The 63,827-nt window shown below is 35.9% G+C and overlaps 2 protein-coding genes across 2 annotated transcripts; one reads left to right on the top strand and one right to left on the bottom strand.

Annotated features, from left to right (window-relative positions):
- Positions 1-18,096: 18,096 nt before the first annotated feature.
- On the top strand, positions 18,097-28,645 carry LOC110441445 (centrin-3). The gene is made up of 6 exons (XM_021484576.1): positions 18,097-18,196; positions 19,046-19,181; positions 22,196-22,310; positions 23,046-23,160; positions 25,496-25,572; positions 26,194-28,645. Exons 1-6 carry the CDS (start codon positions 18,180-18,182, stop codon positions 26,235-26,237), a joined length of 504 nt encoding a protein of 167 aa, XP_021340251.1. The 5' UTR covers positions 18,097-18,179; the 3' UTR covers positions 26,238-28,645.
- A 1,418-nt stretch (positions 28,646-30,063) lies between these two features.
- Positions 30,064-44,051, bottom strand: LOC110441444. The gene is made up of 10 exons (XM_021484575.1): positions 43,956-44,051; positions 42,305-42,345; positions 41,472-41,554; positions 40,394-40,465; positions 39,373-39,523; positions 36,283-36,377; positions 34,751-34,828; positions 32,966-33,275; positions 31,498-31,616; positions 30,064-30,299 (listed from the first exon to the last, which is right to left on the bottom strand). Exons 1-10 carry the CDS (start codon positions 43,976-43,978, stop codon positions 30,126-30,128), a joined length of 1,146 nt encoding a protein of 381 aa, XP_021340250.1. The 5' UTR covers positions 43,979-44,051; the 3' UTR covers positions 30,064-30,125.
- Positions 44,052-63,827: the final 19,776 nt, after the last annotated feature.

Genomic DNA, 63,827 nt, shown 5'->3' with positions numbered 1-63,827 from the left:
CTGGCGATCAAAGCTTGACATCATAGATCTGAGACTGTTTGGTTCATATTCAGAACCGTCCACTTTTCGGACACTCATGAAAAATTGGGAAAGCAACGGAGATAATTCGGGAGGGGGTATGTTTTGAATACTTCGGGATTCGTTGATTTCTGGAGTTTCGAAAAAGGCTTTCAATACTTTCATGTCATTCCACGTTTTCAGTAGAGTGTTCTTATTTGATTGTTGTTCAATGAATGACCCAATTTCCGTTTGTTGGACCGGAACAAACCTTTGAGTTTGGTTGGGTGTCGTCTGCTTTTGTGGTAGCGAGGACGACTGAGTCATAGTCTGGGGTATTGGCTCTAACCGATCACCTGGCAAGTCAACCTCAATATCACTTCCCTCGATTAAAACTCTATAAAATGTTGCAAATCCCATTGGAACAAGTTCTTGTACTGTGCCCCTACCTTTGCCGTCAATTCGAACAGAATCCCCAATGTTTACGTCAGCCATGTTGTAGTAGGCCTATACTATAGTAGTAGTAGTAGTGCGTAGGAATACGACCTAGTTCCCACGGTGTCGCGCGCTCATTTGCATCTTTATTGCACACGTTCAATATCAATTTTATTGCACCCCTTTATTGCACTGCAGAAGCCTTATATTATATAATAAACCCTTTTAACATAGGTTGTTACAAAGTTCGGGGATAAACCAATATTGGGGTGTGAATGTTTGCTCGGCCAGGGAAAAAAATAACACACCCTCAGGGTGCGAGAGCGTAACTTAGCTAAACACTCCAATCGAGGTGATCATACATGTATACAAGTAGGCACGGAAACTGTACGATGTAACAGAAATACTTTTTTAGTTAAACGGTAATAACTGAAATTCGAACGCCGATGAATAAGTTTGTAAATTGAAACAAAATAAAATATAGCTCTCAACATGTACGAAATTCTCCAGACGGTATAATATCACAACATTAAACACGCCCGAAGGTGGAAAATGGCCCCCTTCTCAAAAATGAGGTGCAGAATGTACATATCGTGTTTGAAAAAAAAAGAAAAAAAAATCTTTTTGTACAATTTTGGAGAGAATTTTTTGGTTATTAAAACATTTTGATGTTGTTTTCCACATATAATAATTCGTCATATATTTCATAATTTGATTTTTTTTCTCAAAATGTCCGTCATCTCAAAACATAGGTGCAGAATGTGTGCGTCAATGCAACCAGGCATGTAAAATGGTCGCCTCCCCTGTGTAATATCGGACCAGTACGGCTAGTGGCCGGCATGAGGTACAAAATTGGCGCCATCTCAACTATTCATAAAGTTAACGTTACGGCTAGTATACATACAGCAATTTGATTAACTACCTGTACATGTGTTTACAATCGGACAATTAACCCGTATTGAGTGCATTTTGATAACGTATGTTTACACTAACATGTATAGACAAGTCGCTCAGCACAGTAAACTAGTATAGACCTGTGGTGTCAACGCATATGTGACGGGTATGGTCAGGTACGGGTAATTAACTAGCGGTTTTTATACATTGAAGCAGGGACGTATAATATACTGTCCCTGATTGAAGTCGTCACAAGCACATTTCAATCTAATAATCAAACCAATCAATGTGAGGCTTTGTTAGAACTATGCTACGCTCATGTAATACCATCGAAAGGTAACAGGGGGAATATATGTTCAATTTGAAGACTGTAAACGTAAAGTTCTTGAAGTTTTTAACCATGGAATTAAATCATCATCTATTCAAATCAATGTCAAATACTTAGAAAATATCGAGGAATGGCGAGTAGAATATTTAAAAACGGATCAATGGATACAACGTGTCGATTTGATGATACAAAAACTAATAAAATTAGAACATCTATTCAGCAACTTTTGAAACAAAATTTCGACTTACATTTGCAAAAACTAGAACAGTTACAAACGGACATCAAGATGTTATTGGTAACGAGGGAAAACTCTCGCTATATGAATGAACAATTAATTAATTTAAAAATCGACAAATAACCAAACACGACTTATTCCGGACACTTTAGGTATACGTGTCCTGGGACGCTTTAGGTATACGTGTCCTGGGACACTTTAGGTATATACGTGTCCTGGGACACTTTAGGTATATACGTGTCCTGGGACAATTTAGATATACGTGTCCTGGGGCACTTTAGGTATATACGTGTCCTGGGACACTTTAGGTATACGTGTCCTGGGACGCTTTAGGTATACGTGTCCTGGGACACTTTAGGTATATACGTGTCCTGGGACACTTTAGGTATACGTGTCCTGGGACACTTTAGGTATACGTGTCCTGGGACACTTTAGGTATACGTGTCCTGGGACACTTTAGGTATACGTGTCCTGGGACACTTTAGGTATACGTGTCCTGGGACACTTTAGGTATACGTGTCCTGGGACACTTTAGGTATACGTGTCCTGGGACACTTTAGGTATACGTGTCCTGGGACACTTTAGGTATACGTGTCCTGGGACACTTTAGGTATACGTGTCCTGGGACACTTTAGGTATACGTGTCCTGGGACACTTTAGGTATACGTGTCCTGGGACACTTTAGGTATACGTGTCCTGGGACACTTTAGGTATACGTGTCCTGGGACACTTTAGGTATACGTGTCCTGGGACACTTTAGGTATACGTGTCCTGGGACACTTTAGGTATACGTGTCCTGGGACACTTTAGGTATACGTGTCCTGGGACACTTTAGGTATACGTGTCCTGGGACACTTTAGGTATACGTGTCCTGGGACACTTTAGGTATACGTGTCCTGGGACACTTTAGGTATACGTGTCCTGGGACACTTTAGGTATACGTGTCCTAGGACGCTTTAGGTATACGTGTCCTGGGACACTTTAGGTATATACGTGTCCTGGGACACTTTAGGTATACGTGTCCTGGGACACTTTAGGTATACGTGTCCTGGGACACTTTAGGTATACGTGTCCTGGGACACTTTAGGTATACGTGTCCTGGGACACTTTAGGTATACGTGTCCTGGGACACTTTAGGTATACGTGTCCTGGGACACTTTAGGTATACGTGTCCTGGGACACTTTAGGTATACGTGTCCTGGGACACTTTAGGTATATACGTGTCCTGGGACACTTTAGGTATACGTGTCCTGGGACACTTTAGGTATACGTGTCCTGGGACACTTTAGGTATACGTGTCCTGGGACACTTTAGGTATACGTGTCCTGGGACACTTTAGGTATACGTGTCCTGGGACACTTTAGGTATACGTGTCCTGGGACACTTTAGGTATACGTGTCCTGGGACACTTTAGGTATACGTGTCCTGGGACACTTTAGGTATACGTGTCCTGGGACACTTTAGGTATACGTGTCCTGGGACACTTTAGGTATACGTGTCCTGGGACACTTTAGGTATACGTGTCCTGGGACACTTTAGGTATACGTGTCCTGGGACGCTTTAGGTATACGTGTCCTGGGACACTTTAGGTATATACGTGTCCTGGGACACTTTAGGTATACGTGTCCTGGGACACTTTAGGTATACGTGTCCTGGGACACTTTAGGTATACGTGTCCTGGGACACTTTAGGTATACGTGTCCTGGGACACTTTAGGTATACGTGTCCTGGGACACTTTAGGTATACGTGTCCTGGGACACTTTAGGTATACGTGTCCTGGGACACTTTAGGTATACGTGTCCTGGGACACTTTAGGTATACGTGTCCTGGGACACTTTAGGTATACGTGTCCTGGGACACTTTAGGTATACGTGTCCTGGGACACTTTAGGTATACGTGTCCTGGGACACTTTAGGTATACGTGTCCTGGGACACTTTAGGTATACGTGTCCTGGGACACTTTAGGTATACGTGTCCTGGGACACTTTAGGTATACGTGTCCTGGGACACTTTAGGTATACGTGTCCTGGGACACTTTAGGTATACGTGTCCTGGGACACTTTAGGTATACGTGTCCTGGGACACTTTAGGTATACGTGTCCTAGGACGCTTTAGGTATACGTGTCCTGGGACACTTTAGGTATATACGTGTCCTGGGACACTTTAGGTATACGTGTCCTGGGACACTTTAGGTATACGTGTCCTGGGACACTTTAGGTATACGTGTCCTGGGACACTTTAGGTATACGTGTCCTGGGACACTTTAGGTATACGTGTCCTGGGACACTTTAGGTATACGTGTCCTGGGACACTTTAGGTATACGTGTCCTGGGACACTTTAGGTATACGTGTCCTGGGACACTTTAGGTATACGTGTCCTGGGACACTTTAGGTATACGTGTCCTGGGACACTTTAGGTATACGTGTCCTGGGACACTTTAGGTATACGTGTCCTGGGACACTTTAGGTATACGTGTCCTGGGACACTTTAGGTATACGTGTCCTGGGACACTTTAGGTATACGTGTCCTGGGACACTTTAGGTATACGTGTCCTGGGACACTTTAGGTATACGTGTCCTGGGACACTTTAGGTATACGTGTCCTGGGACACTTTAGGTATACGTGTCCTAGGACACTTTAGGTATACGTGTCCTGGGACACTTTAGGTATACGTGTCCTGGGACACTTTAGGTATACGTGTCCTGGGACACTTTAGGTATACGTGTCCTAGGACACTTTAGGTATACGTGTCCTGGGACACTTTAGGTATATACGTGTCCTGGGACACTTTAGGTATACGTGTCCTGGGACACTTTAGGTATACGTGTCCTGGGACACTTTAGGTATACGTGTCCTGGGACACTTTAGGTATATACGTGTCCTGGGACACTTTAGGTATACGTGTCCTGGGACACTTTAGGTATACGTGTCCTGGGACACTTTAGGTATACGTGTCCTGGGACACTTTAGGTATACGTGTCCTGGGACACTTTAGGTATATACGTGTCCTGGGACACTTTAGGTATACGTGTCCTGGGACACTTTAGGTATACGTGTCCTGGGACACTTTAGGTATACGTGTCCTGGGACACTTTAGGTATACGTGTCCTGGGACACTTTAGGTATACGTGTCCTGGGACACTTTAGGTATATACGTGTCCTGGGACACTTTAGGTATACGTGTCCTGGGACACTTTAGGTATACGTGTCCTGGGACACTTTAGGTATACGTGTCCTGGGACACTTTAGGTATACGTGTCCTGGGACACTTTAGGTATATACGTGTCCTGGGACACTTTAGGTATACGTGTCCTGGGACACTTTAGGTATATACGTGTCCTGGGACACTTTAGGTATACGTGTCCTGGGACGCTTTAGGTATACGTGTCCTGAGACGCTTTAGGTATATACGTGTCCTGGGACGCTTTAGGTATATACGTGTCCTGGGACGCTTTAGGTATACGTGTCCTGGGACGCTTTAGGTATACGTGTCTTGACCTGTCAATGTTTGTTCATGTTAAGGGTGTAGCTAACATGTCCATTCATGTTCGGTTTTTTCGTCCATATAAACGAGCTCTGTCGTGATCTTAGAGACATAACCATGACGAGTACCAAAGAAACTATGTACGAGAACAAGATGGAGAAGATAGAAATCAAGAACAAACCCCATACATCTGAAGTTCTACTGGACATCGAACTTGGAAACAGTCGCCGCGTTCGAGTGATATATACGTGAATGGAAATTGGGTAGACCAAGCACGATTGGAGTGAGTTTGACTATGTCAAGATGGTTAAACTTTTGCGAGGTTATTGAAGATATCGAAAGAGCATTTAATTCACTCTCAGAGATCCATGTATTGGGCCAACCCATCAATTTCACGAGTACTTCCTTACGCTTGTTTCTAACTGTATGTTTTAAAACTTTTTTAATCTTGTATGTTGTCTCGTCATCAACTCGAGCCTTGTGAAGCTCATGTTGATAAAATATGCCAGTTATCATTTCGTTATTGTAATCTTTGATCGAGTACACGGGTAAACGTCCCTTCATTTGTCTGTAAACGATCATAAACAGTTCAGTGGTCCATCTCTCGTCGTATTCACGCGAGAATATATTTCTGAGATGACTAATTCTAACTGTGTCTCCAATCTTAAATGTATATGGAACATGATTTCGCTTACCGTGGTTAGTAGGGGTTTTCAATTTTGAGTTTATTCCGTAATGAAGTTTCCACAAACGTACATTATCTGTTTTCGAGATATTAACAGGTGCCTTTTTAATGCTCCTGTGGTATGTGAGATTGTAGCTATTAGTTACGGACGCCAAGTCACCACCCACCTATGTGATTGCCGAAAGGACATAACTCGTTTTAATTTCATTTTAATCGTTTCAATTGCTCTCTCAGCCACTGCGGACTTAACGGAATTAAGAGATTGGAAAAAGTCGATTTTCTTTTGTTTGAATAAACGTTTTACCTGGGCATTCACAAATGCGGTTCCTTTATCACTACGACCTTGTTCTGGTGATCTTCCTTGATTTAATAAAACTCTGAGAACCTTTAACATCTCAAGGCTATTCTTAGTTTTCAATTTCACTGTCCAGATAAATGTGGAAAATGTATCGATTACTAATAGAAAATAAGGAAAACCACTGACGAAGTGAATACATATTAGCTATATCTATTTCCCATTGATAATCCGGATAAGGTGTTATAATTTTTCGTCTTGTATACTTTCTACGGATTTGTTTGTGAACCATGAATGAATCTTGTTTTTGTAGCCATTTTGAAATCTCAAATTTACCGTCCTTGCGTACTATACGATACAACTTATCTAAACCAGCAAACGAGGCAACACGCTTGGAATCAAAGTATATACTCTTCAAGTATCGTTCGTAAGGTAGAGTCATATTTATATTTCAATCCAACGCTTTTGTTTCTTAGCTGTTTTCTCCGCTGGTATGCCGTGGTCTTGTATGCACAGTATCCGTGAATGTATGTACGGACCCCCCGTTTCCATCTTGTAGAAATAGTCGACGAGAGTGATTAGTTATTAAAATCAGTGGAACATTTGTTTTTGAGAGCGCCGAATAAAAGTTATCGGTCCCATCAGGTTATCCTTGGATTACGTAACAGCACGCTATAATGGGTGTTTAGGTTAATCGTTCTAGAGGACTTAACTTGACATAACATTTTTTGATTTATGTAAATAACCGTTAAATTACGACGATGAGAACCATGTGTGAATAGCAATTGTACATCTTTGCTTGTTGTAACCTGTTCCATCAGATCGTCCAATATGACCATGTTGTGTGATCGATTATATGTCAATTCATTTAAATCAGTTTCTGTTCGAAGTCCTGTGAAAAACTTAAAAGAGGAATGACTGTCTCCATTTCTTCCAAAAGCGGCTGATATACACCGTAACAATATAACACGCGTTTCGGCGGATTCTCGCCAAACATCGTAGCAATTTGTAAACAAAGAATGTTTTACCGGAAACAGTAGTTCCACTTATAGGTATAGTTGTACAGGGGTTAAACGGATACATGATGTCTACCTTAGCTCGATCAGTCCTGTAGTGACTGGTTCCGAGGTCCGGAAGATATTTTATCTTTGATGAAATGGGTCTCCTTGATCATATAACAGAGAAGTGATGATATAAACACTTCCCATGAAATATAAAAAAGGAGGATGTTTTTTTCCCCATAGCACTGCAGAGTCTGAAAGTAATAAACAAATGTACCTATTCAAAATAGCACTTATCAATTATAATCACAGTTTTTAATTAGTATCCACTGCGCTCCTGATTGTACGAAATCATGGTATTGTTCCTAGCGCGAAATCCGGTATTCACAGCACTGACATTGGAGTTTTAAAAACATTTTTGTATATCTTTAAAGGATGGCGAATGATGGCCTTTGAAATTCCTTTACAGCTATATTGTTGCTGTTTAACCGTCTTCCTTTTGACTTGCAGTCGTTTGGGTGGCAACTGTTTCGATTTCCTTAAAACACTGTAAGCTGCAATAACGCTTGCAGGAGTCTGGGTAGTCAGGGATTTGTTAACATTGTATGTCTTCGAGCAGAGTCCAACAGTTTCGTCACCTTCGTATACCAATTTGAATAGCATTGGTGTGCGCTTGTCATATTTCGAGTGTCTAGCACAACAGGTACGGGGAAGCCAGAGTGTACTATCTTTTGGGAGATTATCTTTACAATGTCCGTTCAAATCCTTCAGGAAATTTGCTTTCATCCCAGGTTTCACAAATGAAGTGAAATTTGGACCTGACAATGACATGTATGCACTATCGGTATCCATTTCACAATATTCAAAGTTGGAACGATCTACATATTTTTCAATAAAATCATAATAAAATTGCAACATGCGCAATTTTGAGTATCGTAAGATAAAAAAAAACCCAGCTGAATCTGTAAATCATAGCGTATTTTTGTTTTTGACATTTCCACTTCATAGTATTGACTTTATTCATCTAAACTGGTTAAATTCCTTAACCTATAGGATTGTTGATAGATAGGCTGGCTTTTGTTTCTCCTTGAATATACGAAAGTGTTCGATGTTTCGATTTGTCCATTATCAGACCGCCTTAGCTGGAGTTTCCTATCAGTTAATATGTATCGGCTATGATACCAAAACGTGGATCACTATCGCCCACTATACGCCTGGCATTACTTGCTTCCTCCACAAAACTGGAAAATGGAATACCGGAGCTGTATTCCACGGCTTGGTAAATGTTGGTCACGCGCATTCGATGATCTAAATACCACTTCAATAAAGGGGATGATGACAGCATTATCTCTCCTTTGAGTCCGCCAACCAACAGCGTTCGTAGTTTTTCTGGTAATCCCTTCCTGCATCGACATAGCACTTTGGGGTCTCGAACTCGGGCACATTTGAGCAAACACTCACTGAAATGGGCACGTGCTCTCTCGTCCACGAGAGTTTGTTGGTGTCTGCTCCTGAATCGTACGGTTTTAAAATGGCCTGAAAGGCGTACACACTAAACCACGGAAAACATCGCATTTCCTTTGGTACTATACTATCGTATTCCTCGATATTATCAAAAAAAGTGTCATTGATTTTATAATATCCTCCGGGAAAAAGAGATTTTGGTGTGCCGGTACATGTCCGACGATGACGCAAACATTTTAAACGATATATAGTAAACAACTGTTCACAGGATTCGCATTGGTATTTGTTTAGAATAAGCGCGAATATTGGTGATGTAGGATAGATGGTTTTCATAAACATTTAAATTCATGGTGTCCGAGAAACGGCCACTATTTCTGTAAACTGGAACGACACTTCCATCTTCCTGCAGTTTAAAAATGTTTATTCCAATATTGAAACATCTCTCGAATTCGGAAAGTTCGCACAAATTTACCCCGGCATAGTTTTTAGATGCGACGTTGGTAAAATCTCCCAGCTCCGAAGCTTTTAGGTACTGGGTCCACCTCTTGTAATGGTAATATGTTGATAATTGAAGTTTTCTTTGTTTGTTGTGGGTTGATAAGCATCTAAACAAACATAGATTGTCATTGTACGGTTTACCGTTCTGTTGTCTTGATAACGTGACGACATTGCGGTTTTCTTCAACAAATTTTGGTATGAGCGTTTTGCCCGCCCCGAGTGTAAAGTTAGTGCGAAAAATGGTTATGTGCACGTTAGTAATGTACACAAGCTTCCACCTACTGTTTTCTCGTTGACGAAGCATGTCTTCTATAAGGTCCATGGTTTCCAGACGAAGACGAAGTTTACAGTTCACATCTGCTCGTTTATTTATCAGTAAGGGTTGGTCGAAAAGTGTCTCATTGCCGTAGGGACGGAAATAACGAAACTCTCCCGTTTTAAAATTTCGTAGAAGGAACCCAAACGAAAAATTTACACGAAACGAGTGTTCCTCTTCTTCGTAGATTTCCTTTACATTCTGTAGTAGTTGTTCCACGTTGAAGTCAGGAGACAGTGGTGTATTGAAAGTTGTTGTTACTTTCTGTGACACGTTCTCCTCCAGGATAATAGGAGCGTTCACTTCGTATGCCTCGCGTAGTGCATCGTCAATGCCTCCATTTTTTCTCCAAGGAGCCAGATCATCAGAAAACGGAATAGGTTGTAGCTTCAAACCCGACCCCTCCTGTTTATGTCGCATGTGATGTACGTACAAGGTTTTTCTGCTATCAAAACATTCATTACAGGTTCTACAGGTGTAGGTTTTTGGCGTATAATTCTTAGAGCTGGTTCCATCGGTCCCGGGGGTCGGGTTTAACGATGCTTGCCTCTCATTCTTAGAAGTCCCGGGGGTCGGTTCATTTGTGGCTTTTTCTTCATCCGTCTGAATTCGTCTCCTTTTAGTTGGTATCTTTGTTCCAGCTTCATGAAAACGAGCATGCTGTTTAAGCTGAATAATCGATGTAAAGTTAGCCGAACATTCTTGACAAGTATACGTCCGTAGGATCAAAGCCGGGCCGGTACAAATATATTGGTGTCGAATTCGATTACAGCTGGTTGAAAATCTTTTCGGGCATTTGATACACTGAAAAGTTTTCTTTTCGTGTACACTCTGTTCGTGCCTGATGCGTGTACTCTTCCTGGTGAAAGATTTTCTACATAACTTGCAATGGTGCACGTCCAGCTCCGATAACCTTTTCCGCACCTCTTCATTAGACTGAGGATTACTTATTTTGGCCGACTCTCTCACATCGCCAGCATTATCCAGACTCTGTAGATGAGAAGATATCGCCACATCAATTACCTGGCTTCCCAGGTCGTCCTCCTCCACGGTCTCAATATCGGCTATCCGAGCTTGGATATAAGGAAAATGAAGAATATCAAGATCCCCGGCCCATACTTTTAACTCTTCCCCGTCAGTAAAAAGATTGGCGTAAGCCATAACAGTTACATCCATATTTTCCATACTAAGGATTGAGGAAGCTCTGTACTCGTTGATAATCAGAGTAAGAATGAATTTACCACGTCGAGTTCGTCCAAAGTCCGATAGTATTTTACACGTGTGATGAATTAGTTAATTCCCGCTGTCAACAGGTGAGTGTTTTTCTTTCATTGTTTAATGAGTAAATACCCAGGTATGCAGGTAGCTGACACGAAGTCATTTCGTAATATAAGTCAGTCTGTCTGAAGTTTCGAAGAAAGAGTAAACCTTTTCTTAAATAAATAACAAGGTAGGTATACAACAAACAGCGTTTCTGTACATCATTGTCCGTCCGTGTCAATTCCGTCTTTTCGTATTGCAGAGTTATCTGCTCTTGTGAGCAGGTATTGACTGTTACGTCATAAGTTTGTGTGAGAAAATTACGTCATTTTCTCAAAAAATGATGCCGTTACTCTCACAAACCATTCAATAAATAGTTCACTAAATCAAACATAAATTTTTAGTACTCTCGTTATTACTTCTTCAAACATCCATACATGTGTGTACATACATGAATCAATTTGAAAGATATTAGAAAATAGGTTTGGGTATAGACTCGTAGCTTGAGTATGAATCAATTATTTCAACCATATATCTTGCTTGTAAATGATGAAAATACGTACATTCAACAAAAACGAATATATATCTTTTAATAATGTGTTACTGCTTTTGATACATGTTCAATATCCAAAGCGGACCGGCTCTTTTCTTAACACTGCGAACTTCTTGAGATCCGTCCGTAGACCAGTGAATGTTCCTTTCTCTATGAAAACTTCTTGTGAAATAATGAGTATTTAAATTGTTTTTTTGTTTTTAATAACGCATTCCTTCACGGACTTCGCAGAAAACTGAATATGGTATATTTCTGTTACATCGTACAGTTTCCGTGGCTACTTGTATACATGTATTGTCTCCTCGATTGGAGTTTTTAGCTAACGCTCTCACACCCTGAGGGTGTGTTAGTTTTTTTCCTGGCCGAGCAAACATTCACACCCCAATATTGGTTTATCCCCGAACTTTATAACAATCTACGTTAAAAGGGTATATCGTACATGTTCGCACCTGTCTATTACTTGTATACATGTATTTTCTCCTCAATTGGAGTTTTTAGCTAACGCTCTCACACCCTGAGGGTGCGTTAAATTATTATTTTTCCTGGCCGAGCAAACATTCACACCCCAATATTGGTTTATCCCCCAACTTTGTAACAATCTATGTTAAAAGGCTATATCGTACATGTTCGCACCTGTCTATACATGTGTGATGTCAGCCAAATAAGTTTACTCAATCACCATATGTCAACTCGTTTATGTTACGAAATTTTGATTTTACCTCCATTTTATTTCCTTCAAATAATTTTAAATCCGCCATTTTGTTTCCACCATTTTGCACTGCTACGGTAACACACGCGACCGCCATCTTTTTCCGCCATTTTGTGTCCGCCATATTGCACATCATTCTGGTGACACATAAGGCCGCCATCTTGTTTCTGCCATTTTGTATCCGTCATTTTGCACATCATTGTGGTGACACATGCGGCCGCCATCTTTTTTTCCGCCATTTTGTGTCCGCCATTTTGCACATCGTTCTCGTGACACGTTTCACCAAAGTGATGTGCTGCACATCATTGAGCACTTCATTTGGAGGACTATATACTACTGATATTCATTTAAGGATCCCAAAACCACTGTATCTTCGTGTGTATGCATTGGAGTATTTTATGAGGGGAAGATATTGAAATAAGAAACTACAGAGATAACCTACGGACACTCTAGTCTTTTGCCTGCAGTAGGACAGGGATCCTTAAACTACACGGATTCTGAAGTGTTTTGCGTGCAGGGGCATGTTTAGCTGCGATAGCGTCGCTTCTGACGACGAGACAATTTTCGTATACAGCCGGGACAGTGGAGGCCGGTTACTAATATTAGTACTAGGGGCAAGTTATGAGCTGATTACTCCAATGGGTCAGGACTGAGGAAATCGAATTGATGGCGTTATCTTCTTAAAGCTCTACTGATGTGTTATCACCTTAGAACTTGACCAGATTATAAAACCTATCCGTCTAATATCAATCTTTTTCCACTCCAGTTTCAGGAGAAAATAGGCCTGCAGTACCCCCACTGCTTGTTACCATAAATATGTTACTTAGAGGGCATTATCACTGAGGAACCAAACTATGTCTGTCCTCATTGCACACTTGTGATCTTTGGCTTTTTTTATTCTCACTTCCTACACTTTCTTGGCAGTGTGACCCTAATGAAATTAAGACACTCGTTTGCAAGGAGGTTAAACCCCAACCAAACAAACACATATTCAAACCCCGTCTCAAAGTCAAAGTCAAAAGTTTTATTTAGAGTCGGTACATGGTATAACAATACAACATTAGCTCTAAGGAGCTATTAAAACCGACTAACATACAGGACATACAGTCGGTTTTAATAGCTCCTTAAGGTTAATGTTGTATTGTTATACCATGTACCGACTCTAAATAAAACTTAGATACGTCTGATACATTTACCAGTTTACCGCGAGCGGTCAGTCATTTGACCGTTTCGATCGGTAGATATCCTACAACTCCCGCCAAAACTAACTCGATCGATCGTCGGTTTCGCTTCTTTGGTTGCAAAGCAAGAATTAGTTGTACATTTACGGTACTGGTATATAAAATGTATGTGTATTGTATTGACAAGTAAACGATAAATATATCTCATTATATTGGTAGCTAAAATACACTGTACGGACAAAGTTGACATGTATACGTGAAGTCAATTATAATTGATGTAGTCGCAGAATCATATAGTTTGATCTCCTTGGTTATATATGGATTAGTTTGGTTTGGTTTAGTATTGTTTAACGTCCTATCAACAGTAATGGTCATTTAAGGACAGCCTCCCCTGTGTGCAAGATGCATGCATGCAGTGTATGCGCGGAACTGATGCCGACTTTATAGTGCTACCTCACTGAAACATACTACCGAAGACAACCAGCAGGACACCCCACCCGGTCACATTATATTGACAACGGGCGAACCAGTCGTCCCTCTCCTAAGTTGCTGAGCGTTAAGAAGGAGTAGAAACTTTACAGACTCTGGTATGTCTCGGGCAGGGGACAGAAACCACGCCTTCCTCACAGGGGCGAACGCTCAACTAAAGGCCAAAAATGAGGCATTGACATTAGGAAAAGAAAATTGTTTAGAAAGAAGAGAAAGATATTGCCAATCAAAGTTGAACGAAATGAACGTACACAGCCAATTTTCCAAATATTCAGTGTCAATACCACACACAACAAGCAGTAACGTGCTACTTTATAACGTAAAAACTTACACTGTTTTAAAATTAATTGAACGTTTAAATAACGCTAGATTTTTTCAACGTTAAAGATGGCGTTTCGGAAAATTGGCTGTGTATCTGTATGAATGTTGGTGTGGGCAAAATATGTACTGATGAATAAACATATGTTGTCCTGCAACTTGTTTTATAAGAAAATGTAGCCCGAGTTTCCTCTGGTCCCACACCAGACATCTATCTGTCAAAATGTTTTAAGTCTTGTGTCAGGGCCAGAGGAAACTCGAGCTAATGAAGATCCAGCAACAGCAGTAAATTAATCGGGAAAATCAGCCAGAACATGTATCTATCGGAATCTTCTGTTAACCCTTTCACCCCTATGTTACTTTTGTAGACTCTACCATGCATTGATCTTGATGAGTCCATTATGGTCTACAGTGGTGAAAGGGTTAATGTAGACTTATGATGCTTAATGAGATCAACGGATCTGTGTCGTATTGGGTATCAAACACATAACCAGCGTAATCTAACTGGGCACACGAAAGTTTCGTTCTTCAGTAGTGTAACTCGAGAAAGAGAAATGCAACGGCCAGACCGGGAATCGAACCCGGGAACCTACGAACTCTAGAGGAACGCTCTACCGATTGAGCTACCGGGTTGCCGACGATCGACCCAGTACAGTTCCTCTACCTTCCTTCCTCCTTTTTGTAAGTCTTCGCCCCTGAAGACGGAACTACATTGAATTACCACCCAGATTAGGATACCCCCTGGCGAAGCATTCTTCCAGTGCTTGAAACAAAGATTGGTAAGCTCGCCTGTTTCGTAACAGGAGAAAGAGAAATGCAACGGCCAGACCGGGGTTCGAACCTTTCGAACTCTAGATGGACGCTCTACAAATTGAGCTACGTGGTCGCCGACGATCGACCGAGTCCAGTTCCACTGCAAGTAGCATTACCTGATAGGAGGTGACTACAGAATGATAGAAAAAAAGTCACAAATAAAAACGATGTTGTGCAAAAGGAGAACTGTCTCGTAGAAAACGGGAAGAATATTAGTCGTTTGTTTTGGTACTTTTTTTAAGAAGTTTCGTTACTTCCAAAAAGGCATTTGGAATTTTCTATTTAAGATTTTGAGACGTAGACTTACTTTTGAACTTTGTACTTCGTTTACTTCGTGTATCATGTGTGTTGTTGATTTTAAATTTTAAGATTCTTCAGCATTTGGCTTTTGTATTCACAAAACAGTATCGAAACAACCTATTTTCAGGTACCGGGACAACCGGGTACCCATCTCGGTACCGAAACGTCTCTACCCTGACGGGAATGGAGAACCATATGGTGGTCGTATACCAATCTTTGGTGAATTAGTACACTTTGACAAGATTTTCCGAGAATGAAAAACGGTTATCACTTATGTGAATGATGAGAAAGGAAGACCGTGTACCAACCATCTTGGCATGAATATCGGTAAAGAGAGTGTGCGTACGTAGTTATTATGGTGTTTGTCAGTTAAAGTTGGGAACATACACTTTCGTTGTGTCTTTTAGGAGTGATAATTACTGTCTCACGATGGCTACGAAGAAAGAGGGGGTACCATTGCAAGGTCAACAGCAAGACGGGACAATAGCTGTGTTTGAAAGAAAATCTGTGCAAAGTCTCATTTCGAATGACATCGACGACACCCCAACCAATTCTAGTCTGATAAAGATCACATCTTGAGGACGAATTCGAAGTGGACATTGTCGAACCGCCAAACCTTTCCGTTAGATTCTGTTCTAAATTCACATAAGTATTATATAGTCCCATTGACCGGAGCTATCCTTGACCATTTGGATGTTAAGATTCTCTGTAGAACTTTTCCCGCGATGGCTACAGTAGAAGCCATTGGAGATGTCGTCCCATGACCGGGCTTGATGCCCATTGACCAGTAGTGGTAATATTGACCGGATATATAGTTTTTAACAATTCCTCTTGTGGTGTGCTATTGCGGACGAAAGACCAGAAGTCGCGTTGGCGACGTTGAGCATTTGATTGTTGGAGAAAAAATATATGTTTATTCAAGAATATTTGCGTGAGGATTGTGATAAAGAGTTATTTTAATTAGTTCGTTTCCATTTTTTTTTTTTTTTAGATTTATGAAACTTGTCCCCAACTTTGTTCCTGCTTGGCATAGTCTTGCTTAATTGATATCATCCAGACTCTTATAAAATGGAAAGCCATTTCCCGAACATGCGTTTCCAGGATAAAGATGCTAGCGACGAATTATGGCAGCCCAATAATGACCGAAATCCAATCTTCTCTACACCCTTGATTCACTGTTAGGCATTTGTTTTGTGAGCTCTCCTGGGGAAGAGGACGAAATTGGTCTGTAAAAGTCAAGGTCGTTGTTATAAAAGTTTTTTTTCGTGTAAAAATCACTGATTCAGAACAACTGATGGCACAACACACATACTTGCCACGAGGGTTTGGTCTATATTGAAGAAGAATACTATTCATTTGGCAGTGATTTTTATAAAGTCAATGCCGCTGTTACTATAACTATATTTTTCGCATGAGGGTTGCTCTATAAAAGACTAACACTATTATTTTTAGCCTTGATTTGAAGGTCAATGTCGATATTACTAAAAACTAGAACTTTCTCTCATTTTTTTCCCCGGATCCTCACTTTAGAGTTTACAATCATAAAAAGCGGAGACTTGAAATGGGAGTCACATTAATGGATGGGAAAATATCCCCGTGATTGTAAAGCGTATTCTGTCAAAGGTCAAGGTCACTGTCACTGGATTTTCTTGTCCTATTATTAACTTGAGAAATGATTGCACAAAGCGCAAATTTGGAATTTTAGTTGCCAGAGGGAAGAGGTTTAAAGTTAACCCTAATGATTTTTTGCCTGGTAAGCCAAAGTTCAAGGTCGCTGTTACCACTAATAGCATTTGCCGTAACAAATTACCTGTCCGGTTTCCACACTTCAAAAGAAATTATCGCACAAAGCTTAAACCTGATTCCACCAAGATAATGTGGGTTATATACTATTCGATTTAGGTATGTGTTTTGTCAGAGGTTATGTTATTAAAAAAGAAATTGTCTAGAACTTATCTCTGAGGAAACAATTTCCAACTAGGAGTGGGTTTAGGAAGAAAAACTGCATACTTAGATTGGAGAAAATCCTCAGTCCTATCCTGATATGAAACATACATTTTTGTACTTTAACGAAACAAAACAAGCCTGCTCTAGGCTAATGCAAATACCAAATGAACCAAATGCTATCGAGTTTAATGGACAAGTGTATACCTCATGTCAATGTTTTAAGGAAACTAACATTCACTTTCGTAATCATCTGATAAAATAGTATTTTCTTAATTATTCGATTTTTGTTTTCTCCAAAAAAATGTGTGTTTTTTTTTATATATTTCAAATTAATTTCAAATATTTTAATAAATTAATTACAATTATTACATTAATTTATTTTAAATATTAATAACTGAATTTCAAAATTTTCAATATTAAGGATTTTTTACATGGATAAGAGGGAAGCCCTTTCCACATTAGCATGCCATATTGTATATCCATATTGCTAATTTAACTCACTTTTAAAAGCAAATTTCTAATTATAATTTTTTTTCTACAACCTTAATTTTAAACATAGTTTTGAATTATTTAGATATATTCTGGTAATAATTTCGAAGTGCTTTTCATTGACCTGACAAGCTACATATGTCTGACCTGACGTTCGAATCGAACGCGTACTTAATAAATAATACTATAATCAAGATTAACAAAAATAAGTATGGTCTTTTCAATATGAATGATTTATCGTCATCATTTTAGCACTTCATAAGCGTCAATTTATTTTTTGATATCAAGGAAACATTTTCAACTATAGTTTTATATTTTGTCAAGTAATAGCTGGATCCGAGACGTCCCTGGCTCGAAGGACAATTCGAACATCGACATCCACCGACTATTTACGAAACAGCGGCTACGTTTATATTGCCTATTTTCTTTAACGCAAGCGGCATTTCTGATTTTGTTGAAGTTGACAACCAACGTGAACCTACAGTGATGAGTCTAGCCCTAAGGTAATAGTTTGAAAAGAATTCTGATTCTTTAGTCTGAAGTTGCATTTAGATAAGATGTATTGTAAGTTTGTTTATTCAGACAATTCATGCATGTAGCCAACCATTTAGTCGTGTTAAAGTTGACTTATAAACAGCAAGTTTTCGTTTTCACTTTGACATGTTTCAACAAGTTTGTAAACAAATGTTTACATATATTTAAACGTATTGTTTGTTTCTGCAATTATTACAGCTAACTACCATATATAAGGTATTCACTTTTTTGCCAATAGGCAAAATATAGATAAGTAATAACAAAACTACAGCGATTTTCGAGAAATTCGCAAAAATAAATATCCCAATTTAGGTGTTTTACTTCAGCTGTTTCCTCATGATAAGTCGCAGTCGGCAAAATCATATCCGATAGAAAAAAAGCCGACCAGCGGCCTCGTATGTTATAGGAGTAGATAAGTGGATGCTCTCAAAATATGATATCTTGTACATAAATAATAATAATAATAATCTTTATTTAACGTCGTGTACAATTGTCAGCAACAAACATAAGCTCTGTACCGTAGAGCTTTTATTACGACGCCACTCAGGGAACAAATGGTGTTTTCGTGGTGAAGGAAACCCACGGGGGAAAACCACCATGCCATCGGAGGGATAACAACTAACCCTATCAGACATCACTCTCTTTTTTCCACCACCGCTGGGGATCAAACCAAAATTCTTGGGAGAGCGAGTGGTCTGAAGCTCACGCTTGATTGCACACAGTAGTAAATAGACTGTGGGTGTTAGCGATCACGGCTTCCGATCGCGAGGCACCATAAACTGGTTTCTTTGTAATTGTTTTTTTGTTTTGACTGACAGAGCCGAGTTTGCGCTGGAGAAGGGTAAGAAAAAGAAGAAGAGGGAATTAGCTGAGGAGCAGAAACAAGAAATCAGGGAGGCTTTTGACTTGTTTGATACAGACAAAGACCGGGCCATTGACTACCATGAACTCAAGGTAACTATATATTACTGTTTGTGTAATTTGGCCTAAAATTATGGTAATGGGAAGAACATATAGGTGAGGGTTAACTTATGAAAAACAAAAAAAAGAATACAATCAAGAACATCTGATATCCTTTCACTGTTCTATATTGGTGCAGACAAGTTATTATGATTTTATTGAGGATTTATTTTGCTATGAAAGACTTCGCTTCATGATGACAACATAGAAGCCTGAAATACTGTCAAAATTAATACTTACAGTAATACAAAAAAACAACTATAATATGCTTAAAATATTTTTGGTATTTTTTTGGTATTACTGTTATTATTTATTTTTGACAGAACTTCAGGCTCCTGTGCTGACAACAGTTCAATTATTTTACTTACCACTGGTTAAAGTTAACCAACTTTGAGGAACCAGGGTCTAGACGTTATTTCATTGGTCAATCCACAGGAGCCTGAAATTCTGTCAAAAATTAATAATAACAGTAGTACAAAAAAAAAGGACATATAATATGCTGGAAAATGATGATGTCAGGTAAAATGCATTGTGCTATCATCTTCCGTTGTGATCATAATTCATGGCAATAGTTTCCCAATCTGATTAAAACAAGATCTTTGATTTGACTCCCCATACTCTACGTTCTACGTTCCAGACTGAGACGTAGCGTATGGGGAGTCGAATCAAAGATCTTAAATATTAAGCTGTTTGCTGATGATACCTCACTTTTTGTAATTGTTGAAGACGACATGGTCGCTCCTTGCATTGCACTGAATGAAGAGTCTAGATTCTGTTAACGAATGGGCAAACAAGTGGAAAATTAAATTCAATCCCAACAAAACCATAGGACTAACAGTGTCTAGAAGGAATAGGAAGCAACCCCCTCTTTTCTTTAATTATAGATAATTAGCTGATGAAATAAGTCATAAACATTTAGGGTTACATTTTAATTCTAAAGGTACATGGGGGATCATATTCATGATATTTTTAGTAAAGCTTATATTAGACTCAACATATTGAGAATACTTCAATATAAAATCGATAGAAAATCATTGGAAACGTTATTTTATTCTTATATAAGACCTGTGCTTTAGTATGGTGATATTAATCTGGAATAACTGTACCATTGGAGAATCTAGTATGCTTGAATCTGTTCAAATTGAAGCTATGGAAATTATATTGGGGTTAAGAATCGGGACATCTTATTGAAAACTATATCTTGAGGTAAATATGGAAACTTTAAATTTAAGACGTCATAAACATAAATCAATTCTAATGTATAAGATAATAAACCGCTTAACACCTGACTATCTTTATAATATTATTGTACCTTTTATTAATAATGCCTATAACCCACATGGATTAAGAAATACTAGATTCTTTAATGTACCTCGAGCTCGAACTCATATCTACTAGTTTCTTTCCTGATACAATGAACTCATGGAACTTGTTAGATTCTTCTATAACATCTGCTAATTCCCTTACTTCATTCAAATATAGACTTAATAAGTATTATAATAATCTAGTTGATAATATTTGCCTGATCTTTAAACAGTGCAATCCTAGGAATCTTAATATAATACTTTTTTCAAATTAGGCACAAGGCAAGTGACTTAAACTTCGATAAATTTTCTGACCACCTTATTCAAGATGGCAGTTGTTCTTGTGGAGCACCGCATGAAGATGCTGATAATTTTTTTCTTTTTCTGTCAAAATTATTCTGATTTCAGGCTTGATTTTTGTGAAATATATACATGTAATGTAGTAGGATTTATTAGTCTTAAATGACTTACATCAAGAGATAAAATATAATGAGCTATCACCAGAAATTAATACTTTATTATTATCTAAAGTTGAAAATTTATTAATTTAACTAATAGATTCATCAAACTCGAATATTATTAGTTTATTTTTATTTAATACTTCCCGTTATATCAATCTGCTCCGAGAGTGTGCATGTGCGCGTGGGTATAGAAGTGTGTATGTTGCCAGTGGCGCAGTACTTGTACTATAACATGGAAAGTGACCTAGTTATCTAAGCCACCGGTGGATGAGTGAGCCTTCGTATTAGTGTGTGTAGTTCAACATTCAGCAATATTATTAATTCAAATATAATTATATGTACATATTTTCCATATAATTGTCCATCTATTTCAATAATCTCAATAAATAATTAATTATCGATAAAGTAAATATACCTTATTATTCTGTGTAAATGTATATATGTTGTACCGGTTCAGGAGAAGACTTACAGTGTATATAGGCACTGCCTGTTGTCTAATCCTTTTGTTAATACAATAAAATTTGGTGTAACGAATAGTAATCTGGTTTTAATCAGATTTATAGTTTCCCAGATATCAGAAGTAGAAATAATTTCTAGATATCATATGAGCGTTATGGGAAAAGTATGTCCCCAAACTCATGATTGCTGGTTATCATGTTTATCTAACTCTCATTTCTATAGAACAATCGATAAACCCTTGAGTCTGAAAATTAATTGACTTAAGCAAGATAAACATGATAACCTACATCAATCGTTGAGGAACCTCTATACAGTATACTGAAGTATCTAAGTGAGTTGATACCTACAGGGTGTACAACTTCTAATTAAAAAACTAGCCTGTAGGCAGATTTTAAAAACTCTACTAGCCCACCAATTTGTTCATTATAATTATTGAAATTTTCACTCGTCCTGACATAAAACATTTTAGACCCAGATGTCCAGTTAGTGATATTGTACACGTCGATCTACCACTACCAGTGGCAGATACTAAACTCAGAACAAGAAGGCTCCACTACCAGTAGCTGACAATGATTGGACTCAATAAAAATATATCAAATACTTATTCATGACATGTTTAAAAGAAAACAAATGTCCTGAAAACCCCCCAACTGAAATGTCAGTTTTCAAACGATCAAAGTGTACATGAAATATCATTAATCATTTCTACAGTGGGTTTTTTCTTTCTAATTTGAATTTGTAGGTGTTTGAGAGTTATTTCTATTACCTCCCTTTGTCTATACAGGTAGCCATGAGAGCTTTAGGATTTGACGTGAAGAAAGCAGATGTTCTGAAAATTCTCCGTGATTATGACAGAGAGGGTACAGGCAAAATTTCCTTTGAAGACTTCAATGAAGTCGGTAAGTACGATCTGGTGACCTCTAGAGGAATGATCTAGGTTAGTGGGTGTAGTAATAGAGACATTTTATGGTAGCGTTAATTGTGTGACCTGTGGGTGGTCACCCGTCCAGCCAGTGACCATGCTGGACATTGCTGACCTGGTTAACGTGTCCCAAGGTGTTACTGCATCACTGGAAATATGGAATATAGCACTGAATCACTACACGCAGGGCCCATTGTAACGTGCAGGCGATCACACATACAGCCAGTGACCACGCTGGATGTTAAGTACTGAAATAATGAGCCTGTCCCAAGCTTATACTGCATCACTGACCCGCCAGTAAGGCAGTATTGTTCTCTCATATTCCTTGGCTGTCACAAATGTAGTTAACCAGTGTAGTTATTAACAAGTTCTTTAAATGGTCATAGACAAATTATGTCAACTTTCCTAAGGCATCAGATAAAAATTCTTGAAGAGTTGATCCTTAAGCATCATCATAGTTTGGAGTGATTTATTTTGCCTAATTTCACTACCGAATATACAATGTAAGCTGCTTCCGTTAGCTAAAAAGTACTTTATTTTTCCAAAAATGAGGAATGCCTTCCCAATTTCAGAACAAAATTATGCCATATATTCCAGATTCATGAAGGAACAGGCTGTTGTATAATCAACATGTATTAAGAAAAAACACTGGTTTCAATAGATGCTTTATGGTAATACTGATTCCTTCCAATTCTTTCATCTTCAATCACAGTGACAGACATGATGCTGGAGAGAGACCCGCAGGAGGAGGTGCTCAAAGCTTTCAAATTGTTTGATGATGACACGTCGGGGAAGATCAGCCTCCGCAACCTCAGGAGAGTAGCCAGGTAAATATACTCCAAACTAGGTAGACAGGAAAACACACTCAGGAGGGTAGCTAGGGAAATACTCCAAACTAGGTAGACAGGTGAACACACTCAGGAGAGTAGCCAGGTAAATATTCTCCAAACTAGGTAGACAGGTAAACACAGTCAGGAGGGTAGCCAGGTAAATATACTCCAAACTTGGTAGATAGGTAAACACACTCAGGAGGGTAGCTAGGTAAATACTCCAAACTAGGTAGACAGGTAAACCCACTCAGGAGGGTAGCCAGGTAAATATACTCCAAACTAGGTGGACAGGTAAACACACTCAGGAGGGAAGCCAGGTAAATATACTCCAAACTAGGTAGACAGGAAAACACACTCAGGAGGGTAGCTAGGGAAATACTCCAAACTAGGTAGACAGGTAAAAACACTCAGGAGGGTAGCCAGGTAAATATCCTCCAAACTAGGTAGACAGGTAAACTCACTCAGGAGGGTAGCTAGGTAAATATACTCCAAACTAGGTAGATAGGTAAACACACTCAGGAGGGTAGCTAGGGAAATACTCCAAACTAGGTAGACAGGTAACCCCACTCAGGAGAGTAGCCAGGTAAATATTCTCCAAACTAGGTAGACAGGTAAACTCACTCAGGAGGGTAGCTAGGTAAATATACTCCAAACTAGGTAGACAGGTAACCCCACTCAGGAGAGTAGCCAGGTAAATATACTTCAAACTAGGTAGACAGGTAAACACACTCATGAGAGTAGCCAGGTAAATATACTCCAAACGAGGTAGACAGGTAAACACACTCAGGAGGGTAGCTAGGGAAATACTCCAAACTAGGTAGACAGGTAAAAACACTCAGGAGGGTAGCCAGGTAAATATACTCCAAACTAGGTAGATAGGTAAACACACTCAGGAGGGTAGCCAGGTAAATATACTACAGCAGGTAGAAAGGTAAATATACTCCAAACTAAGAAAACAAATGATGTTATCCACCGAACCATTGGTGGCTATAGACAGGTAAACATGTTGGAGAGATGGGACAGGTGAACCTTTCGAGGGTCAGCAATGTAAACAAACATCATCTTGGCTATTTCTCCAATGATAGACATAGACTTTTTCAGGTTATATCATATGATTATGTTGTATCCCGCCCTATTTGTAATTCTATCTTCTGATTGGTCACTAGGTGATGAAATAACAGCGCAATATTGTGCAAAATTCTTTTGTTTTGATCAGAAATTAAACAAGTATATGTCATTACTTATAAACGAAAAAAGTGTATCTTTTAAAATTTAGTTAAAAGGGATAACCATAACTTATTTGGGGGCACTGTATAATTCCAAAAGGTACATGTATTGCAGTTATTTCTTTATTATTTAAGGAAAGGGAATGTTATTGAGTTTTTGTAACTTGTCTCCAAATCATTTTCCATTTGTATATCTAATGCATTCATGGATATATATATACAGGGCATTTTTGAAGGCCAATTATGGACCAGTTCCCCACTCCAATTTCAGCTTTATATATATTATTATTATTATTATTGTATCATTTGCGGTATATAATATCATAACAGTCACACACACACTTTGTTCTAATGCATACGCTGTGGTCGATTCGAACCATGTATTATGAACAAAATACAAAAATTTAAGATGTCATCCATGCCCCCCTTTCATACTTTCCCCCTGGCTCCGGCCTGCGTCCACCCTCCCCGGCCGGCGAGTCATGCCCCAACAGATCTAGAGCATGTTTTCCCCTATTTCTGAAAAAGTAAATGACTTTTTATTCCTGCATTAATCCCTGGCATTATTATGTCTAAAAGAAAGTTTACACCTAATAACTAAGGAGGATCATGGATGGCTGGGTAAACAAGTCCAATTAAGTCAAGAGAATTTCATCTAAAAGTCGGTATACGGTTAAATCAGGCAACACAAGCCTATGAACAGCTTTTCCAACCGACTATATAACAAATAAAAACAGAGGTAGCATAAGATAAACATAACAAGCATGCAAATCTATAACATTGTTTACAGTGACACATAAGGTTTAAGCACATTGTTAAATGTACAAAAGATAGTAAGTGTGATTTCAGAATGAAAATTTCAGAATAACTTTTGGCGCATACTATTATATTAACTCATTCACCCCAGAACTTTCATCATGAACTATTCCAACCTTTGAATTGGAAGAGTTCAAATGTATCTTCAAGGGGATGAGTTAAGGTGAGAATTTATAAAACAAACTCAGGTATGTAGCCAGGTAAATAATGTCAGGTGACTGGACATGTAAACAAATGTAGGAGGATGAGTTTACCCAATTTCATTGTAATTGTACCATATTGTGTTACAGGGAACTAGGAGAAAACATGACCGACGAGGAGTTACGAGCTATGATTGACGAGTTTGACAGAGATGGAGACGGAGAGAGTAAGTTCTCTGACACCTGAGAGTTTTCAATTTAACAAAGCTCTGCAGATATAAAATACAACTTCTCGTAAAGATTTACCTATCTCATGAAATAAAGTCTTGTTTTTTGTTTCACTTGTAAACAATTTAAAATCACCACCTTGACTTCCTGTCTATTGTCCTTACTGCATGTGAGATAATTATATATAAAAGGAATGTAAAACAATGGCCACTGAACATATTTATATCTTGAATTTATTAAATCATCGATCAAATACTGCAGAACATAAAACATCTGTGAGAACTTTCTTTCACAGTTGTATTTTATATTTAAAAACAGTTTTATTGAAGTAGACTTTCATGGATAGAAACATCTATTGGTATTTAATGCCTCGATCAAGTGGGTGGGGGAGGGAAGTGCCATTTGATTCAAAGTCCTCGGTAAAATACTAAAGTTTTTGCTTACCCAATCATAGATGATGTCACTTTTCATGGCATTGGTTGTGATTGGTTAAATCAAAACTTGAGTCAATTTTAGACTTTAGATTATTTCATGATCTCGGGACCTGCAAATGTGCTAATAATGAAAAAAGAGTTAATGAATTTTTCATATTGTGATTCTATTTCCTGTTTATTTTTCAGTCAATGAGGATGAATTTATCGCCATTATGACAGGAGACACGTGAAAAATATTGCCAGTGTTGTGTGTGAGCTATATATTCTTATTTAAATATATTGTTTGATGACAGGGACAAATTCAAAATATCCAAAGTTAAAGGTTAACCCAGAAATTCTATAAAAGCAAACAAACTAAATTGATGCATTAAAAGCAGTATAATATATGTATGTATATATATTTTGATCACAAGTGCTTGCTTAACAGTTACATGATGTGACATGGGATGTTCTTGAGCTTTTATTTGAAAAATATTATATGCATTTCATTCCTAATATAAAATAAAATGATATCTTTTAAGCATAACACATCAATACGGTAGGGTTATACAAAGAATTAAAATAAGCTCTTAGCTTGTTCTCCAATCCTTCTGAAATAATATGTATAATAACCTTGCCTAATTATTGAATAAAATACTGGTTAAACTAACTTATGTTATGGCAATATAAAATGTAAGGTATGTGTATGTAAAAATATGAGAGAAGTTGTGGTTAATTTTATAACTTTAAGACTTCTGGTTCGGTGAAACCTATTCGGAGAAAGATATTTCTGGTTTTTTTAATTGCTTGGCATACTTTTGATACCAAAGCAATATGGCCTTGGATTAACATATATCTGCTGTTTCTATAGTGAATTAGCTAAAGTTAAGTGTATTCTCTAGACCTTAATATTGTAGTCTAGATATGATGTGTTTTTGGTTTGTATTTATCATTGCTTGATTTTTGACATCATTGTCTTTTTGATGTCATTAAATTGTATTTTTATGATTTCAAAATTCTCTGAGAATGACATTCCAGTTAATTTACTTCCTATGCTAATCTGAATATGATGATTATTTCAAATCAAAAAAAGAAAGAAAAACGGAAACCTAGAAATGAAGGAACACTAATTTGAATACAGCAAAATCAAGATTTACCTAGTTGTGAATCACTTTTTCCGACAAAATGTATATAGCTTATGACTGTTAACTCATTCACCCCTGAAGACACATTTGAACTCTTCCAATTCAAAGGTTGGAATAGTTCATTATGAAATTTCAGGGGTGAATGAGTTAAGGCTCAATAACCCCCGCCAGTCATGTTCCCAGCAAAACTGGTTTGATTTTAGATGAATGGGATACTTAAACAGTATAAAAAATATATATATCATAAAGGCCAATCTGTCTACAAAAACATTTCTAAATGTGGAAAGTCAGTAAGTCACATTCCATGTTGATAGGTCACAAGGTCAATGAGTAGATCGGATGATTCAAAACTGTATAAATCCCTTTAGCTACTTCAAAATTACAAACAAAATTGCGAAAATTAAAACATTAATGTATTGAAGTTGAAATATAAATTGACAAAAGATTGTATTTTTTTATGGATTTTTAGCCGAGTATAAGATATGCCAACAAATAATTTTGGGAGAAAATGAGAACGAATTAATCTGGTCTATTATGGTTTGCAATATCCATTTGCACTTGTGAAGCTGGTAGATTCAGCCATGGACGTTATTGTTGGGGTCTTACTTATTAGTGTGTAATCCAGGGGCCTGTTCGTTTATGTGGAACAACCAGATTGTCATTTTTTTAAATGTAACATATTTTGGTATAAATCCAGGTTGTTCTGCAAATGTTTATGCAGGACTTGTCTGGAACGAACAACTCTTGTCCAACCGTCTTGATCACAATGAACGAAAGTGACCCAGATGTCTGCTCTATTGCTTATACTATGTGTTCCTAACATGCTTTGCGATCGAATGACGTACATTGCCCTGATGCCATTTTTTTTATCAGCGAGTTTGTGGATGAATGTTAGTATGTAAGGTTATATGTACGTGTGTGTGTTTGTTAATGATAGTGTACATTGGTTGGTGAAATATGGACTATTGTTTAGTACAAGTTTTACTGTACATCTGTCAGGATGTGCAAATATGGACTATTGTTTAGTACAAGTTTTACTGTACGTAAGCCTGTCAGGATGTACACATGTCACTAGATGTGGATGAGGATGTGTCAATACACAGGTACTTCCCAAAATTCATTAAATTTCCTTGGTTATTATGCACTACAAGTATATATACCCATGGGGAAAATGAATATGTGACCAGTACCTATTTTTTATTATATAAGGATGAGAAGGTGTTTGTACACAGGTACTAAATACATATATATACTAGGTAACCACCCATACGGAAATTGTGTCGTGACCAGTACCTCTGTGTGTGAGAGGAATAGACTCTATATGTGGGGAGTAGCTAGATGCAGAGGTGTTCTAATATTTTATCTGTGATGTGATTCTGTAGTGTTATGAATGCAGCATCATTATACATTATTGTACATTACCTTTTGAGACTGTCAAAAGATGTTTCCTTTTGAGACTGTCAAAAGATGTTTCCTTTTGAGACTGTCAAAATAATAAATCTTTTGACATAGACGTTTTTTGTTGACATTGTATTTTTTAACACGTAATACCCTAGTAATAATATTATTACCCGACTTCTCTGCCCCGACGCAAAATATATAAAAAAAGTCGCGTCGTCAGAAGCTAGGTTATCGCAGCTAGTAAGATCAATCTGGCGTTAAAAAATTGGCGTCAAACCGGAGGTTGCTTTTGCGGTCAATGGCGTCCTTTAATTGTGACGTCATATTAAATATTGTCTCTTCCCACACCGTGGTAACGAGGTGAGGTAATGATCTCCATCTTTTCATTCACTGGTGGGCAGCAGTATCTTAAAGTTTGCTGTTGTATTTGGTATACGGATTTACATGTATCTACATGGTGACAATGCCATTCTGTATTTTACATGGGCTATAACTCTTTTTGAAGTTCTAAGTTTGTAAGTGTTACTGATTCAGATTTTAAGTGTCTGATCGGTTTCAATGATTATAACATGTCCAGCGCATTCACAACATCACAGACAGTTATGAAATGGCACATTCTCGGAAGTTCTTTCATCGATTTAGGTAACGTAGCATTTTTTTCTTGTTTATGTTCTGCTAAAATATATTAACAGTGGAGTTAATATGATTTTATTCATTTTGCATGGAAACATCTATCTTATTTTGAGGCTAGTATGCCTCTCAACAGCTCGTAAAAGAGAAATTAAGCTCCAGATGACATAGGTATACATATGAACTACATATCGGTCGCTTAGGATAATGACATGTTATAAGTCCGGTGAACTATTTTTATGAGGACATCAACCTTAAAATCTCGCTTACTTATCTCATCTTGGGTATCGGGATGTTGTTTTGCCGCTGTATATTTTTTACCGGCTTCAACTAGCCACAATACCGTGTAGGAGGATATATTGCCGCCGGGTTTATATTTTCGCGATTTCGTAGGTCAATAACGTAATCGGGAAAAATAATCCGCATAATAACATGACAAGCGTAAAATATGAGTCGCGATAATAAACTTCATAACCGTAGTGTCGTCATGGAGTAGCGAGTTTGTGGTTGTAACAATTCATTTCCGTCAAATGTAAATCGAGAAATTATAATCCGTGTACATTTAAATTTCTAATTTTGGGTAAAAAAAAAACCACTAACCTTTAAACCCGCATCAATAATCTAGTATGCGGTAGTTGAGATCTCAATCATATTTATAGATAAACAATGATGTTAATTGATGACTTATTGCTTAATATTTTTTTTAACCATTTTCAATCATATACAAACAACTATCACGATTGCGAATTTCCAACTGTGTTTGCTAAAGTCCAACACGTTTTTCATTAACTGGTTTATAAATTGCTGGGGTATCATATCGTTGTTTAGCCTTTATAGTTTACTGAACGGCTTCAACTAGCCACACTAGTTGAGATCTCAGTCTCAAGAGTATGCTCAGTAAATGAAGAATGAAAACTGATTTTCAGTCGAAAATATTTATTTTGAAGATGTTATTTCACATAATTATGGACCACTGGGGCCATGCTCCAAAATATCAATGTATCGTGTATCGTCTCCCTCTGAGTTGTGGGCCTTACACGCGTAGTGGCCATAGTTCATATCAGTCACGGAATCGATGTATATATCCGCACCATTATTAGCCACCCGGACATTAGTTGGTGTAACATCACCAAGGGCCTGCGTAAATGAAATAATATATATCACAAAGCGCCTATGTAAACATCTCATATAATTGTAACCAGTGTTAATAGTGTATGGTACATCACCAAGCGTCAGTAAAACTAAGGAGGGTTTGAACGGCGTCCCTCCCCCNCCCCCCCCCCCCCCCCCCCCCATGCCGGTATGAACGCAAATAGGTGACGTCCCTACTGCATGAAGCCAGCTAAGGCTTCATTTTTAATATAGATGTAACCGATTTGCGTTCATACCGGCATGAAAATTAAAAAAAACCCGTTCAATCCATATATTTACTTTTTTCTATAGAACATTTGTTTAACTGTATTTATTTGTTCTAAAATAAATAATTAATTAACTGCGTTTTGTAAATGCGTCGTCCTTTAAGCGACATATTGGTGAAACAGACATATTAGTCAAAATTTGCATCAATAATTAACCGTAGTCATTTGAGCGTTTGACACTGGGGCATTCTCATGTTATTTGAAGCGAAGCGACAAGACTCTCATTGAACAAGGTTAATCTATGACGTCATAAGTAAACCACGTGTTACGTCACGAGAGTTGCTTTCATACTAAAATGAAATGCATTTCTGCTGGTAACGTTCATATTTTGGTTGCAGCGCAAATGTAAATATAACTTTACATCACCAAGCGTCTGTCGAAAAAGCTTATATCATAAGGCGCCTTTGTTAATAAAATAGGTTATATCACCAAGTGCTCGTGCAAATAAAACAGTTGAAATCATCGAGCGCTTGCTTAAAAAGCTTTTTAAACTCCCCAAGCTAATCATACTTGTCTATAGTTTCCTATTATTTCATAGTTAATATAATAATAATGGTTGAACAGCTCAATGCGCCTGGATAAGCTCCGAAGCACAGGACCAGTATATTAATTGTTCCATTTGTACTCAACAATTATATTTTGCTAATTCAAAGTCACTGGATAGTAATAAAATAATAATTTTATCAGTTATAAATCAATAAATATACAATTTCATTTTCTCCTAATGTCAGCTCGGTTACTACTGCTACAGCTGACATCAGGAGAAAATGAAATTTGAAATAAAGTTCCCCAGAAAACGTAAGAAAAATAGGTGCTCTGGACAGATAGTGTGTCCTGTACCCCCTAATAACCATTACATACACGCATCCTCATTAATTAAAGACATACACAACAGAACAGAACTGTAATTATCTTACAAAGAAGTTCCATGCGATGGAGGGAGTTGGATTACCAGTCGCCCTGCAGGTGAGGTGTACGTATGATCCCTTCTTAACGTCATGTAGTCTGGTCACAAAGGTAATCACTGGCTTTGAAACTGTAAGTATAATGATTACAAATAATTTAATAGTTTAATATTGTTTTACAGGTTTCCTTAATCTGCGTGTACTGCATGAACCTTTTTGTTATTGTATTTTATCATTTCCATTTTATCTAGTTCTAAATTTAAATCATACAAAATATACATAAATTGATATGTCTAAAGTATTGGTCGATAATTAAAGTCATACACAACTTGATATGACTAAAGTATTGGTCGATAATGAAGGTCATATATTAATTGATATGACTAAAGGATTGTTCGATAATGAAGGTCATATATAACTTGATATGACTAAAGTATTGGTCGATAATGAAAGTCATTCACACCTTGATATGTCTAATGTATTGGTCGATAATGAAAGTCATACACAACTTGATATGACTAAAGTATTGGTCGATAATGAAGGTCATATATTAATTGATATGATTAAAGGATTGTCCGATAATGAAGGTCATATATAGCTTGATATGACTAAACTATTGGTCGATAATGAAAGTCATTCACAACTTGATATGTCTAAGTAATGGTCGATAATGAAAGTCATATATAACTTGATATGACTAAAGTATTGGTCGATAATGAAAGTCATACACAACTTGATATGTCTTAAGTATTGGTCGATAATGAAAGTCATTCACAACTTGATATGTCTAAGTAATGATCGATAATGAAAGTCATATATAACTTGATATGACTAATGTATTGGTCGATAATGAAAGTCATACACACCTTGATATGTCTAAAGTATTGGTCGATAATGAAAGTCATTCACAACTTGATATGACTAAAGTATTGGTCGATAATGAAAGTCATACACAACTTGATAGGTCTACGTTGTCCGATAATGAAGGTCATAAACAACTGTCTGTCTGTCTGACTTAAGTATTGGTCGATAATGAACGTAATATATAAAATGATAGGTCTAATGTATTTACCAATAATAAACGCCATGCATAAATTTACGAAAGAACAAATCAGTAAAAATTTCGTATTTAACGTGACAGTGCAAAGTTATCAATTATATCTCTCTCCGTGTCGCACTGTTCTGTGGACAAGAAATCATGGACAAGTTTAATTTTGGGAATTAACCACTGTATATAGGATTTGTTTTGCAGAAGCTAAATTCCGAAATGAAGGCATGTTTTCATAACAGAGAATAATAAGTACACACCATCTCATATGTAATAATAACTAATATCTGACTTGGCGAAATTTCCTCCGGTATACAACATATAATAAAGGAATAAACAGTAAACTTTTAGCGAGATTTATATCACTACTATATGCTATTATGTTATTGTTAATACATTTCATCATCGAAAACATGCAAAATAATTAATTACGTGGTGTTGGAGTTGTTGTAGCTCGCGTTGTATGTGTTGACGGTGTCGTAGGCCGATGGGTCGTCGTATGGGGCTTATGGGTCGGCTCATGGGTCGGCCGAGGTGTCGTGGGATGGGTAGGCGCATGGGTTGGCCTCTGTGTAGTCGGTTTCTGAGTAGGTTGTTGTGTTTGAGGCTGAACATGTGTATGCGCTCCACACTGGTTATTGCACAATCGGTCATTGGCACAGCATGACGTACACAGATTGCCTATTTGCCTTTTCTTGCCTATTATAGCTAGAGCATTATTTGCCGTAATTGTTTTACATTCCTGAAAATAAACGTCAAATAATAAATAGCCATGTCACTAACTTAAACTGAAATTATCTGTTCCGTATAGACTTTTATAATTTGACAAGTAAATCTGTAAGGTTCAAATTGAATGATGACCGTAATCCACACATGTGATGCATGGTTGATAGAGTTTGTAAAACAATAAGTTACACTGGCCCACAGAGCTGTTGTACTATGACACCACATTGTGAAGTAAGAAATAAAGAGGTACCCAGGTCAAACATTCTATGTATTCAGTTTTTGAATTATAGACATTAATGTTTTGGGTTTTGGTATATTTGACGCGTATTTATGACTTTTTTATTTTATTATTTGGAGGTTTGATATCACACATTTTATTCATGCACCATTACTTTGAAAAGTCTCCAAAGGGAAACATGCCTTTGACCAATTTACTGTAGCATTGTATATACTTACAGTAGTGTTTTGTAAACTTACTGTAGCATTGTATATACTTACTGTAGCATTTTATAAATTTGCCGTAGCATTGCATATACTTACTGTAGCATTATATATACTTACTGTAACATTGTAATACTTACTGTATCATAATATATACTTACTGTAGCATTGCATATATTTACTGTAGCGTTGTTTATACATACACTAGCAATTTATATACTTACTGTTGCATTATATATATTTACACTAGCACTTTATATACTTACTGTAGCATTGCATATTCTTACTGCAGCATTATATATAATTACTGTAAAATTGCATATACATATACCTGCCTACCATAGCATTGTGTATACTTACCATAGCATTGTATATACTTACACTAGCATTGTATATACTTACTGTAGCATTGTACATACTTACACTAGCATTGTATATACTTACACTAGCATTGTATATACTTACACTAGAATTGTATATACTTACACTAGCATTGTATATACTTACTGTAGCATTATACATACTTACACTAGCATTGTATATATTTACACTAGAATTGTATATACTTACACTAGCATTGTATATACTTACACTAGAATTGTATATACTTACACTAGCATTGTATATACTTACACTAGAATTGTATATACTAACACTAGAATTGTATATACTTACACTAGAATTGTATATACTTACACTAGCATTGTATATACTTACACTAGCATTGCATATATTTACTGTAGCATTATATTTACTTACTGTAGCATTATATATACTTACTGTAGCATTGAATTTACTTACACTAGCATTGTATATACTTACACTAGCATTATATATACTTACTGTAGCATTGTATAAACTTACTCTAGCATTGTATATACTTACACTAGCATTGTATAAATTTACTGTAGCATTATATTTACTTACTGTAGCATTGTGTATATACTTACACTAGCATTGTATATACTTACCCTAGCATTGTGCATTTATATATACCTACTGTAGAATTGTATATACTTACCCTAGCATTGTACATTTGTATATACCTACTGTAGCATTTTCGCCGCATCTACTTTCCCATAGTAGTAGTCCTGAGAGGTCATTCTGCTTCCTTCCGATATAACATTGCTGAGCAAAAGACGTACAGAGGAAAATCAATACTAGGGACAACTACATGTATAATACGAGGACGACAACTGCGTTAGCCTTTACGCCTGTACTAGTACACTTGAAATACATATGTATCTATATTAACATTTTTAGGTACGAAATACATTTGAATTGATATTAACAAAGTCGGTTACGCTTTAAATAAACCTCTGTACTGTTGATATTCAATTTGCAGTTTTTCTTGTAAAAACATTTCTGTATTTCGAGGTATTTTGTTACATTTTTAACAATGTCTTTAACTTTCTTATTAATAAATTGCCAGTCCTCTGTTAAATGACAAGCTGTTTATCATTGTAGCACCAGTCATTGATGCTTGGGCTAAACAGGTGGATATACTGTCCTTCTTTTTCCCTATTTCCTTAAACCACTTCACTTCGAGTGCATGACTCTCTTGACACATATCAACCTGGTATTGATTTCTTGATATTTTTCATAAGACAATTCTCTGTTGCCATGACTCTGTAGTTTGTATTTATAGATTATCACAATGTGTTTTCAGGGTTTGTCGTGAGAGCAATGTTCTCATGTGTTGCAACATACAGCTGTTTCGTCCTTCTAGGACTCATCAGTGATACAAGGGGCCAAAACTTTGGAAACAAAGATTGATCTAAACTACTGTTGAAACCAATTCATGATATAAATTAATGATATAATGCGTTTATCATTAAACGTGCTGCTAAATGAAATTTGTGATCTTAAAGTTTACGGCAAACATCGGGGACTACCTAATCCACCAGCAGAATCTACCACCTACTATCTAATGCAAATGTAGTCAGCTCTGATATATAAAACTCAATGCCAAAACATACTAAATGCACTGCACTATCACACAAAAATGGATATGATTCAAATGAAGTAAGTTATTTATAGATGATCACATTAAGGTTTTTAGTGTTTGTCGTGAGAAAACTGTTCGAACAACAGACCCTGAAAACACAATGTGATGAACTGTTTAACATCTTTATACTACTACCTTATATATTTCTACATTCACTTTTAAAAATTCGTAATTGATATAATATGAATTACACTGTACCATATATCTGTTTCGCCCTTCTCAGACTAATCGATTATGCTAGGAACCGAAAAGTTGGAAATTGAAACTGGTCTGAAGTAATGTTTAACCGGAATGGGGATATGCAATAAAAACATCAATTGTATGATTTAATGAATAAAGTCAAACATATAATGAATAAAGTATGTGGAAAGAACCCTCCCTCAACCGCCGCCCTCCTACACCCACCCTATCCCGATCTCCCCAACCCCTCCACATACATTTCACGGTATTGATACATGGGTTAAAAGAACACTGTCAATATGTGATTCCCTTGTTGGGGAATAAAAAAAATAATAATAAATAAAAATAGATAAACAAAACGTGATGAACTGTATGATTTTTGAAGGTTACTTACATTGTCTATACCACACAGTTTTATTCTGTCACATCGATCCGGCTGTTCCATCTGTTCACAGTTATAACAAATCAGCGCTCCATAGGTCATCAGCGCTTCAATAAATCAATATATAATATTTATTTATTTTAATACATTGTTAATAACAAATAAACGCTTCATAGGTGTTCAGCTCTTAAAATGTATCGATTTATATATATCATTTATATATCATAATCATTTGGTAATAATAAATCAGCGCTCCATATGTGTTCAGCCCTTAAAATAAATCGATTTATACATCACTTTTAAATCATAATTCATTGTATATAACAAATCAGCGCTCCATATGTGTTTAACTCTTAAAATAAATCGATTATATACAAATCACGTTTCATAGGGGTTCAGCTCTTAAAATAAATCGATTTATATATCACTTTTAAATTATTATATTTGTTTTATAACAAATCAGCGCTCCACAGGTGCTTAGCGCTTCAAAAAATCGATTTATAATATATATTTTATATCAGAATACACTGTTAATATAACAAATAAACGCTTGCAAAGTGTTGTAAATAATCGCACACTGCCCCATTTTTCCGATGTTGCTTTGAACAGAAATTTATCTTTATTCACTGTAAATATTGATTAGTATTCGTTTTTCTCAAAGAACATCAAAGCTCAATATAATCTTTTCTTCTATTTTACACATACAGTGCTAGGTGACATCAATCTTGCTTTGTGACGATACTCAACATTATAACAGACTTAGTACATAGTATATACAAGAGCGTGTTTAATGCTACATAGCTATGCTTAGTGCCTTATCTAATAGCAGGTTTAGGGGTTATTATACTATTATAAGCACAACTCACATCTTGACTAATCACTATAATTCGCTTGTGAGTAGATAAGAGGTTGTTGTGTCATCGGTTACAAAACTTACAAATATTCATGAATACACGAATTATTTCCGTACATGAATGAACTTTTGTGGAACTAGAAGAATTTGATGATTGTAAGTTCGAGGATTCGTTCCATGTCAAAATAATTCAATACTCCTCTCAAGAATCGTATCGAACAAACTTAAACAAAAATTCTAAGTGGAATAACTTTTTTAGCATCATAAATTGTAACTTTTACGAAAGAGTAAAAAAGTTTATTTTTTCAAAACAATTTTCTAAACTCAGACAATAAGCCATACCTTTGAACCATACAAAGAAAATGATACGTGGCCACGTGATTTTTTTTTCTTTTTTCTTTATATATATAATTTAACGTAGATTGTGATTTTTGATGAAATTTATCATTTTGATCATATGCAGAGTAGTTTCATACAATATCTTTCAAACGGTGTTAACACAGAAATATATGGATATTTACACAAGCATCATTGAAAAGAATTATATTTTCTTCTAAATGATGGAGGTAAAACGACTTAAAAAATATTTTGATATCAGAAAAGCAGTTTAGGTTTCTCCTTCCCCTTATTTTAAAGTTAAAAAATACTCATTTTGCACCGTTTTGCGCCGTAACGAATCATAGGAAAAGTCCCAATGATTCCCTTTTCTTGATAATCACTGGATTACAAAAAGGTGTTTGGTATTCCTAAAGTAGTAAAGAAGAGTTACTGTGATTTTTTCGCCATTCTATTTTTGTTTTATTTTTCAACTTCTACTAGATCGAAAAACAAAAGGGTTTTAGTTTGATACAAAAGAGTAATGCAAAGCCAATACTGTATAATTTCCACTCTATTTCATTTCGTTTTCACAATATTATATGTTTAGAATTTTTACAATTAAGAATGGCGACACATTGACAATATTAGTGATTAATCTAGCGTAAAAAATGGTGAAATTTGGCAGTGCATGGAGCGCAAAAAAATAAACATTTTCAAAATTGAAGCCGAATTAGAAATTCGTTTAAGAAACACATTTAAAATATTTTTCAAACAAATGGGTATCTTGTTTTTGGATAATTGTTTTCTGCTGCATGTTTGCTTTAAAACTTGAACATAATTTGTTGTATTTAATAGAATTATGTTACACTATACCAAACTAAGATTTGAACGTTATATAAAGTTCAGAAGATTATATCTTTAAGTGAACTTACACTATACAACACTATTGATTAGTTACGTTAACTCTGATAATCAGATATATTTTGCATGCATTCGTTACGGTTATTCAGATATTTTAACAATGCTTTCAGTTAGAAAAGTCAGTACACCTGTAAGTATAGAGATTGTCTAGAAAGCAAATCAGACTCCGTTAGTATAACAGCAGGATACATTTTCCATGTTCTATTTTTAGTGCTTTAAAGTCTCCTATGTTTTGTTTTCGTATACACTATATACTCAAGTAGTTGGGACTTTTTCATTGTTCTTTACGCTCATTCTCTTTCATATACTTCAGTAATACAACGACTGTATCTTGACAATCTTTTCAGTTTACTTGTCTATGGTTCATACATGTATAATCTAATTGTTAATTCACGCAACCCGTGTTTTCAATGGTTATGAGAATGATAAAAAGGATATACAGATATATGTAATATATATATGAAATGTTTTACATCTGAAAAAGATACCATCTAGAGAATTTTGTATCTTCTAAAACTGTAAAAAAAAAACCCACTAAACTAGTATCAGATCCACAAATTTACCAAATGTATATATGTACTTACATTGTACTCATTTCTATTAGTGTACCAACGACTTCAATTACAAACATTGTGCATCTCTATATAAATTTATGTTTACTTTCATTTTACATATATAATATACTTACGCTTAGAATTAGACCTCATTACCAATATATAAATTAACAATGAAAGTAAATATGCCTTATATGTATACATAGATAAATGTATATTTACTTTCATTGTTAATTTATATATTGGCAATAAGGTCTAATTCTTGTAGGTTATTTAGTGTACCTACACATGAGTTACAGACACTGTTTATGCCTGTATGAACATATGGTGTATTGAAATCATGTGACGCACTTTCATTATGAGTTTCAGAGACTGTTTATCCGGATATTGATGAAAGCTTTACACACATTTTGTAGTATATATGTTGCTTTCGTTTTACATTTATAATGTACTTACGCTTTGAGTTACATAGACCGTCTATTGTATTACACATCTTCGTGCTGTTACAACACGTTTTACACAAAGGGATTTTGTTGTCTAGGCTCTTCTTTTCTCCACTCAAATCCAGTGTTGAATTATCGGATCGTTTTCCCATTCCATAACATCGCTGCAATATCATAAAATTCTACCTACATAAACACGTTATTGTTACTTGACACTAAAATCTCTATTTTAGTAAGGAATCCCAGGCTTACTTTCGAAACTGGGTTATTTTCAAGGCAGTCTTATGTCCGAAGCCATTGAGACAGTCAGGCTTGTGCGGCTTATTTTCGAACCATTTTATACAATCAAAGCCATAGTTGTATATTGCTTAAATATTCAAAATGAAATACCGTCGAAAACTCGTGTAATATGCGCTAATTACATAGCTTTAACTATTTTCAGTTGTAAGTATTGTTAACACACAACGATAGTTGTTTTGCAAGGTCCATCATCTTGGAAAGGCGGGAATTATAATGCCATCTTTTCGAACCAGGCCCTCTTTCGAGATATATTCGACTGCAAAGAATCTCAGGCTTTATTTCAAAGCCCGGCCATTTTCAAATCAGCCGTATTATCAAGATTCTTTCGGGGATATATCTTTACAAACCAAAAGTAAATATATATATTTTAGCAATAGATCTATAGCGTCAAATTCTTAAATGCTACCATAAGCGTGACGTCATTTTAGCTTTTACACCGATGACCATTGAAACATTAGTGCAACCCTAGGGCGGTTTTTACATTCATTAACCAAACTTACAAACATAAGATAATTTGAATTTTGCTTTTCTTGTATTAAATATATAAATATTAAATATTGACTTCAAATGTTAATAAAATTCTTCACTACTTTTTATGGCAAGCATACGTGATATAGATACTATTAACTTACTAATGGAAGAATGTAACTATGAACCGCAAGACCAGGATTTTTTTTATCTCGAATGTCAACTTATTAATGATATAAAACATAGCTGTTTAGGTTAAAACTTACGAAGGATGATTCACAACCAATATCATAACGCTTAAGACCTGCTGGTGTAAGGTACTGAACCACAAGACACTCCTGAAATACAATATCGGCAACATTAGGATGTCATTTAATCAATTGAAAAACGATGATTGATTGTATAATTGTTTTATATATTTTTTAAGGAACCCCGTACCACTGCCAAAAACTGCAACAACGGATCGAAAATTGATTTTCCTGCATGATTTTAGCTTTGACAAAGTATTCTTGAAAAACCAATTATACCCTGCCGGACATTATAGAAAAAATATTAGCGATGAAATAAACAAAATATAATCAACAACAGTGTTCTTAATGCGAAAAACCACCAGTAGCGCTAGACCGGGATTTGAACTCTTGACCTAAGCTTGTATACTACCACTCTAGCCGAATGATCTGTCTGGTGTACGGAAGTCAATGTATGAGATATCTGGTTTATTTGCATATTTTTAGCATTTACTATTAGATTTACCCAGATGTAGTGAATGCATGTATTCTTGTGTACAGTCTACCTTCATAAAACATTTCTTTCACGATTAGAAGCTTTGGACTCTTTTATAAGTGAGAGTCACGTTTCAGGTAACACACATCATTAAGTTTTGTTTCTTTCATTTTTTTCTTCATTATCAAACTTTCATTTTGTTTTCTTAACATTATTAATCTATCTTTACGTCACAATTGCGTTTATATTAGTATATTAATTAGGTCGCATATTACATAAATGAAATAGAAATGAATAACGTGATGCTAAGTAACTTCAACAGAAATTAATTCGCATTGATCACTGCACCAAAGGAAATTTAGCTACTGAATGCAGCTCTGATTCCTAATGGTGCTAGCAACAGGCGCGGAAAATTGCACGACCAGACCGGAGTTCGACCACAGGACCTTCCGAACTCTAGACGGAGGAGCTTCCTGGTCGCCCGACGATCGACCCAGTCCAGTTCTGCTACAATAATATGGTAGTCAATATTCATTCGGAACACCTCGTCCCGATAACAGTACCTTTCATCAAGATGACCGAAGTAAATCGGTGTTCCGAGTAAGTCAATAGTAAGATTACCTCGTGATCACCACATTCGGTTACGACATCACAGTCACGTGGTTCAACAATTAGGCTACACGACCCACATATTTGTCCCGCATCTACAAACGAAACAGAAGTATGAATAAGTTCGTTTTCGGTATTCTGAAAGTTTCTTCAATAACATGTGATATTGGTTATCGCACCAACGATCTAAATCACTCAACATTTCGTGAACTTTCACTTTCCTTTCTGACGTCCATACAACATCTAGTTCAGACGTACACAAAAAAATCATTTCCAGCTAAAATTCAACGTCCAAACAATATCAAAGTATTTGTTGTTTCAATGATGATCACACTGGGCGTTTGATAACCCCGGTCAGCCGTAAGTCCAAGATATATTGATAGCCCTGATCTAGATGGTCAGAGAGCGCGTTTGACCGTGAGGCATAGAGCGCGGTATGGCGGCCCTGGTCGAGAATGAGGCTTTGAGCAAATGACAGCCTAGGCGACCGATTCTACTCCATGTTTTGAACCCAGCAATACGTTATGGAACATGAGAAATGTTTTAGTTATAACCAAATTTAGAGTTTGATGTTCATCAGAATAATCACCTTCAAGACACAAAATGTGTCTTCGCAATAAGCAAGAATTCACATTGTAGCAAGTTGAGATCGCAAAGCTGTTTAAAACAAATTTTACAAGAAAGTTAAATGAAAGATACTTAAAGGAGTAATTCTAATAAATGATATAAATGTTCATGTGTTGGAACTAAATCGCGTTTCTATATTTTCGTACTTTTATATATAATGGGAGAACAGCCATTTTTGAGTTCAAGTGAAATATAACGACAAAGAAAACCAGCTTTACCTGTTAAGCCAAATAGGACAGCAAAGCAGCACAATGTGATTCTGAAAAGAGAGAAAACGATTGCGAAAATTTGCAGTGCTTGGGGTACGAAGCAACTTATGATGATTGCAAGGACAATATATTCTTATGCAAAACAACATTGATTTCTTTTCATTTAAAAAGGAAAGATGGTTTATTCCGTTGCAAAATTTGGGGTGAAAATAAAGTGACAAAAACCGTATTTCGAACTCTAAATGGATCATATCAAAAATATGAATAGAAGATATATTAAAATGGAGGCCTTTGACAAAGTACAAGATGATTAAAACCAAGGCCCATATTCATGAACCATTTCTCTGCACCCAATACAATGCATTTGATTTTTTATAACGGTGTTGAGGTTATAAAAGTAAAAAAATGTTAATGACTTTGAAGAAATGATTTACGCGAGTTACAAGAAAGCTCGTTTGAACAGGAAATATATGCTTGAGCATGAGAACGAACGATTTCATAAATAACAGCTCGGGTATAATCGAAGATACTTGTCATATAAATCTGGGCCAAATCCACAAAAACTAAACCCGAGATGTGACAGCTAAAACTTCAATTGATAATCAATTAAATTTCGCTAAAGCAATGCATTAACATCAAGTCAACAATACATTGATGAAAATGCATTGACAAAATTTAATATTACAAATATGTCAGAAACAATTGTCCCCCTGGGGTTAAAATCCCTTGCTTAACCATCGATTCCACATAGGTGCACTCGTTGACCTCTAGTTCAAATATTTTAAGGTTACCTTGATTTTAATACAGTTTCTGCTTTCAAAATATTTTTAATCTGTTTTCGTTTGTTTTGCAATTGTCAAATTTTAAATGAACTTTAAAATAAATGAAAGAAAAAGAGCTAGCCAGTAAATATTTATGAGGATATGAGGGTTGGGAAATTCTACCGTCGAGTGTAAATTTTTCATAATTCCCATACCTACATATGACAGACACTTACATTGTTTTTAAAACAAATGTCTTTTTATTAAACATCATAACAAAACGAGATCATTTAAATAGCCGCAATTAGGTAATCTTACCTAATTATGCTATTTTGTTTAGCCTTATTTTTCAACAACATCTCTGTAAGACGTTTTAAACATGGTTCGTTATCAAATCATTTATCACTTACCTAATTATGCTATTTTGTTTAGCCTTATTTTTCAACAACATCTCTGTAAGACGTTTTAAACATGGTTCGTTATCAAATCATTTATTCAAGCTACAAAAGGTTAAAACAAAAACAAACAAATAAATAAAAAATAAAGATAAATGAATTTATAACGCCAATAAGAAATGACGTCATTCTTCTGTCCCAGAATACAATTATCTGCCTCTATAGAACCTGTTAATTTTAGTTTTGTTTCTAATATTAGCCTATACCACCCCAAAGTCAAAATAACAGTCAAATTTAGATCTCGTTAATACCATATGCTATTGTATATCCTATCGTTGTAGTTTTGAAAATGATAAAAAAAACTGAAAATTTAACGCATACCGTGCCTATCTAGAATAAATCGTTCATATAAAGACAAATATTTTGTTTAATGATCTTCATCAAGTGCTTTTCATAAGATTTATACTTAAAAAATGTCCCAAAATTAAGAAATACACAGCATACCTTGAAATAAAGTGCGACTCCATGGCGAACGAGGTCAGGCTTTAGAGGGGAACAGTGAGCGATAACGAGGCATTCGGTGTGGAGTGTAGCTAGGTACAATCAATTGAACCAGATAGATAAGAGAAAAGGGACACCGTTCTCAATCCGAGCCATCCAAACAAGTTAGAATTCCACATTTGTAATATAATATATATACTTTACCCATTATTTAATTTCAAAATAACCAGTTCCCTGATGATGTCATACTGTTGAGTTATATCCCCAATGTTTTGGGCCCAAGCATCACCGATGAGACACAGTACGACGAAATAGCTGTATGGTACAGTTTAGTTCAGTTTTGAAATACAGTATCAATTACCCAATTGTAACGGTGCACTGTGTCTTTCGTTTATCTACGCAACATTTTAAGTACAGTATTTTATTTTTTATTTTTTTCTATTTTACTGCTATTCACTTCTTTGACATATTTTCTTTCGTTATTTATTGATTTGGTGATTCGTTCATTTCGGTTTTCATTCATTAACTTCCACGTATTTTGGCAATTTAAACTGAATTCATTAGTTCTTATTGTTGTTCATGTGTTCGTCTAAACTATTCTGTCGTAGCCAGTTCTCTCATGTATACATCTGTCCCTACATCCGTTCAATAGTGAGATGTTCAACTATTCCAAAGAAACGTTTATCGAAAACCTGTCATGTTAATGACTCGCGCTTCATTTAACGAAATCCTCTAAAGTTTTCGGGCACTATCGTTAAATTTGAAACATATTCGACATTTTTCAAAGATTTTTTATAACAAACGTTGGATACAATATGTATTACAAGCTGAGCATGTAAGTTTAATAAAAACTGTATTTACTTGACAGCAATTATGAGACATGTTATTTCAACTTATATCAATAACTCTTGTTGGCCCCGATGTTAGCACGCGGTGACGTCTTAGCCTCATAGATAGCCATAGAATACGCGCACACTATGCACATTGATGTTTGAAAGAGTTCAATAGGTATATCTGTGATTATAATACCGTTGTATTCTTGCACCTGAACATCGAGATTGCTAGAATAATAAATCTAAGTACTGTCATACAGGTAATAGGTCTCAGAAACTTTCGTGCTGTCGTTTTGTTTACATAATGAGGACAAAGGCAAATGTTTCAAGTCATCCAGGTAGAGGTCACTATCCCATATACACATAATTCACCATATTGTTGTTCTCAAAATACCTTCATTATAGCCGAAGTCTAAATGCCGCAAAATGATGCCAAGGACCTCTACAGATAATTTGCTTACTGATTAAAATTCGCAATGAAGAATGTTTCAGATTAATGAAATATAAAATGTCTCTAAATTTTTAGCCACAAAACATTTTTCTGCCTTTCCAGTTTACGTATGCTTCTTTTTTTTGTCTTATAATTCAAGTTTTTTTTATCCATAATATATTTTTCTGAAAATGGTTAAACTTCTTCATCATTCAATTTACATCAGGTTAGGTAAGGTATCTCAATTTCCTGAAACTATGTAATGGTTAAGGCTCTTAGTTGTGAGAAGAATACATTTTAGCTTACAGTCTATGTTTCCAATTATTTTTGTTAATTCTTTTTTGACCAATTAAATGAAACACCCTGATTAACCTCCAGCTGATAGTACCATATTTAATGATCGTTAATAGCATGCTGTTCATTTGAAATCAGCATGTTTACAATAACAATATTTCGCATCAACCGAAAATCTATTTTATAAATACAGCTGCATGAAATGTTAAGTACGGCCTGTATTAAAACACAACCTTGCATTCTCTCTTGTAGCAGATGTCCTCTTATTAGATTCAGTTGACATGAAAGAGTTGCGAAAGTACATGTTAAATGAGATCTCTTTAGAGAGGTGTCTTCACGGAGTTGGTCTTTAATTTGAGTTCGTCTTTTGATCTACTGACTAGGTTCCTGTCGTTAGACTTGCAGTCTGAACCCAAATACCAGAAAACAATATTTTCTTTCACGAAATACCTTTTCTCCCCGCATTCGACCGTTTTATATATACGGATGCCATGCGATAGGGTCGGGATGGGGTTGGGCATGTGCACTTCCTGCTAGCACTGAAAATCTTGGGAATGCCAATAACGAAAACGAAAACACACTAGTCGGGAGATATCTCTTTAAAGAAGAATGTGGAATTTCAGCCATTTGCTTTCATATTTACAAACGTTTTATTTTGGACAAACAAAATTAGCTTGCTACTTATTTACGTCTATATCAGAAGTATACATGGCCCCCTATTTACCACATGGCTACCAATGTACGTGATGTTAGTTCCGGAAACTTGTATCTCGGAAACCACGTATTCATACATGTATTCTTATCTATCAATGTGTACGTAAATTGGTTGTTGTACGATCGTGTTCACAGTTAGTTTTAACCTCTTTTCATTCTATTTTTATATGGAGTTCATTAGTATCACAGTACGTTTTGTATTTCTTATTTTGTGTTAATCTTTTATCATTATGCACTCTTAATATTTGGAGGGATATGGAATGGGGTCGCTGTTTAGGGTAAAAATTGAAAGAACAGGTAGAGAGTCTCAAAACGGCAATGAAGAATATTCAGTTTTCAAATAGCATGTTATGATTGAAACACAGTTGAAACAATTTAGTTTATTATTATAACCAAGTCGTATGGAGTTCTGCTTTGTAATGAACATGCATATAACCTGTTGTTACACGTCTAGAAATACTGAAATAATAATAAATAAACAGCTTAATCTAAATTTTTGTATACATAATTGTTGATATGTTCAAGCTATAAAACTCGTGGCTATTAGCTACATATACAGTTAATGTTTTTACATGTTTCTAATCAAATGTCAATTTCTGAAGTTCGGCATTTAACTGGAAACAAAGGCGTTTTTCTTAAAATACTTCACAATACACATGAAGTTAGAAGATATACAAGTAGCAGGTACGTTTATACGAAAGTGTGCAATTCTTACACTTAAAAACATTGGTAAGAGAGTAGGAGGTTGACTTTAATTTGTGTGTTTTCCATCGCATTTAATGATTAAGGTATCAAAATGAATCAAAACCTCAATTCTCCCACATCCACTATAGGTTTCCTCGCTCCCGACTCTTTGAAAAAACCTGCTAAGATCTGGTAAATATTTTTTGTAACCTTCTAGTGGGTAGCACAGTGCACGTGATTTTGTTGGTCAATCGTTTGATTTTACGCACAATAACAATGGTTTGCGACGTCATCTTCCATTGTGGCGTCAAAATTCATGGCGTTAGTTTATTTTCAAATTGAAAAGAGGCGCAGTAACTTTGTGTCTTAATTCAATTTGAATATAACCCAAGTAAGATAAACATGATAACAAGACATACTCGTTGGAAAACTTCTCTATACATTGAACCACATTGTGTTATTACCAGAATGCAATATATCATAACAGTTTATAAAAACAGCATGATTGAAAGGAGCCAGAAAGGAATCTGCTGGATTCACGAAGGAAGTTTTCTGCAAGGTCTACCATTAATAATTAACTTACTTGTTTTAAACATTAGAGAACATGCGGAATATATATAAATATACAAAACAATGTTTGGGTCGTTTCTGTAATAATTTGCCATAGGGTTAAGGTATGAGCATAAATGAATACATTATTATATACGTTATATTTAAATTGTTAATGTGACATTTTATTTATGAGATGAAATATGTATCATAATTATAAGACACTATTATAATAGGAGAATGGTTATATACACACACAATATCATTAACATGGTATGAGGCATTACCATGAAACTACAGATTATATCAGATAAGTCATCTACGACTTTCCCTGCTTGTTTAGATAATGTCATTACCAATAAAAACCTGGATCGGCCAGGAGTGCTTTGATATTCTATATTAAAGTCATGTTCATAAAAATATGTTAGTGCGCCGCTACTATGTGATTCACAAGTGTTGTAAACTCCATCCATCCGTAAATATCCACTCGAGCATGGCGTGGTCAGGTCAACGGCTTCAACGGTCAGTTCAACGAAGGTCAAGTTATCATTTTACCGTTGCTAATCACGTGATAAAACAATAGATGTCGTCATAGTCCAGGCTAGGATAATTTCATGATGATATGTAATGTGTTTCACTAACAAATTCAATTGATCCGCCGCAGTCTGCATAGAAATCAAACAAATTATAATAATATCATCTTTAGTATGAATTTAAGTGCTAAACATAGAGTTAATCTTTTAGCACACATGCTTAAAAGTGTATTCTTTATTGCTTAACCATCTTTTTTATCAACAAAAATCAATTTCTGTTGTAATAACGTTGACATTAAACTGCAGATAAACTGGGCTCTCTATAGGACACTTTGTTATTTTGTTTAATTTCGAAAGTCTGCCACACTTTACTTTGGTTCTCATTTAACTAAAAACAGAAACTAAGAAATGGTGCAAATCACATCAAAATTATTCATGGAAGGTTTAAAACAAATCTAACAAATGAAATTTAACAAATTCAAAATCTCAACAGTTTATGGACGGCGTAATGCTCACAACGCACGCTGTAAGAAACTGACTGGCTTTTTGTCATCATAAAACCTAGGAAACTAAGTAAATTTGATAATTGAGTAAACTTACTTGCTCGTACACTTTCAACTTCTGTAGAAACGCTTTCAACAGCTTCACCGAGACCAAATCTCAAAGTTCATACCGGGGTGATAGCGTGTATTGATGACGTAGATAAACGTATTATCCTTGTTTAAGATGGTGCTATGCCAATCCTTTCCGGTTGTCACCATGTTTTTACTGGAATTCGATGTAACAATACCATCCGTCTTAGTGGTGTTCTTAAACCGGAAGTGAACTTTATAACCAATGACGTAGCCAGGGTTTCGGTTCGGTGCTGTCCACGTCACAATGAGTCCATATCTTGATGACGTCACCTGGACTCGCTTCGGTTTTTCCGGAGTCGGTGCTACAATCAAATATTTGTATATTGAAACATGTTCCAAATGGAACGCAGTTTACCAATAATGAATTAAATTTCAAGTTTCTAACGTATTCTTTGGTCAAATGCTTTAGCTGTTAGATCTAAGTGTCTTCGCTTCATCATGTATATATGTTTAGTTGTACAGACTTGTGCCAAAAGTGAAGATAATTTCAAGATGGCTGCAACATACAGTTGTCAAGCACCTGTCACTTTTCAACCTTTGTAATTATATTAATAAAATCATCTGAACTTAGTCAACTCACCTAATATTTTGTGACATTTTCTTTTGTCGTTATCACTTACCTCAAACGTCTTGGGATCGACTCTTTTCTTTTGAATTATAGGGGTATATTTGTCCATATGTTCCGAATTGCTGTCTCCATCTGAGCCTTCGTGGTGATGTCATGTGTCTGTTTTTCCCAGGATTTAAACAAGGAGGTGTACATTCTTCCAAGGTCGTCTAAAACACGATTATCCATTCCAATTTCAACCTTACATTCGTCACTACAGATGACTCTTCTCCAGTTATCTTCTACAGTTTCGTGCCTGTTCAATTTACACCATGCCAGTCTTTATTTGACATTTGCAGCACGAATTCTAATGGAATTTTTTAACAACACACTTTTAATAACCCTCTTCATACAATTTTCTTTGCACAGTACGCTTAGATACATGTTCTTCCCTGAATTCATTAAAAACAGATGTTATTTCATGAAGTGGACGTTTTCTATTTGATTTAACAGTGGTGCAAAGTTTGCGAGTATCCCGCGGTGTTAGCATATTTGGCCTACCAGTTCGCTCCTTGTTTTCCAAATCCCTCGATCTTTTAAACGATTTAAAACTCCATAAATAGTTGGAAGTGGATGTCCCATTTGCCGTGCAATACCAGGACCTTTCACACCAGCTTTATGCAATACTGCAATGTCATTTTTCTCTGACAATGACAATTCCTTACGTTTTGGTGCCATTCTCATAACTGTACGAAATATATACAAAGCCGACGACCAATCACTTCCGGTAACCTATGACCCTTTGCATATCATCGCTTGAGTAAATATGTGGAAGGAGGGGCATAACCCTTACAGGCTTTCAGAGAAATGACCATTTTAACCAAAATAAGTAACCCGGAAGTAAAATGACGTCGTGAAAATTATCATACATTTTGTCGATAGTTAATTAAGTGTTGTAGTGTCTATTGAGCTTACTTGTGGAAGTTACCTCCCTTGTTTTTACAATATATTTCAAATCAATCTTGTTACAATATATGTTCTTCAACAATTTCATTTTATCAATTATTTTAGGATTTCTTGATTCAACCATCTTGTTCACGAGTTGAAAGATTTCATATAGACGTGCCCGTCATTCATTGCAAATAATTATTACGTCTTTCTCAATAAAAAGCATGGAGTGAAATGAAAAGTATTTCAGTATGTTTATATGTTATGTACCTTTCCATATCATCTCTTTAAACATTATATCGCCTATATTTTCTCTTACTCTCTATTTCATTCCTTACCCACGTCTAATCCGAATTTTTCGACGAAGATTCAGGCTGGGTGAACTCTATCACTAGACATGTTTTCGTATATGCATAAAGCTTAATCCTTGGTAACAATGGTAATTTAGGCCGAGAAACACGCATTTCTTATTTTGGATATATACTCATCAACACATTAAACAGTGAGTATTAAGCCGGTATCTTGTATTATTTTAGATACATACTCACCAACACCTTTGGCAGTGAGTATGAAGCCAGTATCTTGTATATTTTTTTTATAATTACTCACCAACACTTTTAAAAGCGAGTACGAAGCCGGTGTCTTGTATCTTTTCATTGGAAACAAACACAATTTCAATGTGATTTTTCTTGTACAAAAACTTTCTTTGTATATTTGATCCGCATTGTCCGATTCCGTCGAGTTCTACAAAGTCAGATAAACAACCGGGGGATTTTTCTAACTTAAAATCACCAATTCCAATTTTAAGCCAAAGACATTCTTTTGTTGTTATTTTCCATTTACACACGACACCTGGCGAGTAAATACACTGTTTATTTCTAGGGGAGATAACTAACGTTAGTACTTCAGACTTCCCCGCTACCACCTGCACCAACCATAGTTGCCCCGCCGTCCGTTCAGCCACGGCGATCTGCACGCATCAGGAAGGAACCACAAAGGCACTCTGACTATGACATTTAAACTTACCAAGTCCATTTATGCAGTGTCATGTTTCGCCTTAAAAGTGAACAGTTTAGGAAAGTTCTAGTTATATGTTTGTGTTGACTTTATCAGTGAAACATTGCATCACCGTGATGAATCTAACTGATTGCAATATTTTGTGATCATTTTCTTGCAATATTACCTTTCAGTCTTTGCTTGTCAACATAATGCCATTTTACACTACCTCTGTCAAAGACTTGGGGGGATACATGATTGCATGTTATATGCTACTCATTGTGTGCCGTGTGTGTCTTTCCAGACCGTGTTCATTGTTGAATGAAGACTGATTGAAAATGAAAGAGGATCCCATCGGTGTGACAATTGTATCCTTATAATACATAATGATATATAAATCAATATTTTTATACTTTAGAACAGAAATGACCTTATTAGTTATCCTGCTATCCTGCTGTAAACAGTTAACGTCTGATCTGATATTTTTAATCGTGCGATACCCAATCAATTATATTTGGATGATGGGTAGAAAATAATAGCCATCACATCAATATCGCACAATTTTATTAATTTCTTGTGATGAAATATAAGCTAATTTCCTTCCTAGTTTTGCCATTTTTCAGCATAAATTGTTGAGATATATAAGTCATTTATACCGTCAGATAACAATAACTACTTATAATACTACTTATAGACAGAGTTGTAGGGTTGTTTTCATGAAAATATTTGATAACGCCGAGTTTCTGCAATGGAGAAAGAAAACCGACATGGTATAAAATGAACACTTGACTCGTAGTATGGCCAGCGGTCATGTTTGCATGGTCTATCTAGGACACAGACACGATAACAGGAGACGATATTATCTTTAAATCAAACCACGACCTATATTTTATAATCGCAGAAAACACCGAGTAAGGAAGCCCCGCTTTAAAAAACCGTTCAGTACTCAAACTACCAACTACTAATTATTTAAACATCCTGTAAAGTACATTATTTTTTTACCTTAATTAAACGAACCTGTGTTAATCAAATATATATATAGTGAAAGCATGCTGTCGGTTCTGTTGACATCTGGTACACCGGTGTATATATATGTAATGACTCGTAGAATACGGACAGTAATGATTATAGTAGTACTGTTAGATATTTGGTGAGTGCTAAATATAGAAGAGGCCAAGGTACGGCCGTGGAAAAGTTAGGTAACTTCTAAAGTACTGGTCAAGGCTTAGAAGAAATCAATAATGTCCACGTGCAGAGCATCATCTCATCACCACGTTGACCACTGGTCGCGTGAGCTAATTTTAGCACCTTTAAATACTGGGGTCATATATAATGAAAAGTGCGCAGTACTATTGGCAGAGTAACGTTTTATTAGGAGTAGGATACATGTAGTTTAGCTAGTTTTAGTGTTTTAGTGATATTGTAGAATGGAGACAGAAAGTGGATGTTGTGTGAAAGGAGTGTAAAGGAAACGTATGGAGTACGGGAGATAAATGAACGTGTTGTGAACTGTGTATGGATTACTATGAACTTTATATGTTGGAGTTGATAAATATGTGAACGTTATTTCTTGTGTCTGTTCTCTATCGCACCACAATTCCATCCCAGGACAAACACGACGCCTCCTATACCAGGAGGGAGCGTTACAATGGTGGCAGCGGCGGTGGGATGGAAGTAAAATGTGGTTGCGATAGACTTTAACCAACACTGTGGATTTAAGTACTTCACGGAGAACTGTGCGGACTTTCACACGCCGGAATCTAGCACAGGAGTTTGACGAGGTGGATTTAAATGACTCTCCTCAAGCGTTAACTGAAGCTGCGTCACCGGAAACACCAGTAATACGACAACCGTGCGTCGTAAGTCCGAACACTCCTAATTTAAGGAGGAGACGACACCAGTTTGGGAAGTTTGAAATTAAATGGATTCTTACTTTATTGTTCCTTGCTTCGTGTGTGTGGACATTATATTTACGATACCCACACCATATCATCGTGTGTTTCACAAAAGATTGTGTAGTTGTTGGGATGATGGCTGTAGGATTAGCAGTCTCGCTATCTCTCGTATGGAAATTAATGAGAGACCCATTAACAATGGATGTGGTGCAGGACTTAGGTCAGGGGTTGTTGAATAATGTCGACATCGTAGCTGAAGGGAACAATAGTAGTGATTCACCCGGGGTAAGAGAAACCCGCACGTTCCAAATCCCCCTTAAGCGAACCTTCAGTGGGGAGGATAAGGAGATTTGGAGTGAGTACATTCGCTATTTTGATAATGTTGCAAGTCTGAACAACTGGAGACCTGACAGGGCTTTAAAAGTGTTTTATACCGTTGTGAGAGGCCAAGTAGAGGTGTTCGCGTATGGATTACCGGAAACAACACGCGCAAACTGGGACCAGTTAAGGAATAGGATGGACGAACGTTTCGGCCACAAGGCAATGAAGGAAAGTTATATTGCCGAGGCGAAACTTCGCAAGCGTAAAACAGACGAATCTTTCCGGGATTTCGCGCAAGCACTTCAGGACCTGTTTAGAAGTGCTTATCNCAAAATTTAGGTATACGTAATGCTGTCAGGTTATATTTATAGATACAGAACAAAGAACATAGCTCAACAGTCTCCTTCACTCTTCTTACACGTGATGGTAAANAATCTTTCCGGGATTTCGCGCAAGCACTTCAGGACCTGTTTAGAAGTGCTTATCCAACCAACCGTGAATACGTTGAAGAAAGCACTATGAAAACGTTTTTGGATAATTGTAGCCAGTCTGAAAACTTTCGTGTGTCTATAAGGCGAATGCGGCCTAAGACGGTTCAGGACGCGGTTACCTACGCTATGCAGGAGGAATGTATACAAGTGAGTAAAAAACACCAGAAAACCGCTGGACACCGTGGTGTGTACAATGTAAATGCAAAGAACGGGAAAAGTTCTGGAAACAACACTCAAAATCGGAAATGTTTCCAGTGTGGAAGTACTCAGCATTTAAGGAACACATGTCCAGCCCTAGCTAACGACAGAGCTAAAAGGCAGAATTTCAAATCAAAGCAGTTAAACGAGCAGGAACTGGAGCAGTAGGCCGTGCGCCAGTCCATGATTCGAGGAGGCGTAACACAGGAAATATCCAAAGTCATATTCCGAACGTTACCGGAGCCACAAACAGTAAGGCGGACGGCCCATGGCCCCGTCATACGGGTGGGGTAACCGACGGAATAGGAACAGACATTGGAGAGAGTGATGTCACGAATTTATCTTCCGCGAGCGATCGCAAACAGGAAGAGACGGAGAAGTTACTCGAAATAAAGGTTCAAGGGAACTCGAGTATGACGGTGAAAGGGATGATACAGGGGAGTCCTTTAACTTGGAAAGTAGATTCCGGTGCAAGGAGAACCTTCATAACAGAAGGTACTTTCTGGAATATAACATCGGAAGAACGTCCTGAGTTAGTACCATCTCGTACGCGATTCGAAACTGCTGACGGGAACGAAATAACTGTTGTGGGAACGGCGAAGATGCTGTTAACATTTGACGACGCTAGTATAGAATTTCGAGTGTTTGTGGGGAAGATGAAACCAATTTATTGGGACAGGATTTTATTACAAAATTCAAATGTAACTGGGACTACAATACGTGGACATTTCTAATTAATAATACCTCTGGATCGGGAAGTTCAAGCATACCCGGGGAAAACCTAGTAAGCAGCCGAGTTGTCAGTGCCGAAACTGTGAGTATACCTAGCCTCCGATGCATGAGGCCATAATAAAATCACGACTGACTAGAAAAACATCGTCGGCCGAGGGAGTGTTAATACCCGAACAGATTTTTTTGTATTCTCATAGATTGGCGTTGGCGCGTGTGTTAGTGGACACTACACAAGGAACAGTCTATGCCAGATTGTTCAATCCGAATACAGAGACAGTGACGGTTAAACGGAACACTCATATAGCGTTGTTTGTGCCTGTAAAAGCTATCGGAGGATCCATAAATGTTGATTCGGGGGAAATAGCTAATTTGGCAGCGACAACGGAGTTACCGGAATACCTAGTGGATATGTTTGAACGAGGTGGTGAACACTTGGCACCGCTAGAACGTGCCGAATTTAGACAGTTTCTAAGGAAACGGCAAAAGTCATTCGCGGATCCTAAAGGAAACATGGAGACGACAAATCTTGGCACGCATGCGATTAAACTTAAGGACGAGACGCCATTTAAAGAGCCTTGCAGGCGATTCTCTCTATTTAAAAGGCAAGTTTTATCTGAGGAAATAGATAAACTGGAGAAACAAGGAATAATAGAGAAAAGTTCTAGCCCGTGGACATCAAACCTAGTTTTAGTCAAGAAAAAGGATAATTCCTGGAGAGTATGTGTCGATTACAGACGCTTGAACGAGCAGTCAATTAAGGATGCATATCCTATTTGCCGTATAGACGATAATTTGGACGCACTCAGTGGAGCTGTGTGGTTTACTTCGCTTGATTTAAATATGGCTTATCATCAAGTTCCGATGAAACCGGAAGATAAGGAAAAGACCGCGTTCGCTACACCTCAGGGAGGATTGTATCAATAAACGAAGATGGCTTTTGGGCTTTGTAATGCGCCAGCTACGTTTTCCAGAATAAATGAAAAAGCACTCAGTGGATTGCAATTGCATATTGCAGTGCTTTATCTGGATGATATCATCGTGTATGCGAAGGATTTCAAATAGCACTTGTGTAATTTGACCGCTGTTTTTGACCGCCTAGATAACGCTAATTTAAAGTTAAAGGCGAAAAAATGCAACTTCTTCTGAAGGAAAGTTAGATTTCTGGGACATGTGGTTTCCCAGGATGGCCTTAGGACGGATCCTTCGAAGGTCACGGCCATTAAAGCGATGACTGCTCCAACTAATGTTACTGAGTTGAAGTCATTTCTCGGACTTGCGTCATATTATCGGAAATTCGTGTTCGGTTTCGCACAAATAGCGAAATGTCTGCATGACCTCACCAGGAAAGGTGTTAAATGGTCATGGACTGAGGAATGTATGGCGGCATTCAACGAACTGAAACAACGGCTCATATCGGCTCCGATTTTCGGATATCCAAACATGGAAGGCGAAACGTTTATTTTGGATACGGACGCTAGTAACTTTGCTATCGGTGCTGTGTTGTCACAAATTCAAGATGGCCGCGAGGTGGTCATTGCTTATGCTAGCCGATCACTTACTAGGGAGGAAAAGAACTTCTGTGTCATTCGGAAAGAAATGCTTGCAGTAGTGTATTTTGTGAAGTATTTCAAACACTATCTGCTGGGTCGTGAGTTTCGGATAAGGACAGACCATGGATCTTGAACGTGGCTATACAAATTTAAAGATCCCGACGGGCAAATCTGTCAGGACATTCTAGATCAAATCAGAGACAATGTGCAAAACAAAAACAAAGAGAAACAAAACATTGTGTAATTCGGCCATAGAAAACTAAATTAAAATTTGGACGCTTCCTATTTGTGATAAAAGCTAAAACTGTGATAATTTGGTTGATAGTAAATCTAAGGAAAACAAAAACTTTGAGGGAAAAAAAAGAACCTCGGATAGTTCAATTTCGGATGGGAAAAATAAATACATTCAGCGACTAATTGCCCTTAATGGACGCCGGCCCCTGGGGGGATGAAGACAGGATCCGGAGGACAGTGCGCATGCTTTCCTAATATATATAGAGATATAAACGTAAATAACTTTAGCCCGGAACGGTGAATGTAAATTTATGATTCTTTTGGATTTTATTAATACCAAACATTGTGTTTTGCAGTAATATGAACTTTCGAATTGGATTATTTTATGGATGTACTTTAACCGCTAATTTTCGAATGAACGCTTAAATAAACGTTACGTTTCACCATTGGATTAAACTTACACTGGAACTGTGATTTAAATCAAGCTGAGCTTTGATGCTGTCAGAACTGAACTGTGATACCAAAAAACAACTGGATAAAAATACATTAACTGTGACATTTAACATTATTCATTTGGATTATTTCATAGCATTTTGGATGTATTTTCGTAAAACAAGGTAACGTACGTTGTATACATAGAGATATATATAATTTACTAGGGGTATGGGTGGATTTTATCGTTGAAACCATTAGTATAGTATATACTAAGGGATATGGGTATAGATATATATATGTAACGTAGTAACACGGTAAGATAAGGTATATCGGAGTTAGCAAAATATAGGGAATACGGGTGGATTTTAGATTGTTGATAACATATTTTTACCGGTGGCGGGGACACATCGTATAAAAATATGATGTCTTAGTTCAACTTGTTTTCATATTATAGACTAATATATGTTGAATGTAAAATTATGTTTGACTGCTCAACCACAGATAACATGTCCATGCCAGTTATAAAAAAAGGAATACGGATTGAAAGGGCAGTAAAAGGCATGAATGAAGTACGGAGATAAGATATTCCATAAGTTGTGAAACATGTACATGTACAAAGTATAGGTATATAGTCAATGTTATAATGTTCGATTATATTAGGATTAAAAATTAAGTTAATGTTTATACGGTTTTCGAATCTATGTGAATGGTTCTAGTGCTAAAAATAATTTTCAATAATTTATTATAATATTTAAGTTCGTGAGGACACAAACTTTGATAAAGGAGGGGATAGTGTAATGACTCGTAGAATACGGACAGTAATGATTATAGTAGTACTGTTAGTTATTTGGTGAGTGCTAAATATAGAAGAGGCCAAGGTACGGCCGGCCGTGGAAAAGTTAAGTAACTTCTAAAGTACTGGTCAAGGCTTAGAAGAAATCAATAATGTCCACGTGCACAGCATCACCTCATCACCACGTTGACCAATAGTCGCGTGAGCTAATTTTAGCACCTTTAAATACTGGGGTCATATGTAATGAAAAGTGCGCAGTACTATTGGCAGAGTAACGTTTTATTAGGAGTAGGATACATGTAGTTTAGCTAGTTTTAGTGTTTTAGTGATATTGTAGAATGGAGACAGAAAGTGGACGTTGTGTGAAAGGAGTGTAAAGGAAACGTATGGAGTACGGGAGATAGATGAACGTGTTTTGAACTGTGTATGGATTACTATGAACTTTATATGTTGGAGTTAATAAATATGTGAACGTTATTTCTTGTGTCTGTTCTCTATCGCACCACAATTCCATCCCAGGACAAACACGACGCCTCCTATACCAGGAGGGAGCGTTACATATATAGTTTTAATCATGCTGTCGGTTCTGGTGACAACTGGTACACGGGTGAATTAATTTAACAAGAAATAATTCTAAGACATATATTCTCAGAAAAAAACTTTTATTTTAAAATTGTCCTCTGCCAGAGTATTTGATTCTATGGACGCTTATTATTAGGCCTTGTTAGAACTGGCCCGTGTTCCAATATATCTACATAGGCAGTATCAGTACCAACAGGGTTGGAGGCCAAACAGGAATAGTTCCCATAGTTGTTATCCGTAATTCTATCAATGTACAAGTCCGCTTCTCCATTTTGTACCCAAACGTTTGATGGAAGTGACGAGGACTGCAAAATTAACAACAAAAATAAAAGGATAGGTAGTTAAGGATCCACGTACCACTGTTCAAAACTGTTACCATGAATTGCATGTTTTACATCATGGCAATACATTTAATAAATCATTTCCGAAAAGTAATCCACAACTTGCCGTACGTTTATAATCAAAAGGAATAAAGATTACACTAAACAAAAATTAATAAATATATTATGAAAAAGTATTTTGAAAGAAAAAACACTATGGGGCCAGTCAGGAATTCAAATATTTACCTTCCCATGCTTATAATACCCAACTGGGCTATCTGATCAACAGTACCGTTATAGCTATTTCCAAAGCGACATTAAGGGGAGGTAACTGTTTGTATGGTAAACTGCAGATCAATTCTCTGGTGTTTTGTCTGCAGTAGGACTGACATCATTAATTCGATTGCATAATCACTTTACAGACGGCTTACAGAATAAGGAAATACGTGTATTTCTACTTTAAAATCGATGTTTAAGGTATGATTTGCACAGATGTTTGAAAAAAGTACTAGAAAAATAAGACAAAGGGTTCAAGAAGTAAGTAATCAGGAGATTAACATCAGTGCAAAAGTCTTTACCTACCAAGAATCTCCAGCCGATTTTGGAAGTTGGATTCCCAACATTGTATATACTTAATGTAGCATTGTATATATATATACTAACTGTAGCATTTTATAAACTTACTGTAGCATTTTATATACTTACTGTAGCATTGTATATATATATACTAGCTGTAGCATTGTATATACTTACTGTAGCATTGTAAATATATATACTTACACTAGCATTGTATATACTTACTGTAGCATTGTATAATATATACTAACTGTAGCATTGAATATACTTACTGTAGCATTGTATATACTAACTGTAGCATTGTATATACTTACTGTAGCATTGTATATACTTACTGTAGCATTGTATATACTTACTGTAGCATTGTATATATATATACTAACTGTAGCATTATCTATACTTACACTAGCATTGTACATACTTACTGTAGCATTATATATACTTACTGTAGCATTGTTTATACTTACTGTAGCATTGTATATACTTATTGTAGCATTGTATATATTTACTGTAGCATTGTATATACTTACTGTAGCATTGTATATACTTACTGTAGCATTGTATATATATATATACTAACTGTAGCATTTTATATACTAACTGTAGCATTTTATAAACTTGCTGTAGCGTTGTATATACTAATACTAACATTGTATATATTTACACTAGCATTGTATATACATACACTAGAATGGTATATAATTACACTAGCAATGAATATACTTACACTAGCATTATAATACTTACACTAGCATTATATATACTTACATTAGCATTGTATATACTTACACTAGAATTGTATATACTTACTGTAGCATTATCTATACTTACACTAGCATTTTATAAACTTACTGTAGCATTATATATACTTACTGTAGCATTGTATATACTTAGTGTAGCATTATATATACTTAGTGTAACATTATATATACTTACTGTAGCATTGTATATACTAACTGTAGCATTGTATATACTTACTGTAGCATTGTATATACTTACACTAGCATTGTATATACTTACACTAGCATTGTATATACTTACTGTAGTTCACTAGCATTGTATATACTTACACTAGAATTGTATGTACTTATACGAGCATTGTATATACTTACACTAGCATTGTATATACTTACACTAGCATTATAATACTTACACTAGCATTATATATACTTACATTAGCATTGTATATACTTACACTAGAATTGTATGTACTTATACGAGCATTGTATATACTTACACTAGCATTGTATATACTTACACTAGAATGGTATATACTTACACTAGTACTGTAGCATTGTATATATATATATACTAACTGTAGCATTTTATATACTTACTGTAGTATTGTATATACTTACTGTAGCATTGTATATAATTATACTAGCATTGTATATACCTACACTAGCATTGTATATACTTACACTAGAATTGGATATAATAACTGTAGCATTATCTATACTTACACTAGCATTTTATAAACTTACTGTAGCATTATATATACTAACTGTAACATTGTATATACTTACTGTAGCATTATATATACTTACTGTAGCATTGTATATACTTATACTAGCATTGTATATACCTACACTAGCATTGTATATACTTACACTAGAATGGTATATACTTACACTAGCATTGTATATACTTACACTAGCATTATAATACTTACACTAGCATTATATATACTTACATTAGCATTGTATATACTTACACTAGAATTGTATATACTTACTGTAGCATTATCTATCCTTACACTAGCATTTTATAAACTTACTGTAGCATTATATATACTTACTGTAGCATTATCTATACTTACACTAGCATTGTACATACTAACTGTAGCATTTTATATACTTACTGTAGCATTGTATATACTTACACTAGCATTGTATATACTTACTTATACTTCCTGTAGCATTGGATATACTTACTGTAGCATTGTATATACTTACTGGAGCATTGTATATACTTACTGTAGCATTGTATATATATATATACTAACTGGAGCATTATATATACTTACACTAACAGTGTACATACTTACTGTAGCATTATATATACTTACTGTAGCATTGTATATACTTATACTAGCATTGTATTTACCTACACTAGCATTGTATATACTTACACTAGAATGGTATATACTTACACTAGCATTGTATATACTTACTTATACTTCCTGTAGCATTGGATATACTTACTGTAGCATTGTATATACTTACTGGAGCATTGTATATACTTACTGTAGCATTGTATATCCTTATACTAGCATTGTATATACCTACACTAGCATTGTATATACTTACTGTAGCATTGTATATATATATATACTAACTGGAGCATTATATATACTTACACTAACAGTGTACATACTTACTGTAGCATTATATATACTTACTGTAACATTGTATATACTTACTGTAGGATTATTTATACTTACTGTAGCATTATATATACTTACTGTAGCATTATATGTACTTACACTAGCATTGTATATATTACCGGAATCATTATATATACCTACACTAGCATTGTATATAATTACACTAGCATTGTATATACTTACTGTAGCATTGTAAATTCTTATACTAGCATTGTATATACCTACACTAGCATTGTATATAATTCCACTAGCATTGTATATACTTACTGTAGCATTGTAAATTCTTATACTAGCATTGTATATACCTACACTAGCATTGTATATAATTCCACTAGCATTGTATATACTTACTGTAGCATTGTATATATATATATACTAACTGTAGCATTTTATATACTTACGGTAGCATTGTATATACTTACTGTAGCATTGTATATACTTACTGTAGCATTGTATACATATATATACTAACTGTAGCATTTTATATACTTACGGTAGCATTGTATATACTTACTCTAGCATTGTATATACTTACTGTAGCATTGTATATATATATATATATACTAACTGTAGCATTTTATATACTAACTGTAGCATTTTATGAACTTGCTGTAGCATTGTATATATATATATACTAACATTGTATATATTTTCACTAGCATTGTATATACTTACACTAGAATTGTATATATTTACTGTAGCATTATCTATACTTACACTAGCATTTTATAAACTTACTGTAGCATTATATATACTTACTGTAACATTGTATATACTTACTGTAGCATTATTTATACTTACTGTAGCATTATATATACTTACTGTAGCATTATATATACTTACTGTAACATTGTATATACTTACTGTAGCATTGTATATACTTATACTAGCATTGTATATACTTACACTAACATTGTATATACTTACACTAGAATTGTATGAACTTATACTAGCATTGTATATACTTACATTAGCATTGTATATACTTACACTAGAATTGTATATACTTACTGTAGCATTGTATGTACTTACACTAGAATTGTATATACTTACTGTAGCATTGTATATACTTACTGTAGCATTGTATGTACTTACACTAGAATTGTATATACTTACTGTAGCATTGTATATACTTATACTAGCATTGTATATACCTACACTAACATTGTATATACTTACACTAGAATTGTATGTACTTATACTAGCATTGTATATACTTACACTAGCATTGTATATACTTACACTAGCATTGTATATACTTACTGTAGCATTGTATATACTTACACTAGCATTGTATATACTTACTGTAGCATTGTATATACTTATACTAGCATTGTATATACCTACACTAGCATTGTATATACTTACACTAGAATTGTATGTACTTATACTAGCATTGTATATACTTACACTAGCATTGTATATACTTACACTAGCATTGTATATACTTACTGTAGCATTGTATATACTTATACTAGCATTGTATATACCTACACTAGCATTGTATATACTTACACTATAATTGTATATACTTATACTAGCATTGTATATACTTACACTAGCATTGTATATACTTACACTAGCATTGTATATACTAGTATTGTACATTAATATATACCTACTGTAGAATTGTATATACTTACCCTAGTATTGTACATTTATATATACCCTATTAGAAAAGTCAGTACGGCTGCAGGTTTAGAGATTGTCTTCAAAGCAAATCAGACACTGTTAGTATAATAGCAGGATACATTTTCCATGTTCTATATTTAGTGCTTTAAAGGTCTCCTGTTTTGTTTTCGTAAACACTATATACTCAAATAATTGGGACATTTTCATTGTTCTTTACTCTCATTCTCTTTCATACACTTCATAACCATCGTTTCATTTTACTTGTCTATGGTTCATACATGTATAATCTAATTGTTAATTCACGCTACCCGTATTTTCAATGGTTATGAGAATGATAAAAAAGGATATACAGATATAAGTTATATATACATATGAAATGTTTCACATCTGAAATAGATACCATCTAGTGAATTTTGTATCTTCTAAAACTGAAAAAAATAAACTAATATCAGATCCACAAATTTACCAAATATCTATATGTACTTACAGTCTTCTCCTTTCTATTAGTGTACCAACAACTTCAATTGCAAACATTGTGCATCTCTATATAAGTTTATGTAATAAGTA

The sequence above is a fragment of the Mizuhopecten yessoensis genome, unplaced genomic scaffold (genome assembly GCF_002113885.1).
Source record: "Mizuhopecten yessoensis strain PY_sf001 unplaced genomic scaffold, ASM211388v2 scaffold715961, whole genome shotgun sequence".
NCBI lineage: Eukaryota > Metazoa > Mollusca > Bivalvia > Pectinida > Pectinidae > Mizuhopecten > Mizuhopecten yessoensis.
Note: the sequence above shows the minus strand (reverse complement) of the source record. Positions and strands in the feature narration are given on the sequence as shown.

What these genes read in the sequence shown, in the direction of transcription:
- LOC110441444 (XM_021484575.1), bottom strand. Translation starts at nt 43,978, where the DNA reads ATGGAGTCGCACTTTATTTCAAG. An exon ending in CCGAATGTGGTGATCACGAG is followed by an intron (nt 40,466 to 41,471) that starts GTAATCTTACTA and finishes ATTGTATTTCAG; the next exon opens with GAGTGTCTTGTGGTTCAGTA. An exon ending in CCATCGCATGGAACTTCTTT is followed by an intron (nt 30,300 to 31,497) that starts GTAAGATAATTA and finishes TCATTTACGCAG; the next exon opens with GCCCTTGGTGATGTTACACC.
- LOC110441445 (XM_021484576.1), top strand. An exon ending in TGAAGACTTCAATGAAGTCG is followed by an intron (nt 22,311 to 23,045) that starts GTAAGTACGATC and finishes CTTCAATCACAG; the next exon opens with TGACAGACATGATGCTGGAG. An exon ending in CAGAGATGGAGACGGAGAGA is followed by an intron (nt 25,573 to 26,193) that starts GTAAGTTCTCTG and finishes TTTATTTTTCAG; the next exon opens with TCAATGAGGATGAATTTATC.